Source organism: Pituophis catenifer, unplaced genomic scaffold (genome assembly GCF_029215685.1).
Source record: "Pituophis catenifer annectens isolate HBS135680 unplaced genomic scaffold, rPitCat1.0.hap2 SCAF_1, whole genome shotgun sequence".
In the NCBI taxonomy this organism is placed as follows: Eukaryota; Metazoa; Chordata; class Lepidosauria; order Squamata; family Colubridae; genus Pituophis; species Pituophis catenifer.
Window position 1 is genome coordinate 291,494,476 of NW_027256881.1, and position 72,089 is coordinate 291,566,564.

Sequence of the window (72,089 nt, forward strand, 5' to 3'; positions counted from 1 at the left end):
ATCCAAGCCACTTTTGTGGGGAAACTTTCTTTCCCCCCAAAAAAAACCTTTGCAGAGCATAAACATTTGATTTGTAATAGATCGCCTTATCATCCTCCTGGAAAAAAAAAAGGGGGGGGACCTTTTCGTAATGTAAAAAGGAGGAAGCGGTGGCTTTTCGAGAGTAAGGAAAGTACAGAGTCGGTTTCTTGCGGCTTTTATTTTCTTGGGCCCTTTTGCTTTATGGCTGCAAGCTTTTGTTCTCCTCTCAGCCAAATTCAGCCCCGTCGAGTGCCCCGAAACGCAGCCCCATCCCGAGAAAGGAGGTAGGAGTAAGGTGACCACCGGGAAAGAAAACATTCCCATAATCTCCTAAAATGCTTCGTGGCCGCCAAAAAACAAACAAACAAAAAAATAAACCTCAAAAGGACAGATCCAGAAAAAGATTTGCGCCAACTTCTCGCCTGAAGACCAAGGCTTAGTTCAACGAGGTCGATGGCGAACGACCTTCACCGTGTTTTTCTGACTGGGAAGGTAAATTCCTGCCCAAGTTTCTTGTGAGCTGATGCTGGCATCCTCCTCAGGAGACGAACTGGGGAGTACGGGCAGTGGTGTATTAACCATTAAGCAGATTAAGTGTGTGCTTAAGGCACCAGGCCCAAAGGGGGCACCACAAAGTTGAGAAAGAAAAAAAAATGAAGATTTGTTTTTTTAAAAAAATTGATAAAAATTGAATCTTGGGGAACCAAGATTTGTCAGTGCTTAGGCTTACGGGCGCCTGAAAAATGCCCGAATTCGAATGGGAGATTTCAGAATTCGCCCGTCCACCTTCTTCTGTCTCACCAATGTCCTGCCCCCCCCGCCCCCCGCCGGTGGTTTTTAATTGTGTCCTGGGTCTGGAAGGTACCTGTCAAGTGCAGGTCATAAAGCGGACTCTTTGTGGGCCTGACTGCCTCGCTTTGGTCAGTACGGCAGCCAAAGTGGATGCAGCCAAAGCTCCAGCAGTTTTTGATGTGCAGGGGAAGCGGGCGGGAGGAGAGCTTTGGACCCACCGTCCTGGACGCCATCTTGACTTTTTTGACCATATCCTGTGGACCACCCGAGTTAAGAAGCCGGGATAGTGTAACAAAGGATGAACACCTGCCATTAAATAAAATTCTAATGAAGAAATTCTAGACCCTCTCATTAGAATGGACCGATCCTTTAAATTAAAGTATAAAATAGGGCAGGCTGCTGGCAAGTACGCGCTTTTTTATTTATTTATTTATTTATTTATTTTTGTATCCTAGGGAGAAATGTTTTTAGGAGAGTTTCAGAAATACAGCCCATTCGTTCTTTCCAGGTTGTTCCTTAAGTTTCGTTTCAGAGGTATAGCCACTTAAGATAAAGCGAGAGACGGTTGTGATTTTTAAATTATCTCCTTTCTCTGGTCAAATGTGACTTTAATATTTCCTTTCCTGGGTGGGATTTTTTTTTTTAAAAAAAAATCATAAATCCAACATCAAAATCACAATGCTGCTATCTTCGCACGGTGTTCCCAAGTAACTTCCGAAGGAGCAGAACCACTACTCTATTTATAGTAACCTGGAAAATAATAAGCAGAAGCGTTTAAAAAGAAAAAAAATATTTTTTTAAAAAATGAGATAGTTTATATCCCATAATTGTTCTGGTAAAAATCGCTGTGAAGCAAGTCGGCTTCTTCTTTTCTCTTGTTCCTGATTTATAATTCTTGTGAATTTAAACTTTTCCCCTCCACGTGTTGATAGATTTTCCCTTCCACCATTAATTAAAATGTTAATTCAGGTAAGATGCTATTTTTGCTTATGGTTAAAATATGTTTTATCTTCTTTCCTGAGCGGAAATAAATCTGTGCATTAGTCTTAGAATGCAGTCTCCTAATAAATCGATATTTGTATATTTAATGTATTAGAGATGCTGTGGCTATTATCACTCTTGTTACCTAATATTATTGCTTGAGTTTTTATTATTAGAAGTATGAGACCTCAATCATTTTTATTTATTTTGTTGGCTGAACGGCCAACGGTTGGGGGCGGGGGGGGGGAGGAGATCGTGGAAAGTTTCCTTCTGCTAAATACTGAAAAAGAAATGCTAGTCCTGACTCCTGTCCCTTTGCCGAAAGTTGCCCAGCTTCGCATATTCCTCGAATAAAAGCTATGACCGTTTTGAAGACACTCTATGTTTAGATTCCTACCGGAGCTAAAAAATCATTGTCAGCCTGCGCCTGGCTGAATTGAAGGACATGTTCCAGTTAAATTCAAAGGAAGGAAGGGAAGGAGGGAGGGAGGGAGGAAAAGGGAAGGAAGGAAAAGGGAGGGAGGGAGGGAGGAAGGGAGGAGGGAAGGGAGGGAGGGAGGAAGGAAGAAAGGAAGGAAGGAAAAAGGGAGGGAGGGAAGGAAGGAAGGAAGGAAGGAAGGAGGAAAGGAAGGAAGGAAGAGGAAGGAAGAGGAAGGAAGGAAGGAAGGAAAAAGGGAGGGAGGGAAGAAAGGAAGGAAGGAGGGAGGGAAGGAAGGAAGGAAGGAAGGAAGGAAGGAAGGATTTATAAGGCCTTCCCGCTGTTCACGTTCAGTGCCTGTGTGCTGAGAATATCGACCTACGAGAAATCTTTCTTTCCCGCCCTATAGTTTTACCGATCGTCAGAAGGGGCTTGAACGCAACACAAAGACGTTCTGGTTTGCGTCTGGTGCGTGTGTGGGTCTCCTCAGTCTACCAGCAGCCTTGTTGCGCTGCCTCCCTTGTTGCTAAACTCCGCAGCTCAGCGCCACCGAAACGGGAGGAGCTTCTTCTCAGACCCCTCCGTTGATTGCGCCGGGTGTTAACAAATCGAGGCAATTCCAAAGCAAATATTGTGATGGTGGGGGGGGGGAGCGCAGTGTAACGAGGAATAGCAACACGGGTACCGTCTTCTCTTCCGTGATTGGCTGCGGGAGGGGGGGAGCGGATAGCAACCTTTCCCTGTAGGTGGCATCCTTTGGGAAGCCCCCCCCCCCCGCCTTAAACAATAGGGATCGGGTCGCAGTTCAAATGTCAGCGCCCCAGGCGCGCCCCACGACCTCCACCCCAGGTACTCTGTTCTGGGTCCCGTTGGGGGCGCAAAAAAAAAAAAAATCTGGGTGAAGGTAGTGAATGTGCCTTCCGGAACAAAAATGAGGTTCTCCTCCTCACGTGGTGACAAATGTTTTTTTTTAAAACCGCTTGAATAAATAAGCGCACCCCCCACTTTTTCTTCTTTTTTTTTTCTTTCCTCCTGAAGATTTTATTGTCAAAGTGTTAAACGTCCCCGTCATTTTTATTCCAACACTAACATGATTACGGCCAATTATATATTCACTAGTTTTCTTTTAGTTTGGTGTAATTGTACTTGTCACTAATAAAACAGACATAATGGATCGCTCCTGCTCTGGATTTTTAAAGCAATTTTCTATAATTTGATTGAATTATACTTCGTCGCTTTTTTCTTTTCTTTTCTTTTTTTAATCTATATTTTCGAATCGCATTCGCTGGGAAATTGCCGCTCCGTTTCTATTTTGTTGGGTGGGAAGTAATTTACACTTCCCTAACATTTATAAATAGAATTCGGTTCTTTTGGCAACGGTGGTGCTGGGGATTGGGTGGGTTCGGGCGGGGGGGGTTTAAAAAAAAAGCCCACCTCCTTACAGCCAAAGGTTTTCGAAATGGAAAGAAAGATTGGGGGTGGGGGAGGGGGGGAAGCCGGGGAGTCATTTGTTTTCAAGGGTAAAAGGCGCAAACAGAAAATATTACACGCCTAATCAGATGGGGTGACTATTGTAATAGGTTTGTTGTTCCTCTCCCATTCTTCAAAACATAAGAACATGTCGAGACAGGCAGGGGAGGACTTCGTTTTAAATATATATTTATCAAGGGAGAAGAGGTATACACACACACTGCTACAGGAAAAATATAACGCCAATTACATTCCTCTAAGCAATTAGACTAACTATCTACATACTGTTCCTATGTGCTTTTTTGGACTCAATTACACAAACAAAGCCATCGGTGGCTTACAGGGCGATCCTATACGGCCGAGGCATATCCCTTTCAATGCAATAGGGTTTACTTCCAGGGAAGCGAGTGGAGGACTATCCCACTCACCCCCTAAGACCCTAAATGGCTAGGAAGCACTATCCAGGGATTCCGGCCGGCCCTTCGTAATAGCCGGCCTCGTTTGCCGGGAAAGTCTGCGACTTCTGGGTTTGTGACTGGGAAACAAGCCGGTCGGACCCCAGGACGGTTAAGGTCCGGCTTCCGGATTTAACACACGTTACCGAGGGAGGGTTAATCAATGTTTGTGTGTGGAACGAAAAAGACATTGAACCCGAGCCTCCCCGATGGGCTTATTTATCCCCATTTTCGTCATAAATAAGCCTCCTTCGTCAGCCCCTTGGCTAATAAAGGTGCTTGGTACTGTGAGTGGGATCTCTCCTAGATGGGTGACCGAAGCGGATAGTTTTCTTCCTATCTTTGCAGGTTGGGGGGGGGGCACCTCTCTCCCCCTCTCTCTCCCTCTCTCACTCCCACCCTCTCTTTCTCTCTCTTTCTCTACACACACACACACACACACACACACACACACACACACACGTCTAACAGGTTGAAAAGTAAAAGCCAAAATTCTGCTGGTTTTGGCTGATATTAAATCACAAAGCAGCCAGACCCAAGTTCTCCCAAGAAACAGCATATTAGGGAGGAGGATTACATACTTAAAGTACACTGCTTCTGACTGTGGAAGTTCCGTTTAGTCCTACTCTTTGTGGGCTCTTTAGACAATACTTTGTTTAATGTAGCTTTTTTCAAAAATTGGAAGAATTATTTCTAGGCAGCAAGCAGGAAGTGTTTTATTTTAAAAGAAAGAAAGAAAGAAAGAAAGAAAGAAAGAAAGAAAGAAAGAAAGAAAGAAAGAAAGAAAGAAAGAAAGAAAGAAAGAAAGAAAGAAAGAAAGACCGGGGTGGTCCTAGTCTTCCTGAGAGCTTTCTAAGCTAGCGGGAAGATATTTGAAAAGTAGAACCAACGGTCTTTGCAAGCCGTGTGTCTCCAACTTTTTCAGGGGCTTTAAATCCCCCCCCTCGGTTTGTTGTAACTGGAACCCACTGGCAAGTGAAAGCATTCTGGTTGCAGGCGGGATGCGGGGCGGGGCGGGCACACCCAGCGACCCTCTTGTAAAGAAACAGATCGATAAAAAGTCTGAGCTGCCGGTCAGGTAAGAGAAGCTACAGCTAACCCCCCCCCCCAAAAAAAAAAAATCTGCTTGAGAAGCAGATGCCAGCCTTCGGGATCGGGTTCCCGCCCTTAGAAATGTTTGGCCCATATCAAAGGGTTGACAGCTCTGCCTGTTGTGACTCCAGCTCTCAAAACAGGAGGACCAAAAAAATGCGTCCGAGTGAAAAGATTTTGTTTGCAAACCATTTATTTCGGCAGGAGAAGTCAGATATTTATAGAGAAGGCTTAGATATCGCGCCTGTTGAGCAAAGCGCTTCTAACTTCAGCAAGCTTTCCAAGAGGACCGTGGACTGTGATTTGTGGGGTGGCTCAAACGTTGTACGGGAGGGTAAAAGCTACCAAAACGTCCTTAATCGCCCACCCCCCCAAAAAAAAAATCCGCAGGAAACCCCTCTGAAGGAAAAGTTGAAGACCGAGATGGACGAGGGGGAGCCGAAGTGCGAACGATCCCGGCGATTTCTCAACACAAGACCCGCGCACCCTGGGCACAAACAAGAGAGGGAGGGAGGGAGGGAGGGAGAGAAAGAGAGAGAGAGAGAGAGAGAGAGAGAGAGAGAGAGAGAGAGAGAGAGAGAGAGAGAGAGAGAGAGAGAGAGAGAGGCCCCTGGGAGGACACTTTGATTTGCTTAGTGTTTCTCGGGTTACAAAATAATGCAATGGCTCAGTTCGCTGTTTGTACCGTGATTTCAAAAATAGTAATCAAAAAAACACGATGGAGGAGTTTTCTCCTCCTCCACCCCCCCTCCCACCCCCAGCCCCCGTTTGTGTTTACAGAGGAGCAAATCTGTTACTATAATTGCCGTGCTAAAGAAATCCAAATGCACAAAGGGCTCTGGAAAACTCTCGAGCTAACATTAGCCTTGGTTGCCCGGAAGAGCGACCCACAACGACTTTATCCATCGCTGGGTAGCAGGTGGGATAAGAGAAAAGGAAGGCGGGAGGGATGGGGGGGGGGGGTTGAGGCCTGCAAAAAAGTTTAGACACCCCTTCTCACCAGCGGGAGGGCTAAACAAGAAGGGAACCCTGGAGGGGGGCAGAGCGGTCTTTTCTTTGGCTCGCTTGCCCCCCTCTTCCCTCTTTGTGTTGTTGTTGTTGTTGTTTACGGTTCTAAAAGGCAACCAACGCAGATTTCTCCATTGAAGTCAATGGGAACTGAGAGGTCCAACGGATGTCCAAGGAGGACGTCTAAGCCCAGGCAAACCCCAACCCTCCCAGGAGGTCTTCCAGGCTCTGAAGAGCCATTCCAACTCTTCGAACTCCTTGACGTCTGTAACTCCCCAGAATCTTTTTTTCCCACCCCGACGGAGACTCAAACAAGTGAAAGCCAGAGTCACGCAACCAGGCCCAGAGAGAGAGAGGGGGGGGGGAGGGAGAGGAAACAACCGCCCGTTTATAGGGTTGAGCCTCCTTCCTCCTCAGTCTCCACGATTCCAGCTTGGTCTTTTGAACTAAATTCACACGCTGCCCTAGAATTAAAGGCAGAAATGAAGGAAAGAAGACTAAGGCGGGTTGTTGTTCGCCTTCACTTCGCCTTTTGGTGGTGGGGAGGTGGGGTGGAGGGCAGAATTTGGCGGCTTCAAAACTTCCTCTTCACGTCCCACAAAAGGGGATTCGGTTTCTCTTTGGCAAAGCAAAGCAACAACCTTGGTGAGATTAGAGAAGAGAGCTGGGAAGTCCGAACCAGGAGCGTTCACGCGTTTGAGCGCCTTACTTTTTGGTCTGCTTGGAAACAAGGGAAGTCCTGGGATAAAGCGCTTCTGCAGTGACCGATTTTTGCAAATGTTCTGTAGGAGAGAGAGGGGGGGGAGGGAGAGACAGAGGGAGGGAGAGAAACGGGGCTCTTGGAATTCCTTGAATGAAATCCGGACGGATTTTAGGCAAGCAGTGAAGCCCTCTGCGCTGTTCGATTTGGATGCTCGAATGCTCGAATCGGGAGAATTTACTGCCTCTCTACCAAACTCAGCCATAAAAATTAACTATAGCCCCAATGATTGAGAAAAAGTGAGGTATTTCCCCCTAAATCCAGGCTGAGACCTGGGTTAATTTGCTCTCTCTTCTATGAAGAAGAGATGGGAAACCCAAAAGTGCTTTTTTTTTTTTTTCAAGAGGCAACTGGACTTCCGTTTTTCTTGGAAGACGTTTTGCTTCTCATCCTAGGTCTTCAACTTCTTGGATTGGATGAGAAGCGAAAGGTCTTCAAGAAAAAGAAGAAAGTCCAGCTGCCTCTTGAAAAGGCACCTTTGGGACAACCGTGACCTGGATGACTGAGAACCTCCATAGACAAGAGATAAGAAAGGTGAAGAAAAACACGTACTATTATTTGCCCTAAAAATCTATGTTCAGGGCTGGGCTCAGTTAAAGTGTTGTGGAGCCTAAAGAAATGCATCTATGTTGGTTGTCTAAATTTTATTAAGAGAAAAATAATCAAGATTAACTGTCTACTATTTCAACCATTATAAGCATCCACGAGTTAACCAGAAAGTTTAATAACTTTCCCTTGAGCAGAAATATCTACTTAGACACGATTTACCAAGTTTTGTATAGTCTACTACGGAGAAATAAATCCACTCTACTGGTCACTTTATGCAGAAAGAAGCAAGTCGTTTCAGTGAAATTTACTTCCAAGTTACTCCACCTTTCCCTCCCTTCCAGTCCAGGGTGATTTCTATTTCCAAAAGTTCCCTCTTTTCATCCACTGCAATAGTTAACTTTGGCCACGCCGCTGCCATTCCGTGGCACACGGATCAATTGTGTGGAGGATAATTCAACCTAGCACATCTGCGGGCAAACGTTTGCATCCTTTTTGGGCAGCCTTTGGCAATCGGTGCCGGTAACAGTTCTGAAAGTCTCTCGAGGAGAGAGGCAGCCTGGGCTGGCACCTTATTTCCTGACTTAATCCGAGCACCTGCCTTAAAACCCGTCAAACAAACCAAAGCAGTTCCCAGTGATGCCTAAGCAAGACGGTAGTAGGGAAAAGTTCATTTTTGGTTCTGTTGAAATATGGGATGGGGTGGGGGGAATTCGTGCAGGGTTTCTCTTTCTTATGTTAAACACACGCACACACACCACTCTTAAAGGCACTTTCTCTCCCCTTCCGTCCCAACCTCATTTTATCTAGAAGGTTGTTTTCCAACAAGGCTACAGTGTTGGGCGTTTGTTTCTAAACTGGTAGCTGCGGCTTTCCGATTTCAACAACCACCGAATCCCCTGGACGCGAACCTCCCTCCCTCCCTTTCACGGCAAAACGCTGCGACTTCGCAGCGCAGCCCTGGAGGCGAAAGTAGTAACACTGTGACGCTGCCCGTTATTTTTAGAGCGCTAAAACTTTAACTCGCAGCAATTCGAGGGTAGTTAATAGTCGAAAGAGTTTATGGGATGCGTCCCTCTTAGGTTCCTGGCTGGAAGCAAGTTGTCTGCGGCCGTCTATCTCCTTTTTCTCCCCACCACCACCACCACTGTATCCCCTTCCTCTAATTCTCCCAAAGGCAAGAAAGAAACGCGCTTTCAGATTTTCCACTTTTCTTTTTCGATTAGCAGCCCCCCCCCCACCCCACCCCACCCCACCCAGCCGCCAATAATTCATGATTCACTTTTGAATCATGAATTATTACACTTTTGAGTTCAGTGCCTTGAAAGCTTCAGTGCGAACCCAGGGCTGTTGGTCAGTCTCTCTTCAACGCATCCCACTTGCACTTCTTTTCTCTCTTTCTCTCTCTCTGAAAGGAGACTTGTGTAAATGGAAAGCTTGCAACCTTTTTTGAGAGGCCAACCCCGGCGAGCTCGGCCAAAGGCAGAACGCGGCTGTTCCTTGGCGGTAAGCCAAGTTGGGATTCCCTTCCAAGCTCACAGCATACAGGACGGGCCTCCGAAACAAGACCCTACCCCCTTGAGATAACTCTGCCCAACTTCTCCAAAGATTCCCAAGCGGGCCTTAGAGAATTGCGCCTCCTCTACGGCAAACCCGCGAGTTTTTCGGCGGAATTCAGCATTTAACTCTTGGGCTGGGGTGGGGGGCGTGATATGAACTGCATAACCCAGAAAACACGGAACGCTGATCTAGCCTTGACTTGTTTGAAGGTTTGCACCCCAAAAGAGTGTTGATCGCAAGAGTCCGGAGGCTTCCAACGTCGCCTCCTCCTCCTCTTCCTTAGTCTTGCCAACAAACATTAGTCACGGGGAACGGAGTGTCCCAGACAGTTACAGCTTTAGGGGGGAGTTCTCCGACACCTGCTGGAGGGAAATTGGGCTCGGTAGGTTGTTCTATCCTCTACCCTGAGTGGTTCAATTCAAGACGTACTAAGCCCCCTCTCTCCAGTCTCTTCTCCATGCCCACCTACCTGCTCGAAGAGAAGTCCGTGATGCCTCCAGGGGTTTCCAAGAAGTCCCCTGGAGACCCCGGGTATTTGCCAGCATCTCTTCTTCCTCTTCAGCAGAAGGCAATCCGGAGCCAGCAATTCGCTCAAATGGAAAGCCCTCCCCACCCCCCAGGCCCCCGCTTCCATCGATTTTTTTTCCAAGGGTTTCAAGCAAATTTCCCTGTGCCACAATGTTATGATGGAAAGATGCTGAAATGACAGGCCCCGTAGACGCTTGTCTTTTAATCATGTGCTCCTTCGTTTAGTTTCAGTTTGTGTGTGTGGACGCGCGCACCCGTGTGCGCGCCAAGAGGAGAAGCCGCTGACAACCTGCGGCTTCCTAATGAGTGACGAGGCAGGGCTGCTGCGGCAAAGTCACACTTCCCTGGTGTGAAGACCTCTTACTGGGAAGTTTAGTTCACTACTGTTCTCGCCAACCTAATGGTAGAACCTGTAACCAAAACCCAGAGAAGAAAGCTATAACACGCTAAAGAGAGAAACTTCTAATCGCTAAATGTTATCGCCGTTCCCAGCTGCTCAGGATGACACCGGGGTTGGCTAGAGTTGGCAGGAGACCCTTTTGAAAATTGGGGGCGAGGGAGATCTGCCTTCTCTCCCCCTCCCTACTTTTATTGGCCCTCAGCCTTTCTTTGCAAATTAGAAACATCTCCTGTGGCCTTTGCCCACTTGGTGCCATCCAGTTGTGTTGAAGAACAGTTCGTACCAACTCCAGCCAATATGGGCCCACTGGTTGAGATTGATGGGACTTGTAGCCCTTACGTATGGACAGCATTATGTTAGGTTAAAAAGTTACATTAGCCATTTTCTCTCTTCGTCTTCTCCACTTTTTTAATTTGATCTGCCAGGGCCAATACTCGTGGCCAGATTATTTCCTCTACGCAGCTGGCCACTATCTGGAAGGGAGGCAAGGGAGAACTCTCAAAACCAAGGTCTTCCAAATGGATGTGCTTCCACGGAGCAACCCAGTCCCTGCAAAAATGATTCTGCTAACCCACAGCCAAGACTATCGGCTGCTGCGGTAGACAAAGGCGCCCTCTCTTCACACAAGTTACAAAGCCCAGGAGGTGGCCTTCTCCTCAGTTCCGGAGTCTTCATCAGCCTTGTGGCCCGCCTGCCCCTCACCTTGAGCACCGGAAGAGCAGGAGTTTGGCCTGCACTAAGCAGTTCCGTTTGTGGAAAGATGGCTATTGAAGGCTAATTTCAGGTTGGGCTCCCAGGCCTCTCTGGGCATCTTGGGAGTCACTCGGAAGAAGGAGTTGAGATCATGGCGTGATATTCTCAAGTACCCCCGGCTTCTGAATGGGAAAATAGGCTTCTCTTCCCACCTTCACAAGCCTAAAATGGGAGCAACACATTGTTTTCCGGGCCACATATTAGTCAGAACGAATGTGGACAATTGGTGAATTGAAGTCTCCCAAGAATTCAAACAAAAGGGCATTTCCTCTTTCTTGTCTCTTTTGCCTGCTAGATTCATCTCCTCCAGGTTATTCGCCTCTTGAGTTACTCCAAAATCTTTCGGAAGCGATTCTTAGGTTGGTGGGAAACTACTTTTTTAAATCAACCCCAAATCAAGTGCTCATTCTAATTAGCCTAAGACTCACCCCAGTTCTCTCTTTTGAAATGATTGGGGTGCGGGATAGTGGCGGTATACACTGTCTAAAAGTTTCAGACAAGTATTTATACTTGCTCATCTTTGCTTAGGACCAAAAAGAAAGAAAAAAGTCTGCGTGGGATGGGCTTCTAAAACTTCCAGGTCTTCTTAGTTTTTGTCTCTGGCATAGGAAGGAAATTGACAAAATCCCCCCAGACGTCCCTTGATCTTAATAAGAAAGATTGTAGGAGAAATTAATGCTCGCAGGAAAACTAAGGTGACTGAAAGTGTTCAAGTTTGATTTTGCCCAAGTGTCCCCCACCCCCTCCCACTGGCCCGCAGCATCCTAATACCGTGGTAATTACTCCTGGTTTTAACCATTCTGTCCTCCAAACTGGTCTGAATTGGTTGAAGAAGAGAGGCTGGGGCCACTTGGGTTCATGAAAATGAATGAAATTTGGGGGGTGGGGAGGAAGGCGTGCAAATCAGGACTCTAAATGTGGGTGATTAACAGTGCACCTGTGACCAGAACTTTCCCATCGGGTTTGTTTTGTTATTTTTAAGTGAGCCTTTAGGCACAAAAAAAAAAAAAAAAAAAAAAGACATTCTTGAGTGACCAGACGCTACCCTTGAAAAAAATAAACAGTCTGGAAATGGCAATCTCAGCCTTCATGGGAGGTGGGCATGGGGGTAGCAGAGAGACAACGATCTTCTGAACTGCTTCTAATGCAAATTTCTTTCCAAGCCTGTATTCTTCCTGTATGTAGATGAACTTTCCATTGAGTTTGGTGCTGGATCTAGAGTACCATTCTGCGATCCTGTCTCAATGGTTGAGATCGGCAACATTTTAGTCTTTGTTTCACACTGGACTGAGACTCAGGCAATTTCAAATGTGCGATATATCAATTTAATATCTCTGTTTAGAAGGAAGGAAGTATACCTTTCCCAGCTTTGATCACAGGATTAGGTAAAATCCTGGGAATAGAATATTAATTTACTTATTCCTATTATTTGTTACCAGTCTATCCTTTTTTCATTTTTATGCCAGATCCCAAAACAATGTAAAAGAACAACACTTCAGAACATTTTCATTTTCAACAAAGGATATCAATGATAATAGTAAATGCAAATCTTCTTCAGTTTTGTTGCAGAATAAAACATTTTTAGAGGGAGGTCAATTCCTTGTTAACATACTACACTCATATTGGACATTGTGTATATTAAATAGATTTTAAAAAAAAAAAAACACCGTGAGATGGGTTACAATGGACCCAATTGTCAAGACCTGATTGAGTTAATATCATATCAGCAAATGTGGCAGCCAAAGGAATCGGTTGCTTCTCTTTGTGTTTCACAACCAGAGCAGATTACAAATTTTAATGATCCGAAAATGTTTGGTATACAAAATCATGCTTATTTCAGTATTAGCAAAAACACAAGAATTTTTGCAACACAAACACCCAGCTGTGTCTATTTTAAAAGCAGTTCAATGACAGCTTGCACTTATGAGCATGCAATCAGCTAATTTCGCTTTTTCCCCCTTCTGTGTTAATCAACACTTTCCTTCCTGCATATCATATAGTATGGTTGCTCCACATCAGTAAATGTTTACCTAAGCTATCTTCTTACCCCAGAATTTTGAGGAGGAAAAAGAGATTTAGGGGAAGTTTTCTAAAAAAATAAATAAATAAATCTCATATGTCCTAACTACCAAGTAATAACAATAACAAAAATAACAATGACAAAATGCTGTTTATCTTTCACACCTCCCAACTTTACATCATTTTAATCCAGGCAAGCAGCAAGCCCTTGAAGAATGATGAAATCTCAGGTTCTGGGGAGGGGGGGGGGGAGGAGAAGAGACATAATAGTTGTTCGTGGATTAAATCACTTTAAACCATCCTTTTTAAATGCAGTTTCTTACTACTTGCTTTAGGGAAGGGAATGATTGTTGTTACACATCCTTTTTTTTTTAGTTCATCCCTTCCTCCTGCACAGACTATCTCACAAGGTTTAGGTTATTCCCCGATAGTTTTTCTTTTTTCTTTGGCGTTAATAAATAATAGAACAGGTCTCTGCTCTGTCCTCCCGCCGTTCCTGAAACCGGCATCGTTCTGCAGCCCAAACTCAACGTTTTCTACGCTCCGATCGCATTGACGTGCTGATGTGGATAAACTGATGACAGCTTCGCTTTAACTTTGATCCGGATATTCCCCTGCCCTCCCCACCCAACAATACACACCCACCCACGCCCACCCCGGGGGACCCTTTGCTCTCTGGATTTGGGCTTCCTTTCTCTAGCAAAAGGCTGCGCCTCCCGTTCAGGTGGAAGGGAGAGGATTTGATCCGGATGATTAATTCCCTTCTCAAGGAAACCCTCACCGCGGCAAGCCCGCGTCTTTCCATCCGTATTCACTTAAAACAAAACAAAAAACACGGCGAGGGACGGGGCGACAAAAGCAGTTGGTTCTTTTTAATCCAACCGACCTTTTACCGTCCTCTCACAGGGAGAATAAAAACCTAAAAGCAAAAAGCAAACCAGCCAATTCCGAGCGTAAACGATGCAAAAAGACAGGCTCTCAGGACGTGTGTAAAAACCTATGGCGTTATGTTTACGAACGAGATTGCAATAAATAAAAAGGGTCGGTTGTCCTAACAGGGGGGAAAAAAAGGGAAGCCGCCCTGTCTTTCGGTATTTAGAATAAAACGAACGTCACGAAGCCTCCTAACAGCTTATTCCGCCTGTTTTTCTCTCGGGAAGAGAGTCCCGCTTCCCCGTCGACGGGCAGCCTCCGCCTCAGCCGAAAGCCTTTTCCAGCAGGGAGGGAAAAGTCCAAGCGACCCTTTGCAAAGGGAAGTCACGCAGGGGCTCCCCCCCCGTTTCGTCCGGATGGCGCCTCGCCGGCCTTTCCCTCGGAGTCAAGCGGGCTCGCCCGGCGTCGCCTCACCACGAGGGACCAGATTACAGAGCTGAGGGAAAGCGGGCGAAGAAAGATTTACCTGCGGATCGTTTATTATTTTATTTAAGGCCTTCGCGCCCCTCTCCACAGCCCCCCCCTCACTCCCCCCCCACACACAAAGGGCCGAGCCCGATCCTCCAGCCCGCACTCGAAAGAAGCGCCCGGCAGCTCTCGGGCCTTGCCGTTAAACTCCGTTGTCAAAAGCCCGCCAGCCCCGAGTCCACGCCCGCCGACCCAGGACAGACACCCTCCCTCTTCCGGCAGGTGAGGCGCGTCGTAAGCCGAAGGGAGGCTGGTCGGTTTCTCTCCCCCCCCCCCCCCCCCGGCCGCTTTTCTTTCAAGAAGCCAGCCAACGAGCGGCCTCGGGAGCCGAGGCGGGAGAGGCCGCGGAAGTTGGGCCTCGGCGAGACGGCGCGGCTGGTTCTGCAAAGTAGTGCCTTTCTTTCTTTTCTTTCTTTTTTTTTTTTCCTACTCCTCAGCCTCCATTTCCTCTACCCTCCTCTCGGCCACCGCCTCTCCGCCCCACCCCCACCCCCGCCCGGCAGCAAAAAAAAAAAAAAAAAAACGGGGTTTACACCCACAAGTAGAAACAGGAGACGTGTATATGGGCGTTACAAGACATACATCCGTGCCTCCAGCCATACCCTATATACATATATAGATATAGATATATGGTTTTCACTGGAGAGTGGCATGATGGGGGGGGAGGTTGAAGGGTGTCGCCAGGAAAGAGAAAAGAAGGAAGAGGCGGGTATAAGGTAACCTGCCGCGGTGATGCGCCTCTCCCATTGGTATCCTTACGCCCTCCGGTAGGGCTGTCGAAAGGAAGGAGGTCGACGAAAAAGCGAAGGGGAAGAGGCGGAGAAAAGCCGGCGCTGATTGGGCGTCCGGAAGAGAGACGTCCCTGCACGCCGGGCTCTTTGATTGGACGGCTGGTGAGAAAGGTTAAACCAAAAATTTTTTTACAGCCCTAGTGTGTGTCTGTAGCTCGGAAATTAATTGTAGCTAAAGCCGTCTCTGCTGCTCTCAGCCTCAGCCCGGCAGCTGATTTTTCTCCCCCCCTCCCTTGCTCGGGTGGAATAGGGGGGTTCCAGGCACCATGAAGTAGTTTGGACAGAAGGACTTGGGGCGCCTTTTTTTTTTTTTTGGAAGGGGGGGCGCAGTCATATTTTCGTGCCCTTTGGGGGGAAAAAAACCCTTTTTGAACCATTTGGCAACCCCCCCCTTTCCTCACCCCCCCCCTCCCGTGGCTTTGGCTCCGGCTCCCTTGCTAGGAGCCAGTTGGTCTTTTCCATCCCCTGCACGGGCGCTCCCGGTCCTTGCTACATGCCTTGCAAAGCTCTGGAGCTGGTGGGTGTGCAAGTGCCCAGCCGCTCCCGCCGCCTCACTGCCGCCCGGCGCTTCGCCCTCCAGGACGGACCTCGCCGCGCCCGTTGCCTCGCCTTCCTCCCGGCTCTGCGACTTTCCCCTCCTGCCTAGAGTGTGATGTTGGACATGGGCGATAGGAAGGAAGTGAAAATGCTGCCCAAGTCGTCCTTCAGCATCAATAGCCTGGTGCCCGAAGCCGTCCAGAGCGACAACAACCACAGCCACCAGCAGCACCATCCTCACCACCACAATAACCATCACCCGCACCATCACCACCACCACCACCACCATCACCACCACCACCCAACCCAGACGCCGCAGCCTCAGAGAGCCACCCCAGCGGAGGACGAGGAGGAGGAAGAAAAGAGCCAGCTTCTGCTGCAGCCCCCCGGGGTGGGGGCGGCCGCGGCCGCCGGGGCGCCGGCCCCCTCGGGCCCCCTGGAGGTAGTAGCCAAAGGGGACCTCTTGGCCGGCAAAGGGGAAGCCGGCTCAGCCGCCGAGCTGGACGACAAGGAGAAAGGGCCGTCCGAGGAGAAGAAAGGGGTGCCGGAAGGGGCTAAGGAAGGGGCCGATGGCGGCGGCGGCAAGGAGGGCGAGAAGAAGAACGGCAAGTACGAGAAGCCGCCCTTCAGCTACAACGCGCTGATCATGATGGCCATCCGTCAGAGCCCCGAGAAGCGCCTCACCCTCAACGGCATCTACGAGTTCATCATGAAAAACTTTCCCTACTACCGGGAGAACAAGCAGGGCTGGCAGAACTCCATCCGCCACAACCTGTCGCTCAATAAGTGCTTCGTCAAAGTGCCGCGGCACTACGACGACCCGGGCAAAGGCAACTACTGGATGTTGGACCCGTCCAGCGACGACGTCTTCATCGGGGGCACCACCGGCAAGCTCCGGCGACGCTCCACCACCTCCCGGGCCAAGCTGGCCTTCAAGCGGGGCGCCCGCCTGACCTCCACCGGCCTGACCTTCATGGACCGGGCGGGCTCCTTGTACTGGCCCATGTCTCCCTTCCTGTCCCTGCATCATCCGCGGGCCAGCAGTACGCTGAGCTACAACGGGAGCACGTCGGCTTACCCCAGCCACCCCATGCCCTACAGCTCAGTCCTGACCCAGAACTCCTTGGGGAACAACCACTCCTTCTCCGCCTCCAACGGCCTGAGCGTGGACAGGCTGGTCAACGGCGAGCTGCCCTACGCCACTCACCATCTCACGGCGGCGGCCCTGGCCGCCTCGGTGCCCTGCGGCTTGTCGGTGCCGTGCTCGGGCACCTACTCCCTCAACCCCTGCTCGGTCAACCTCCTGGCGGCCGGCCAGACCAGTTACTTTTTCCCCCACGTCCCTCACCCTTCCATGACTTCGCAGAGCAGCTCTTCCATGACGGGCCGGGCCGCCTCTTCCTCCACTTCGCCTCAGGCGCCCTCCACGCTCCCGTGCGAGTCCTTAAGACCCTCCTTGCCGAGTTTCACCACAGGATTGTCGGGGGGACTTTCTGATTATTTCACACATCAAAATCAGGGGTCTTCCTCCAACCCGTTAATACATTAACCTCCAGGGGAGCCAAGACTGTAAGTGAACATTTTACACACCTTTGCGTTGTAAATGATAGTGAAAGGAGAGCGAGAGAGAGAGAGAGAGAGAGAGAGAGAGAGCGAGCGAGAAAGAGCACGAGAGCGAGACTATAAAAAGAACAAAACAGAAAGGAAAACAAAACAAAAAACAAAAACTCACCCAGGAAAAAAAAAGAGTCCAGGTATTTTTTATTAAGTTTTCCCCTCTCCCCCATTTTCTGTACGTTTGTTCATTTTTTAAAAGGGTTGTTTATGATTCCAGACCAGGGAGGCGAGTCAGCAAGATGGGAAGAATACCTCGTATAGACAATGCATTTGGGAAAAAGGAAGGGAGAATTAATATTAAAATCTCATAAGGATGTATATCTGAAATGCTTTTGGCCATTTTGATTCCGGTAAGAAATGCCGGGCTGCTAGATTTTCCATGTTTGCAGTATTATAAGTTACCATGAATATGTTGCTGGGTGCAGATCGTGGGAATAAAAATACAAAATGGATAAATCCCATGATGCAAATGGTCATTTGTATAAGATGCAAAGCAATTTGGCAGAGAAGTTCAAGAATTACGTTTTAACCATGGATTCTTTTGTCCTCCACTTTTTTTTTAAAAAAAGAGCTATTTCCCCTCTTTATTTTTTTTCCTCCTTTTTGTTTACTTTTAGACCAAAGATTGGGTTTTTAGAAAATGCACTCAGTATGCGAAATGTTTTCTTTTCTTTAAAATATGGAATATCATACATCAGAATGATATAATTTCAGTTTTGCAGCACTGCCCATTTCAGTGAATCCAAGGGGACAGAAAATCATGAATTGCCTTCAGTTTGTGTTGTGTATATTTAGATGTATGTGGTCACTAACAGGTCACCTTTATTTTTTTTAAATGTAGTGAAATGTTAATACCTATTGTACTTATAGGTAAACCTTGCAAATATGTAACTTGTGTTGCGCAAATGCCGCATAAATTTGAGTGATTGTTAATGTCGTCTTAAAAAAAAAAACTTGATTGTGATACTGTGGTCATATGCCCGTGTTTGTCACTTACAAAAAAAAAATGTTTACTATGAACACACAGAAATAAAAAAAATAGGCTAAATTCATATATATTCCATAATGCTTTTGTCTCTTTTATCCAGGCGTTTTAATACCCAAAAGGCTTTTAAAACTGTAAAAAAAAAAAAAAAAAAACCTAAAGCTGAAACCTTAGGGCCGAATTTCCCTCCAGCCCCTGCTGCTTTTGCAGGATTGGCCAAAGAACCAATGGCTCCAGGCAGAATTTCCAGGCAGGAAAGAAATACAGCATGCCTCGTCTTTTTCTGCTTGCAAGTTATGAATCAGTAAAATGCTGCTAAGTTTTCAATGAAAAACAGTTTGCAGGGGCAGCCACAAAACCGTTTTGTGCTATCATGAGGTTGGCGTTTTCGTTGGGCTGCCTGGCAAAGCTCCTGGCTTTAACTACAAGCAGTTTTCCTTGCAAGGGCTAGCCGTGTGGAGGGGACATTAAGGACCATTTGAACGCCAGCCGAGCTGCTGTCGTTCAAAGCCTCCCGCATTTGAGCCGCGCTTACTGCGGAAGTAAACCTCGTTGACTTTAACGAGACCTTGCAATCCTAGCCTTGCCCATAAATAAAGCCATCTGAAGTCGGCAGGGCCTAGCTGCTTAGGTCTGGGCTCTCTCTTGAGCTTTTGGATGCGAAGCAAACCTCCTGGCCCTTTGTGAGTGTAAAGGTGTGAACTGGATGAATGTTGTGTCTGTACAGATATAGACATAAGCAGTTCTTGTTATTCCGTTTCTAAATTCTAAAAGACATGTATATTTGGTGCCATTTTTAAAAAGTCTTCTAGATGTATGCTTTTTTGGAGGGGATATTTTCTTTCTTTCTTTCTTTCTTTCTTTCTTTCTTTCTTTCTTTCTTTCTTTCTTTCTTTCTTTCTTTCCTTCCTTCCTTCCTTCCTTCCTTCCTTCCTTCCTTCCTCTTTTCCTTCTTTTTCTTTCTCTCTCTCTCTCCCACCCTCCCTCTCTTTCTTTAGAGAACGATGTAACGGTGTACAAAGATTTGTTAGAAAAAAGGGGGAGGGGAGGAAAGCTATGTTGAAATGATGTCACAGACTCTGCAGAACTGAACGTTTAAGTCCTTACGAATGACATCAATTTCTGCGATGAAAGGGACAGACTTCAGCTTCTTCAGAGCTCTTAAACCCAAACGCAATTGCTGGTTGGAAAAGACTGGGGGAAATGTTGCTTTTGAGAGTTTGTTTTGTGGCCACACGAGCAGAGAGGGGAAAATAAACATCCGGTTTTAGGGACAATTTCGGGAAGGGGGGCAATCGTTCTTGCAAATCACTGCAGAATTTGTGCAAGGGCTTCTTCCCCCCACCCCCCAGCCCCGGCTAATTGGATCCCGCAGAGAGTCCGCGGAGAACAAGTTCTTCATTTGTTGCAATTGTGTAGTCCGCAAAATGTCCCGGGCTAAAGCAATAAACGGGCTCCCTTCTCACCACGGGGGAAGAAAAATAATCTCTTTCCTGGAGATGCTATCGCCAAATGCTTTAAAAAGGAGACTTCCACCCGCCCAGAAAAAAAATGGAGGGAGAGAGAAAGGCCCGCCACAAAAGGAACAGAAGTTCGGCTAGGCTGAGTGATAAGAGCAAATGCAGGAAGATTGATATCATCATTAAGAAGCGAAAAGGTGGCGTTGAGGGACCTTGAGAATTCGAAGTTGTTATCATAATAAATCGGGAAGAAAAGAGAGATGGAGGCAGCTGAGAAGATCCCAAGTTTTCTTAACTTTGTCAAGAAGATGAGCCGACTTACACAATAGCAACCATTGTAAAAGTCAATGTCCAGTTCTCCTGCAACCGCTGTTAGAACTAGGCTAGGTTAGTTTTGCAAAGCTAGAAAATCTAATGAGCACCTCGATTTTTTTTAATTTATTTTTTTTAGGAAAGAAAGTTAAAGAATCGATCAAACAAACAAAACAGAACTAAAAATATAAAGTGCTACTGGTATTTTTTTTCCCCTATAGACTTCATAGTCTACAGATTTTATATCTAACATCTGTAGAACTATCTGGGTCTATATCTGAACCTATATTCCAAGATAGAGTCTTCGCCTGAGATCACTTTTGCTGAAGCCAAACGACTCAGCAGAAGGGTCTGGTGGGGTCCAGTTGACAAAGTACCTGGTGTGTTGTTATCTAACTCTTGTGGGAAACCCAACAGCATGGATTAATCCTGCTATTTCATAGTGCTTTTTTTGGGGGGTGGGGGTAGAGATATAATGGGTGTGCTCCAAATCGTATGTGTGAATATGTGAGTACAGACATAGGTCTGGAAAGGGTGGGGGGGACGTGGTATGTAGAAGCCAGATTGGTTCAATAATTGCAAGCCTAATCAAAGACATAGGAGGGGGGAATCCCCCCGTTGGTTAATAAGCATTAATTAGGTAAACTTGGTGGATAATCATGGCTGAGAAAAAGGTGGGGCGATAGTGGGTTTCTCCGCACGCATTTCATCTTGAAGGTGTAAACAGGCGCTTGTTGTTCAGATGCCGCTTTCTGAAACGGGTTGATGTGGATTAAATCATTCGGGTGTCATTTCTTTTTCTTCTTCCTTTTTTTTAAAAAAAAAAAACATTCTCGTAGGATGCGGGGCGGGTGTCCCGGCCGAGGAGAAGGAGTCGTAACTGTTGCATCGACCTATCTCATTATTATTTCTATTGTAGTTGCAAAGTACTTTTTCAAATGCCATCGAGGGAGGGAGGGAGGGAGGGGAGGAAGGAAGGAAGGAAGGAAGGAAGGAAGGAAGGAAGGAAGGAAGGAAGGAAGGAAGGAAGGAAGGAAGGAAGGAAGGAAGGAAGGAAGGAAGGAAGGAGCTAGATAACTAGGCTGTGTCTTTTCTGTATTGGTTGTGAAAACAATCAGCTTCCTCTCCCCAAACTCTTTTCACAAACTTTCTCTTATATCATCTATCTACCTTCAACTCTCAACCAAACTACTAAACCTTTTCTTTTTCTCTAGAGATGACTCACGCGCTCTTTATATAATAAAAGATTCAGATTCTGGATTTTCTGAATAAATGCTATCAATATATCCCTTAAATATCTCCCCGTGTAATTATCCACCATAATTTGTTACTACTATGGCCATAGCATGCAGATAACCTATTAGATGTACCTTTTTAAAGTGGTCTCCTTGTTCTCTCTCCCCCCCCCAATTCGAATATTTAAATTGTTTGGGTTAAATTTAAAACTGTTTGGAAGTTACTAGTCAGTAACTAGTCAGCCTGTCACAAGAAATGGTACATTTGTAGGTTCTCTCCATCATAAATGATGTGCCGATATTTTGGAAGAGTGGGCCATTAAGAAGTTGACTTTTAAAAGTATGATTAGAGTATAAGTCAACATGATTCTAAGAGTAAGGCCATTAGATTTAGCAGAGCTTACTCTCTAGTAAATGACTATAGAGCTAAGGGCAGGAGAAATCGTGCTTTTAGAAAAAGGGAATTGTTTTTTAGAGGGTGGGATGCTGTTAAACTCAACTGGTAGAAAGGCTGGGTGGTTTGGCCTTTCCAGTCTTAAAAAGAGGGGTGCTTATCTGGGACTTGAACTTTTGGTATCCTTTGAAATAATAAGGGTGCTTAGTTAAATCTGGGAACCTTCAGCTGTTAAACAATTTAACCCCTCCAAAGACCCCTCCCCCCCAAAGCTTTATTTTAAAATGAGAACTGGGTGCTTTTGTTCAATCCCCAGGGCACTGTTTTAGGCTGCCTAAGTTTTCTTTTGTTTTTCTTTTTTTCTTCCCGTGATTTTTATTGCTAGGTCTGGATAAATTGAACCCATTTCTCCATCCTGTGGGACTTACCTGGCCTTGTCCTCTAAATCCTGAAGAAGTTTTTGGGCCTTCAGTTCTACCTCCAGCCTCATCAGTTTTATTATTTGAACCAGACCAGAACACCTAGCATTCTCTCTCCCACCTCACCTCACCCCCCCACACCCGTTTTTTTTGTGGGTTTTTTTTATGAACTTCTCATCTTCATAGACTTATTTGCATATGAATGCATGCTCTTTCTTTCTCCCACCCCGCATACTTTTGCAAATAGATGGTCCTGGGCAAACCTCTCTTCCGTCCTTGAAGCCAGATCAGCCTTGGGAAAGGTGACTTGGAGGAAAGCAAAGGAGCGAGGCGGAGAAATGACAAAACTGATCCCACCAGCTAGGCTCCCGCAAGGAGGCCCACTCAGTTCAGTGGTCCTTGGTGGCAGTGGGGAGGTGGAGGTGTGGGGAGAAGAGAGGGTTAGCTCAGGACTTGCGCAGGATGACTTGGCGCTCGCTTTGTGTTCTGGATCTCTGCTTCGGAAAGTGGCGGAGCTCTGGGTTAGCGAAAGGTGAAGGTGAAGATCAGGAGACGTTCGGAGGTCCTCCTGACTGCGCCTTACGGCTCTTTTGGACGGCTTGGGGGTGACCCTGCCCGGAAGGCGGTGGCGTTCCTGCGATTTTCTATCTCAACGGAAGGGGAAAAAAACAACAAACCCAAACCTGCCGGCAAAGAGAAGAGGGACCCTCCAGGAAGGCGAAACCAAATCCTGCTGGAAGATCGCAGCAAGGTGGCTGGGTAGGTGAACTTTAAATTAGGCACCGCACTACCCCTCTTCTCCCCAGGGCGACGGGGAAAATGATCAGTGGGTGGCTTCCGTCTTACAGGTCCTATCGCCCCCTCCCTCCCCCCACCCAAACGCTCACACAGACTCCCAAATCAACTCTCGCTGCGCCCTCCTCCACTGCCAGCGAAAGGTTAAAACCTGCCTTCGATCCGCAAGCTTGACGGGGACCTGCCCTTGAAGCGTTTGCAATTCTCCATCCTCTCCTCCTCCCCCTCCTCTTATTATTATTGTTATTATTATTATCCGCCCCCATCTTCCTCCCCTCCTCTTTTAATAGTTCTTTTCTCTTCCTTGCTTAAGGATCGGGCTAATGCTTACAACTGTTTCTCCCCTTGACCTAGATCTATCCCAACTCCCAAGGAAACGGAAGACTCGAAGGAATTTCAGCATGCCAAATAGGCAAGAGAGCCAAGGGGGACCCAAAAGCCGAGACATCTTTTGTTTGCCTTGTGAAGCGGCTGGGAAGAATGACCTGTGGCGCAAAGAAACAGCCGGGACCAGAAGACACCAGCCGGCTTCAAGCGTTTCGGTCTTTTCACCTCTTTCCAAGCGGGTGAGTGTCGATCGTGGGTTTGTTTTTGTTGTTGTTGGGTTTTTTTTTTTTTAGTCCTGCTTTCCAGAATTTTACACAGTGCTAATTTATTGGTTCTTCCGTTGGTAGTAAATCTCTTCTCTCCTCTTCTCTTGCTTGATGCGTAGGAAAAAAAAAATTCAGGACTGAAGACAACATTTTTCTAAAATCTGTTTTTTTTTTTAAAAGGAAAAGGGACTTTCAACTTCTATTCTGTCAAATTTGTTTAGATAAATGCATTGAAGAAATCTGAATTTGAGCAAAATAAGCACTTTCAGGCCAGTTTAAGGCATTGGCCAAGAAGTTGTAGTAACAAATTGAAAGGGGGGGGAGGGGGAGGAGGGATTCTATATGGCGAATCCCCCCTGTAATAAGGGTTACACATCTACATTTCTCCTTTTGTTATTTTAACGAATTTTGCACTGCTCGGCACTCAAAATACGTTAGAACCTCCCTTTCTGTCTTCAGAAGTGTTAGAATGCAAAATGAAAAGGAAATCCTATTTTGAGATATTATGTACATGTTTTGAGGGCTGAAGAATTGTTTTAAAAATCCTTTGAAATGCCTCTGATTTCCGACCGGAGTGCATTTACTTAAGAAAATCTAAGCAAATTCAGGAAAGGTGGAGAAAGGTAGAATCTTATTTCAAGAATAAGCAAACTAGCCAGTAATTTAACAGAATTTTGATTTTCTTAAAGATTGGTGTATGTTTTAACCAGTAAAAAGTCAGTTGAAATTTCAATCTTATTCCTGCTTACCTGAGTATGTATACTTAATGAGGGAACAAAAGCGGCCCATTGATTAGATAGCAACCTATATTTTCTTGAGCAAAATCCCTTGGTTTTAGTAGAAAACATTTCATAATAAAGGCACCAAATTATTGACTGGAAAGTTCCAGGGGCTGATATGCTACTTGTTCTAATATACCCTGAACTCCGTTGCTTGGATTTGACTTTTGAATAGTGAATGCATTAGTAGTTCTTCCTCATGTAGATACATCTATGCTTAAGGGTGAGTTCTGTGAAATTTATTATTTCTACTTGGGACTGGGGCTTAGACTGCAACCCTGCATATTTTTTCAGGGAATGAAGATTATTCTAAAAGACTGAAGATTATTTGTGATACAATATTGAGGATTATATTAAAAGAGATACAAGTCATGGTATAATAAAGGAAGGACTATATTTGCATTGTGGGTTGTGAAGTATTATCCATCTACATTTACAATCATGTCTGGCTATTTAAAAAAAAAATCAAAATACTAAATAATGATTATATATATTATATACACATATATATGTGATTTATTTTTTGTTTTTATTAATCACTGCTATCCTCCTTCCCCAGTTAGTCAGTACGGGGAATAAGGAAGCTAGCTGTACTCCGCTCCGCAAATTGTTGTGCGTCCGTTGTTTTTTAAAATTCCCTTGCTCTTGCAAATTTGAAATCTCAGGAAAATAATTAATTGTTAATATCCCAATTTGAGTTACTCAAACGCAGTAAAAGGTAACACGTTTGCTGAATGCAATCTGAGCCAGCGGTAATGAGGTGCTGAGAGATTCATCGGGCCTTGCAGGGAATAGATAGAGGCTGAACCTTTAGCGTGGAAAAAAAAAATCTCTAGAAAGGGTGGAAGAAATAAATACTCAGGGTGTTGTTTTTTCCCCCCCTCGCTCCTTTATTCTCTCTCCGCGTCTAAGATAACTGTTATTCCCTCCATTTTACAATAATAACAACTGCCCGCACTGCTTCTTAGAATGAACGGCAGCCTGCCGTGATTCGCAGGTTTCTCTCTTCAAGCCAGCCGCGATCCTCCGTGCATTTGCCTGGAGATAGTGGTTGAACTCAATGGGTCTGCTTTCTAAGGAGCGCTGTGTGTGCCGCCACGCCGTGCGCGCGCGTGTGTGATCCCGCCGACGAGCGGCGCGATGCTGCCGTTTTATAAATCGCAAGGCGAGGGCGCTCTTGTCAAGCGCAAGAGACCACGGCTCCATTTTTTCCCCCTTGGGGGTGGGGGTGGGGGGGGAGAAATACCTAAAATCCAAGCAGTAAAGCTCAATTTTTGAGGTGCAGACAATTTGAGTACTATAAAGACATGGGTATATAAAATTCCTTTCTCCCTCATTTTTTTTTTTACCTTTACGCATTGTGCGTTATAGGTTTACCAGCGCTTCCTTTTCCAGGCCGAAAAATCTAGTCACAGGTATTCCCCCCTCCCCTCCCTAAAATGCTTCCCACAAGAAAATTCAATGGGTTGCCCCAGAAGTAATCTTTCTAAGAAGAAACCCATTGGCAGGAATGGCACAAGTTAGACAGGCGTCATTGTCAGGGGCTTAGCTTTAAGCAGGACGTCGCCTGGATCCAACCTCTGTTCTCAGGAGTCAGAGCCATAGAAAGCCTGGTCTCCCCGGAGATCCCTCCGTAAGACGGTGCCGACTTCCGCGCCCTCCCACAAGCAAAGGCGACCTTAAAAAGCATGGTGGGAGGTTTGTGTTGCGTTGCCATGGCAGCAAAGGGAGAACAGGTTGCATAAACCCAGGCAACCGCTACTGCCCAGCTTCCGGCAGGCCGAAACAGGGACAATAATGGAAGGCAGGCCCGAGGGAGCAGGGCACAAGCTCCGAGAAGGGCAGAGAAACGGAAAGAAGGAAAGAAATTAATAATAAAACCGAGTGGTTAGCCTATAAGGCAGGGACCCAAAGGATGCAGCCAAGTCATGTCAACCCTCTTCCTGTCACCCTAACGCCCTTTTGCTAACTCAGCAGGAGTTTGGAAAGCTTTTTGAAATTCCACCTCTTCCTCTCTTTGTAAATTTGGCTGACAAATACATTTTCAGCTCAGTTATTAGGATGTTTCACTTGATCCGAGGGATCTCAGCATTTGAGAGTTATCACCTGATAGGTAGCAATCTCTCACTTCCACCCGAATTCCATCAATCAAATAGTCGAGCAAACAATAGTCGTTCAAATGCTTTGGCGGGATGATGCCCTTTGCTCGGAAAGGTAACAGGGAGGCTTAGTTTAGGGAACCAACGCAAAGTGCTCTCTCTCCCTCTTTCCTTCCTTCCTTCCTTCCTTCCTTCCTTCCTTCCTTCCTTCCTTCCTTCCTTCCTTCCTTCTTCAGTGTTAAACTAAGTTATTATGCTTAATTTAAAGATGTTGGCATAATTCTCTCTCTCTCTCTTTCTTTCTCTCTCCCTCTCTCCCTCTTTCTCTCTCTCTCTCCTTCCTTCCTTCCCTCTTTCCTTCCTTCTTCAATGTTAAACTAAGTTATTATTTAATTTAAAGATGTTGGCATAACTCTCCCTCTCTCACTCTCTCTTTCTCGTTCAGTAGATCAATTAATCCAGTATTTTTCTGCCAAATGAAATTGATTGTTTGAATCTAGTGAGAATTTGGCGGGTTTAGATAAATAGGGACTTGGATGATGGGAAGAAAAAAAAATATTTGCCTCGCTTTGTTTGGCCTCTTCCCTTTTTTCCGATCTGTGCTCAGATGAAAGAAAAAAGCCTTCAGTGATTCTCTCAACTTTTTCAGGAATTCGCTGTTTTTGCGGAATTCGGGATAAGGTGTAAGCAAAAAGGACCCCAAGGTGCCATTTGAGTGATCATTCAAGTCAGTTTCCAGCGTGAAATTTGTACGAAAAACAATGCTGGGAAGAGGAGATAATTAGCAATGTTTTGGAGGATGAAGTAAAAAAAGTGGACTTTTGGAAAAGTAGGAAATTATGTTCCCCTTTCTCTCTTTTTCAATATTACGGCATTGGTTGTTTTGTTTTTTGTTTTTTAAAAAACCTTCAGCCGGGGACAAAGATCAGAACAACCTCTCTTTAAAGTTAGCTGTACTTACTTTATTTAAAAGTAGATGAACGGGTAGGGTTGCATGTGGGGGAGGAAATGAGAATTGAAACGGGGAAAGGGAATTGAATAAAATCTGTTTGGCTTTAAATGGGAATGATTAGGGCTGTTTAAAGTAGCGTCCTCGATGGTTTTGTATTAATACTGCAAGGAAGGGGATGTGGGGAGGAAGGAAACCAGTTTCCACCAAAAATCAGTATGTCTTTCCCATCGCATAATTTAAGGTTTGGGGACGGAAGAAGAAGAGAAAAAAAGAAACCTTATTATAAACGGCCGCATCTCTTTTCCAAGATGCATTTCTTGCAAAAGGGTTTCAAAAAAATCTTTTCGATTTATCCCACGTTGTTTCTTTTGGTGCGACAGAAATTCGCCTTCCTGTCGTGGGGACGGAAGGGAAATCTCTGTGTTTGCGTCTTGCGTTTGTCAGTAAACCAGGCAGGTGAAAAGAAAAAGCACCTCGCCTTTCTCTCTCTCTTCTCCCGCCCACCCACACCCCCCACCCGTCCCGCTCCCGTGGTTGCCACCATCCTAATAATTACAGATCAGTCATCCCGGTAGGTTGGACTGGGGAGACAAAAAAAATCGATCGCCCGCCACAGAATAAGAACTGGCTACCCTCCTGATCGATCCGGAGAGTTCACCTGCGGGATTTATGTACTTCATTTCAATGGCTGCAACGAACCTGGGATGAGCCCGCGCCTGGAAAAAATAGGCCCGGCCCAGTTGTTCTTCGCAGCTCAGCGGATGATGGGCCTTACTTACAAGCAGCCCTTGCTGACTGCGGACTTCCAGCATTTCATCTGAATGTGGGGTAGGGGGAGAGAACCCCGTTCCTCACGGCACTTTTGCATTTGTTTATGTTTTCCTTCTAATTTAAGAAAGATAACCTTAATTGCTGAGAACTTTAAACAAAGAAACAAACAACAACAAAAAAGATCCCACCTCACCCCACCTTCCCAATCCGAGCAGATAAATTCAAGGGGCGCTATAAGAGTTCCTGGCTCTATTATTTCTCAGTATCAACCCGCATTCAAGATATTAGAAGACCAAGCGTCAAGCCGGGTCCTCTCCCTCCTTAGCCTTGTTGTGGGGACGTGATAAAGCCTGCTTTTATGGCTGGATAACATTATAATCCAGGAGGGGGAAAAATAAGGCAGAAAACCATATATATATATAGTACTTGCTCGCTCGCTGGTTCTGTTTTCAGACTTGCGCGAGTCTCCAGCAACACAACCCTGGAGTCGAAGCCTTTCGTTTTACACAGCAATCAGCTCCCCTTCAGAAAAAGGGGAAGGAAAGCGTCGGGATCACAAACTTTCTTGAATGGTGGGGCGATTTTTCTGTACTCCTTTCCCAGTTAGAACAGGCGTTCAGAGAGAGAGAGAGAGAGAGAGGGAGGGAGGGAGGGAGGGAGGGAGAGAGAGAGAGAGAGAGAGAGAGAGAGAGAGAGAGAGAGAGAGAGAGAGAGAGAGAGAGAGAGAGAGAGAGAGAAAATCCCAGGTTTGCCGGCTTCTAACAGTCCTTTTGTTCCTAAGGTTGGAGGGGTTTTTTTTGGTGGAAGAAAGGCGAGGAGTAGAGGCTGGAAAAAGCACCGCCAACCTCAATGCACGGAGACGCTCGATCTTACACAGGCTTTCTCTGCATAAATCCCTCCGGCTTCGAATCGGGCTTGTGGCGGAGGGAAGCGATATACCCTACGGACTTGCAGAGTTTGTCGTGCCTTCGAGTCTCTTTGGGGTTCCTTTGCAACTACCGTAGCAAAGATTTGCATTGAGGGGGAAAAAAAATTTGGCCCGACAGCACAGCTGTTTTGCATGTGGATTCTCGGAACCCTCCGTATGGAGGAGCTGAGATTGGACGGGGTGGGGGGGGGGTGAAGAAACGACAGGTAGTCCTCACCCCTCCTCACCCGTTGTGCTCTTGTGTAATAGTTTAAACCGGTGGATCTATGGATAGGTTTATTAGTTGGGTAAGTTCCTCAACGTTCTTGTATGAGCCCAAGGTTGCAGAAGTTGGAAAAAGGAAAGTTTGTTTGGGGTCCAGCCAAGAAGTGTCAAAAACTGTTTCTCAAAAGTCTTGCAATCCCTAAGTCATTTCTATTGGAAATCCCTGGTAGGATTCTCCCAGGGGAAATGGAAAATCATTTTGGGGCACAGATCTTTGGAAAGAACTTCCCTAGAAGTTCTGGAGGGTTTCCATAGGAGTAAACCTGAAAATGTTTTCTCCTAGCCCTGAATGCAACTTCTAAAGTTTAAGGATCTGAGTTAGAGAAATTAAAAACAAAACAAAGTATTGGGAAATAGAGCCAGATGATGATCCCAACTTCATAACGCTATTCAATACGAGTTAATAATTTATTTTAAAATCGTAAAAAAAAAAAAAAAAAAAAAGATGATAGCACATCACGGGAAGAGTAGAGGGCGGCGTCTGCTTGGATCCTATCTGGCTCTCTTTTCTGTGAATGAACTCGAAAACATTCGACAGGTCGTGAATAATCGTTTTAATGAGTGTGTAAAGCATGCGACGGGGTGCACGGAGCTGTCGGGTTAAACAAACAACTTGTATCCTGACGAAATCCGATTGTTAAAGTGCAAAGTGGTGTCAGTCCAATTTGCATCCTATCCCTAAAAACCACAGATCTAACTCACAGGAGTCCAATTTTCTCCATTATAGAAAATAACAATATTTTCTGAACGTTAAGTGTGATCTTCTTTAATGTTGATGAACACACAGAAACCAAACCAAACCAAACTAAAAAGCCTTGGAAAGGGCGTAGGTTTCTCTGCGTTACTTATTGGCGCGTTTTCCTAACTGTATGTATGTGTTTAAACCCGGTCCCAAAACGTGCCTCGTAGGAAGGGAGGTTTGTATTAATATTATGGACACGAGCTCCAAACTGAAGGTTTATATGGACCCTTACTTGGAAATTATTTGCCATATTGAGCGCAGTGGGTTTTATTTTCAAGTTAACGCGTAGCTGGTCCTACCGAAAATGTGCCTTACCGCCTGAAGGAGATAAATAATTTTTTTTTAAAAAAAAATAATAACGTTGTGAATATTTTGTATATGGGAAGACATAGTCATTTGACTTTGCAGCGAGTTTGTGCACAGTTTGGGGGGACTGGATGTATTTGACAGTTTTAAGCTAGAATTCTAAACACCCCTAAACATTGTCAGCCAGGGAGCAAGAGGTTCCTTACTTAGGTAGGGGTATACTTGAAGCCACCATAGGTATGCTGAATGTGAGGAGAAAGGCAATGCGCTGATTATATCAACTAAAGGTTTAGAAAATCGTTGCAGACTTTGAGAGTCTCAGAACTTTTCATCAGCGAAGAGAATTTAAAATGGGGGGCGGGAGAGAGAGACAGATGGGAGGGGGAAGGAAAAATGTGGCTAGTGTTTAGCGCAGGTCTTTATCAAGTTGCAGTCTTAGATGGATGTTTAAAAGATCTGCCGACAAACAGTTCAGCCTTATCAAGGGCAGAAGTGATGTCAGGTTGCAGCCTCCCGTCCCCTTCCCCTCCCCTTTCTGTAAAGAAGAAAGAAGCAACCAGTAAGTGTTCTCCTGTTTTCGTAACTCTCAGGTTCAGCAGTTAAAAATCAAAATTGTTTCCATCTGTTGCCAGAAATATAAATCTGTTAGTTAGGGCAAACAAAATATCACCCAGCTAAGTTTTGTATATGAGGAAAACTGGGAGATAATTTAAGACGCTGCCGTGAAAGGAGTGGATCTCACAGCCGAATTGAATTGGGCTGTTATTTTGGAAGCGTTTATTTCATGTTCTACTTTCCAGCAGAGAATATTCTTTGCATTTTCCCCAGATTTCTTGTTTTTGGAAAGGAGATTAAATAGTAGAGGTAAAGTTGAACTTGCAGTGTTTGTGCTACTCCTTGATCCTCTCCCTCCACCCACCCACTCCAATCTAAATCAATAATTGAACTGGCTGGCATTTTTTTTTTAAATCGTAAAGATGAAAATATAAAGTAAAAAAGAAAACATTTAAAAGTCCTTTAAAAGAGGACTCCCCCCCACCCAAACAAATGCATTTAAAACGGAAGTGTTCTTAAATGTTTCAGTAAGAAAAAGGCTGATAGGAAAATAGCCTTGAGATCCCACAGCATTCCTAGCATCTCTTCAAGTTTTATCTGTTGCTTTTGAATAGCCCATAATGTGGCATTTCACTTTATTCACTAGTTAAGAAGCTTTGCGAGAATTTGCAGTTGGTAAAAGAGGAGAAGAATGGTTTCTCAGGTCTACTGATGTGTAAAAGATGTGGGGTGGAAAAGAAATATTCTTTGCTCCCATTTTCTATCATCATCATCATCATCATCATCATCATCATCATCATCATCATCATCTCAGCGCCATCATCAACGACGATTTACAGGAAAGGTAGAAAATAAGACAGAACTAAATTCCAAATCCCAAATGAAATCTTCAGTCCAGAACACGCAACATACACCTTGGGTTCATGGACATAACCAGGACCTCTTCCCCAATGTGTGCATTATAAAATGACCTGTCAGGGAGATTCTGAAAGGGAAGCCCTTCTTACTCTGGAGCGAATGGTGGGTGAATCAGGATCATTCATCATATTTCAGCTCTTACTGGACAAAATGCGGAAGAAAAAGTACCAGGCACTGAACCCAACCTTTTCTGGTAGATGGAGATGAAACAAATATAAAGAGACGGTGAAGGTAAGAGTGAGGATGATGATGATAACTTTGCCTATGATGGGCTGCTTATTAGTCCCTGATACCAGGATCCAAAGAGCCCTTTTCATGCTAGAGATCTAGCCGCATGTATATCGAGTGTGACTTCCTGGCTACAATATCAACTCAACAGTGTCTGGAAAACCTTACCAAACAAGACAACTTCCAGGTTGGGGGGGGGGGGGAGGCAGGGCACCCCGAACTTAAAATTGTATTTGCCCCCCCCCCAAATCTTTTTATTTTATCCACACTTAATAATGGGATATAACAGTTCTCCCTTCCCTACATGTGGGCTGAATGGCACATTGTGTCAGGATTCTCTTTAACATCACGGGTGGGTAGTGTCTTTTTTGTTGTTGTCGTCGTTATGGGCCAAAGATGGTAGATATCCCTAATTGGCTCCGAAGCACAAAATGTTCTTGGCCATCACGCCCGAAGTCTTGATTTCAGAAGATGGTTAAAAAAAAAGAAAAGGAGAAAAACTTTAAAAAGGAAGGGTTGTCCCGTGCCACCCCTTCCTCATTTCCCCCCAAAGGTGTAAAAATGTGCAGCTTTCGAGGAGAACTGGAAAGGGGGGGGAGGAAAGCTTGGGCTGTCGGAAAGAGGTCGCCTTTTTAGGTCTCCATCCTTGTTGGCAGAGCCGTCTCCTTACCGCCCAACACTTCATCTTCAAGCCCGTGGGATAAAATAAGGCCGCGAGGCCATCAACAGCAGTGTACCAGGCCTCCAACCGTTCCCGAGTTCCTTGCCAGCTCTCAAGAGGGCATTCATTTTACATTGACTGCCAATGTATTTTAGCTGAGGTCGTGTTAGGGGGAAAGCAGGGCGTTTGGTGCGCTGCAAAACAAAACGGCGAGTCCAGACTGTTGTACCCTATCAAAGGACGCAACACAACCAAACAAACCAGCCTTTTCTCGGGTTTACTTTTCCTCTGCCCCCCCCACCACCCCCAACTCAGCCGCACTTCTGGGGTGCTTCCGGGGATTGCCAGAGAATTTCGCTGGCCGGGGGGGGGGAAGGGGGAGGGCACCCCGACCTCTAATCGAATGGTGGATTACTACCACTACTCCAGGTTGTATTTCTCCTCCACCGCAACCCCGTTCCTTTTACCCAAGGCATAATAGGAGAGAGCAGTCCTCCTTCCTTAACATGTGGCGCCTTGCAAAAGAATCCCCCTTTACGTTGGGTAGGTGCGGGCCATTTTTTACTTCTTTGGGCAGGTTGACAAGCAAGCTTAGTGGACATCTGTGGGTCTAGTTTCCAAAATTTAGTCAATCTGGTGGAAGTAAGTCGTACTTACTTGTAAATCGTGGTACATATTTTAAGGAACCAAATCCCTCCCATCTCCATCCGGTGCGCCAAATCTATCCCTGAGCGGGGTGCCTAAATCGCGATAGATACGGCTGGAGTTTTTTTTTTCTTTGGAAAAATACAGGCTCCAAACTTTATTCCTTCCAAAGAGAATTTGTATTTAGTTAAAAAGCATTTCCCAGATTCCTTCCGTGCTATTCAGTGCGATTCCTACTCATTCTAAGCCTATTACCTACGAAGGGTTCGCAGACACTTCTGAAATAGGATTGAAAACCCTCGAAAGGAAGAAAAAAAACACGGATGAGAAGGAAAGTAGAATTTCGGCATTTAAAGACAAGAATATTTTCAAGTGTCTCCCCCCCCCACCCCAGAGGGGAAAAAAAAAACACCTATGGCTTGTCCCCGGCCCCCACTTGTCCACCAGTGACCCTGTCCCAAAATCTTAGAGCCACCGCCTTTCCTAGGGTTTGGCCATGTCCAGCGAGTGGAGCCAGCAGCCGACGGCCCATTCCCAAACTCTGGTCAGTAACCGATAAATCTGTCCCTCTCCTCCCATTCCATAAACTTTCCCTTCATGGATTGAAAATATTTCGTGCCACGATTGATGATTTAGCAGGGTTTACACATTGAACGAGGGAGCGCTGGATTAATTTAGTCTGTCGGTATGTGCGCCCGCTCTCTCTCTCTCTCTCTCTCTCTCTCTCTCTCTCTCTCTCTCCTCTCTCTCTCTCTCTCTCTCTCTCTCTCTCTCGCTCTCTCTCTCTCTCTCTCTCTCTGTGTGTGTGTGTGTGTGTGTGTGTGTGAGAGAGAGAGAGAGAGAGAGAGAGACGGCGCGCCTCGTTTGCAAACTGCCTTGCGATCTCGGCACCGCTAGCAGAGGCAAGGCTGCTGAGCGCGCTCTGCTTTTTGGAACAGAACGAGGCACAGCCGGGAGGGGGGGACATTCTGCCTAATCGATCTCTATTGAAATAGAACACAAATCTCAGCTAAAATTCCGCGGGCGGGCGCGTTTCGGTCCAGAGCGCTGTGTGGATGGATGAGTGTATTGGAAATCCGAACCCAACATTTACTGGTCAAAACTAAGACTGCTCTCCTCTGCCCAATTCAATGGAATATTTATGTGTGTGTGTGTGCGCGCGCACGCATGTGTGAGGAGGGTTTTGGACACAGTCTTGATTTATTTATTTGGGGGGGGGGAAAGTGGGCTTCATAAACTGGTCCAGGTTGTTTTGTTTTGTTTTGTTTTGTTTTGTTTTGTTTTGTTTTGTTTTGGCAAGATTGTAGAGGCGGTTCACTCTTTCCCTCTTCCAGTCTAAGGCAGAGAGAGAGGGAGAATGGCTGCTACCCCAAAGGCAATAACTATTCAGATTTTATCCCAAAGGTGCTTTTCCAAGAGGCAACTGGACTTTTTGCCCCTTGCAAAAGCACCTTTGTGACAACCATGACCTGGATGGCTGAGAACCTCTGTAGATATTCAGGTTTTACTTTTGGGTGGCTATGAATGAAATGGAGCTTTTTATAATGAAAAAAAAACACATGGTAAATTTTTCTGATGTTTTCTGGAGCAGTAGTAGGTAATACTATGGTCCTAATTGTACCTTTGAGAAATCACTCATTTGAAAAAACTTTTAATAAAATTTTATGAGAGAGAGAGTGGGGGAAAACAGAGAGGGAGAGAGATTGCTGGTTTGGATCTACATTTTATCAATAGCTGAGTATCTGAGCAGTATGTAAAGGATATATGTAACAGAAGTACTTCAAATAAATAGGGTACCACATATTTGCAAATTCTGTATTCCCAGAGCAAAGGTTCCATTGGCCAAAAGTTACTTCTATTTAAAAAGTAATGCTTAAAAAAGTTTGATGAGGGGACATTTTAATAATCTTCAAACCCCGTTGAAGATCAATCTAAAAAAAAAAAACACTTTTTCTTGAACAGGTGGTGAAAAATCATCTGTGTTTAGCACCACAATGCGAGGACCAGGAGGCAATTCTCCCAGCACAACTATCTAGAGGCTCCTTTCCCCAGAAGTGCCACATTGCGCTTACTTTGGCTGGGTAAGTATAGGATTTCAGTTTCTGCAATGCTTCAGCAGCAATAACCAAGTATTTTGCTGGCTGAGACTTAAACCGCCTTCAGTTTGAACCAGCTAGAAATGAAAAAGAAAAAAAAAAGTGATTTCTCACAAAGACCAACAGGGCGCAAGACTATTAAAAGTAGCTTCATTAACACTGTTCACAGGACCATAAAAAATAGGAGTGGAGGAAGGCAGATTGAATGCTATGCCAGCCACTTTTTAAAAGCTCTCCAGGAATTTGTAGGTGCACTTGGAAAGATGTTTTTAAGGTCCTGTCCAAACGGCTCACTTTATCTTGGGAAAAATTGAGACTTTCTGAGGAAGAAAGAAAAACCAACATTCATCCTTAGACCTACCGTAATAGTTCTATAACTGACAAAGACAAAAATTATGCAAGCTTGTGAGTTAAGGAAGAATATTTGTTTAGCAATTTGTCCTCCCTTTCATTTAAAAATTCAAGGCAAGCACAAAGAGTACTTCCTCCTCCAATTTCTCCCAACAGCAACTATCCTGGGAACTTGATTGGACTGAGAGAGAAAGATTGGCTCAGAGATAACCAGGGGGCTTCCTTAGTTGTTGGTGGACTAGAATATAAGGTGTGTGGACAGAGGTTTCCCCTAAAAACTCACCTGGGTATCACCTTTTGGACTGTTCTTCAGTGATTCCAATAAAAGCATTGCCAGCTATGGATTTTGGATTCAAACCCAGCAGTTGGCTCATTTATTGGTTTCCTCCCACTGCTATTCAGATTCCGCACAAGATGTTCTGAGCATGTATGAGTTGAAATCTGCTTTGATCTCCTCGCTTGTGGGCTCCCAGCTAAGTATGTGCAATCTACCCTCGCCTTTCCTGAACAGGAAAAATGAAGTCCTCAGTGGTGGCCCGAAAACCTTTAAATAAGTGAAGTCAAGACATCTGAGGGAGAAGAACATAATACGGAAGACTGGGGGTGTGAATTTGCTGACAGATCCCTGGGTGGTGTCTCTTTTCCTTGAGATTTTTTTTTTATCTGTTACTATCGCTGCTGCTGTTTTTATGATGGTTACACATCATGTTTTCATTTGTGGGGCCAAGCAGGTCCCCTTCCCCCTCCCCTGCATGTGCACACACACTTACTTGTTCTTCCAAAGCAGATGCAGAGGAAAGTCATATACATGGATTACCAACCTCTCCTTTTTGCTTCTTTCAGATAATTCGAAGGATGGAGCACCAGTGCTGCAGGGCAGAGACCCACAACCTGAAGTGTCCGCACCGGGCCCCCTCATTCGAGGGGAAAAAAAATCTTTCAGAGAAAAGTGGCTTGAAAAGGGTGGGAGATTGAGATAAGAGCCACACATGCAAGGGAACACTGTTGGCTTCGGGGATAGGGTGGAAGAAACTGAAACAGTATAAATGAAATAATATTCTGGCCTTTGGATGGTGTCATGACTTTTTCTGTGCACATTGTTAAGGTTACAGAGGAACAGTAGCTAAAGAATGTTGAGTACATTTTGTGACTGAACAGACCAAGGCGTCAGAGGAGATGTGGGCCAAAAATGGACTAAGTTATTTGTCTGTTACTCAGGAACTATCCCTGAGACCCTCTGCCTAGAACAGCCTACAGGAGATCTATGACCACTGCTTTATTCATTCAAATTTCTTATTTTCCACAGAGCCTCAGCATCTACTCTTACAAGAGCCAACCATTCTTGGCTGCCTTTTTTCAGTTCACACTGGAGGTCACTTCAGACAAGCTTCTGGAATGTCTTCTTGCTTCATTCATCCAGGCAGAACTTCGGGTCAGAATCCCAAGGTTCCAGTCATCAGAAGAAGCAGGAGGACATGGCAGAGCTCTTGTCCCATAGGTGGAAGTCAGGGTAGTCAGATATCTTGTAATCTGAAAGGATGTGTGTGTGTGTGTGTGTGTGTGTTCCCTCAGTCCATTGTTCTCATGTCTACAATGACACTCAAGTCCCCTATTGATCTGATAGTTTGCAAGACCACAAAAGCTACCAGATTAGGGCTTCAGGACAAGAATCTAGATCTGTCCACAGGAAAGGAAGATTAACGAGATAATATTTTACATTACTTAGCTGTGCCATTTTCCCTTGATAGTATCAACTCCGCACACTTTGTGGACTAAGTGCTTTTTTTTTTTGAACAAAGGCCTTGGGTAGGAAGTTCAGACTGATGGATCCACAATTTAAGCAACTTTGGATTTGCTTCCAGCATCATACTTGCACTTACCTGTTCAAGCACAAGTGATAGGATAAGATATGAAAAGAAAAGATGGGAGTGGATTCCCAAGTAGGGGAATAGGTTTCAGGTAGAAAAGAAAAGACAATTTTCATTCAGGTGTTATTTCGTGCTCCTATTCATCCTGGAAGCAGAAGGTGAGAATAAGCTAAAACTCCTTTGACTATTTGATCTGAACACAACTTTCTTTTTATAGTATGTTAACATGCCATTTAACCATTGTGGTGATGATAAAATAAATCTTCTCTTTATTGGTGTTAAATTAGCACAGCAGTGGTTAGATCAAAAATCTTCAACAGTCAAACTCCTTCCTCCATCTGTAGCACCAAGTGTCACAAACTATTCTTGCACTCCAGAAATATATTATCTCATTTTGCTGTAAGAAAAATCTCCAAACCAGCCCAGTTACCTTCTCGAGCTCTTGGGAGAGCCATTTTAGAATCAGAAGAGACAATAAATCCAACTAGAAGCTGCATCTCTAGATCAAGCTTCCAGTTACTGATTCCGTATGTCTCATTCATTTATTTTATTTTTTTTAAAAAAGCTTTGGGATGTTACAGGAAATACCTCTCTGCGGTTCCTTCCATCCCCATCTTTGGTCATTCTTGCTTGATGATGGATTTGATTTATGCAACACATTTCTGTCTCTGATTCTAAAGTTGCAAATTCTAGTCACATTTTCCGGGGAATATATCTTCTCCAAGGTTCATTAGGACTCACAACTTCATCTTTCATACAAAAAATGCTCCGATCCCTTAAAGAAACTGCTCCAAAATGATTGTCCCAAAATGATTGTCCCAAATGATTCCAATATAAAACCAGTACAATAATTTAAGAACATTTACGGTACTTATCTATTTAGGGCATTTCCTTGCATCTTACCCAGTCACCCAGTCAGTGGTAGAGTAATATAAAGCCTCTATGCATTGCTAACATGCCTTCACAGAAGTGGCTGGCTGATGCTGCAAAATGCTGCACTGGTCTTCATCTTCCTCAAATATATATATGGTATAGCCTCATGCTACTGCTTTCACCTCATCTGTAGCTGGCAGCTGAGGTAACTTTTCTGGGTTCCAAATCTAAGTTCCAAACAGTGTTTTTGCTGTTCTCCCTGTATGATTTTTGCCATGGGCACAATCTGACATGCTTCATTGGTTATATATGGTTACTAATCAGGGATAAAGCACTTGAGATCCTATGGGCCACATGAGGAATCCTTGGTTGTTGGAAATGGTCTTTCCTTATCAGTTTTGCCTCTTCTGCAGGAGAACCGAGATAACAGGGAGAGGGAGAGGGAAAGGGAGGGAGGGAGGGAGGGAGGGAGAGAGAGAGAGAGAGAGCGTGCGAGAGAGAGAGAGAGAGAGAGAGAGAGAGAGAGAGAGAGAGAGAGAGAGAGAGAGAGAACATGTAACATTGAAGTACTTCTCATAACATTTGCAAATTTCTATAAACAAAGGTTTAGTGATTATTAAAAAATGTGCTATGCTTGTGCTGGTTGATTGAAACCAGGAAACAGGGCTGGTGTTTTTTGATTCTGTCACCTTCAAATACCTTACAGATTTTCTGCTTCTGTCAACAAAGGGTTTCACATAGCCGTAATGTTTACTGTTTTTATTACAGGAAGAGGCGGAGGAGGCAGTATCATTTTGCCTACTTCAGTCTGATTCCATGGCTGTCTATGGGCTATTTATTTCTGGTTGCTGCCATTTGCAAAGACAGATCTGGACTTGTTGCCAGCACTGTCATTCCTTTGTAATGCTAGCTGAGGACTGAGCTTACTTGTTCTTGACTGCTCTTTCCCTTCTGTGTCTGTTCAGCTGGGCTATTTTGGACAGTCCTTAGTGCACTTTCAGAAAAGCTAGATCTGTGTTCAGAAATAGCTCAGCTTATAGCTAGAGGCATGGAACACTTCTGAGCCTGAAACCTGTTATCTAAGCAATGGAGGAGGTAGCTGAATTTGCAAGTGCCCACCCAAACACCCACCCCATGTTAGGAAAACATTTTGCCTTCCAATAGGCAGGGGAAATAATTGGTGGTTTTGTCCTGAAGTACCCAATAAGAGTAGCATCAGTTGTTGGTTGCATTATCCACTTCCCAGGACTGAGAGAGGTAGACTAGAAATGGCTAGTTGGGGCAGGAAATTTTAGGTTGGCTTAAGAGCAATGGAGGGTGATATCTGCCTGTGAAAATGTCTGAAAATGGCTACCTGTAACATTATACCATATTTCCCTGAAAATAAGACCCTGTCTTATATTTTTTTAAAAAAATCCCCAAATAAGCGCTTGGCCTTATTTTTGGGGAACACTTATTATTTTGGAGCACATGGAGCAAGATGAGGATCCTCTTGCCATCTTAACTGATTTCCAGCTCTGTCTCCCTAACCCTAACCAGAGGAAATGGCGGGGACCGGCTGTGCATGTCGTTAAATATTTCCAGGGAGGGTTTATTTTTGGGGGAGGGCTTATTTGGGGGGAGGGTTTATTTTTAGGGGGAGGACTTATTATCCAGGGAGGTCTTATTTTCGGGGAAACACAGTAGTTTAGCACTAGTCACTGATTAGGATAAAAAAAGACAAAGTTTCTTTGGTTCTTGCAGGACTAATATAATGATTTGCAGTGATAGTAATAAGAGCCAGTTTGGTGTAGTGGTTAAGGTACCCCACCAGAAATGAAGCTCTACTCCTACCTTAGTCACAAAGCCAACTGGGTAACCTTCAGCCAGTCATTCTCTCTCAGCCCTGAGAAGCATGGAATGGCAAGCCACTTCTTAAATCTTGTCAAGAAAACTGCAGAGACTTGTCCAGGGTTGCCATAAATTGCCAAGAATCAAAATTGAGTTGAAGGTGCACACATATATGCACACATGTATACATGCACTTGCATGCGCGCACATATGCTGGTAATAATAGGGTGTCCTGTCTTTTCTTTACATTTGGGATAGGGAGAAGAATGTACGGTCTCCTTTGATGGTGATCATAGGAAAAGATACAACCAACGATGTGTGTTTGCCAGTTCACATAATAAGATACAGGGCACCTGGGTTTCTATCAACAATGGATAAAGGCAGGATTTGTCATATGAATGTAACTCCCCCCTAAAGAGGAGTGAAAATGAAGCAAAGTTTACTTACTCTGGCCTTTCAGGGAGGAAAAAAAGTCTTTATTTTCCAGCAGTTGATCAGTTTAAGTCTTTTAAAAGTGTGGGCCCGGAACAAGACAAGGCCAGCATTGTGAATCAAGGCTAAATGATAGGATCGCTTGAGCATTCTGATGTGAATGTAAAAAGCAAGTAAGGAAATGGCCTAAATCAAAATAAAGCAACTTGTTCTCAAACCAGGCTAAAATGTGCAGAGAGGATGCTGGCATTGTGAAAGGAACACTTTCTACAAGGCCCACAGGATATTAGAACTCTGGACATTTAAAAGAAAAGAATTGGACCTTATGCAAGCTGAAAAGCAACCACAGTCCAATTCTTTTATTCATTAAAATGGCTTCTCTTTTTCAGTTTTCCCATGAGCCTGGAAAAACACACACAAAATAAAATAGTGCTACTCTTTTAAGAAGTGTGTTGACTTTAATGAGTTGACTTTTTAAAGCAGTGGCACATTTTTCCAGGCCTATTTGAAAAAATGACTGTTTTAAGGAAGAGAGGAAAGGAGATACTGTTGTGCAACTGATATCCAAAGCGTCATAACACATAGACAAATATTAGACAATAGAGATAGATAGATAGATAGATAGATAGATAGATAGATAGATAGATAGATAGATAGATAGATAGATAGATAATAGATAGAATTCTTTTATTATTAGTCATATTTCTATGCCACCCACTCTCCGAGGACTCTAGGCGGCTTACACCAAAGACAGTATACTAAATAGCATATTGCCCCCAACAATCTGGGTCTTCATTTTACCCACCTCGGAAGGATGGAAGGCTGAGTCAACCTTGAGCCGGTGAGATTTGATCCGCTGATCTAGCAGTCAGCTGAAGTAGCTGCAGTACTGCACTCTAACTACTGCGCCACCCCAGCTCTTTATTGGCCAAGTGTGATTGGACACACAAGGAGTTTGACTTTGGTGGATATGCTCTCAGTGTACATAAAAGAAAAGATACATTTGTCAAGAATCATAAGGTACAGCACTTAATGATAATCACAGGGTTCAAATAAGCAATTGAATCATATTAGGAAACAATCAATATAAATCGTAAGGATACTAGCAACAAGTTACAGTCATACAGTCATAAGTGAGAGAGATGGGTGATAGGAACGATGAAAAGATTAATAGTAATGCAGACTTAGTGAATAGTTTGACAGATAGAGATGATCAGTTGTTGCAAACAGAATATGAGGCAAGCCAATAATTGAGGACAACTACTAAAAAGCTCAGTTAGATTCATGCAGCTCATACAAATACAAATTTAGCATCTCTAGGTTGACTTAATTTCCTAATAAATTGTTGGGTTTGATTTTCAAAGGCTTCATGAAGCACCCAAAAAGGGGTGGGCTTAGGATCTTGCAATTGTGCCCACTTTTTTGAACTTTTTTAAATATATGCCCCTCCTTCCAGCTAGTCCACAACAAAGCTTTTGTGCTCTTCTTTCTCACTATTCTGCCACAGAACATGGGAGTCCCATAAAACTGTTTCCTTAATAGTCATGGATAGACTCATCTTCTCTGAAATGAGAAGTAATTTACTTCTACTTAAATTGAAGGGCTGTAGCTTAATGGGTTTTGAAATATGGAAATTGGAGAATATATACATTAACTGAACTTCTCCCTTAACACTTCAGTAGTGACAGTTTTTTTTTTACTTGCAATAGATTTAATGTTGCATTCTTAGCATAGAGATGGATTTGGGGGAAAGCATTTCCCTGCGTTGCTGTGTTGTGGACGGTCCCATTGCACATCTTCCTGACTATAGTGGACTAAACTTCTTAGCTAAGAGACAGTCAGCAAGAGAAAGGTTTTCTTTGCAAAGCACTTCCAACTTTTGTTTTATCTTTTCTTCCCCACTGACTTTAATAGGCTTTTATTCTTAGTAAACAGGTGCACCATGCTAGAGACTGACCCTGTATATCTGGGAGAATTGCTGGAAGAAATGACATGAATTTTAAGCCATCCTACAGCCCATCTTAAAAACGGCAAATGCAAATAATAATGATAAATTTATTTGCCTTCATTTTTTTTATTCTCAGTGAATTTATGATGGCCCTCCCATCTTAAAAGTGCATTGTTTGGGGTGAGGGTCCCTTACTGTTTATTTCAGATATATACAGTAGTGGTGCAGGGGTGGGTTCTAAATTTTTTTACTACCGGTTCTGTGGGTGTGGCTTATTTTGTGGGTGTAGCTTGGAGGTCATGTGACTAGGTGGGCGTGGCTAGCTGGTCAGAGTCATTTCTGGAAGGTCCTCGCACTTACGACCAGTCCTCACACTTACAACCTGACTCATTTGTTTGCTTTTAACACTGATCAGCTGTAGGACGGCCCTTTGAAGCCCCGCGGCAAGAGTTTAAACAGTTTTTTTCCCTCTAGTCATCAGCTGGGACCCAGGAGGCAGCAATAGATTGGGGGTGGGATCAAATAAAAGGTAAGAATAACATGGGGGGTGGGGGGGTGGGGGGGTGGGAGGGTGGGGGGGGGGAGAACCAGTTCGGTGACATCATATCGTCACCGCTACCGGCTCGGCCGAACCGGACCGAACCGGGAGGAACCCACCACTGAGTGGTGTAAGTAACTATGTTATATTTGTTTGTTTGAACAGATTAATTCAATTTCCACTGACTAGACTACCTTTAAGAAGATTTTATTTGTTAGGCAAGAATATACATAAAAATACATAAAGAAATAAATGCCCTAAATACCATCTAGAGTCACTTATTTCTCTCCACACAATAGGGATAGAAGGGACTACAAAATGACACAAGACATCCCTTCCACTGCTGGGTAGTCTGATGAAAGCAGCATCCCAGTGTCATAAGGCAAGATAGATAGATAGATAGATAGATAGATAGATAGATAGATAGATAGATCAGGATAGACAGACGGATGGACAGACAGATTGATTGATTGATTGATTGATTGATTTCTCCAGGGAGTTTTCATGGTTGTCTATGGACAAAAACCTGAGCATCCCCATCGCCAATCTAACTCTTCAGCTGCTATACCATTCTGAAGTTAATGTGCATAGGAATAATGCTTCAGTTACAATGCTGGTAGTCCCTCTCCATATTTATTTGGGGGTGACTTCCAGGAAATATAGGGAACTGCTTTAAACATACATGCCACTGAAATTGCACTAGCTGTTGCTACTTAGTGTGGTTGGAAGAAAGAGGAGTAAGTCAGACTCTTCCTCACTGAAGGTTTCAAATTTAGGTTGGAACTCTTGTTTTGAATTATGATGGTGAGAAGGGATTGGAGTTGACTTTAGATTAATTCACCATGATACAGAAGAGTTGAGTAGCCTATGACAGTATTTCTCAATTTAAAGTCCTCCAGTCATGAATAGCTTCAGCACCTCTAATTTGCATCAAATAGTTGTTTTGGCTTTTGATTTGAAGGAAGATCTAAATTTAATCTATCTTGGAAGATGGAAGGCTATGGAAAGGTGTTTTAGCCATTTGTTCCTCCTTCCTTGTAGCCTTAGATAGTTCAAAGGGTCATTTAGGATCTTAGTTCCCACACTTTGGCAAACCATGTTCCAAGCCTAAAAGGAATACTTTCTGAGCAGCCTAAAGAACTGGAATAGAGACAGACCATTTATTTGGGTCCCTATCAAAGGGTGGAAGGTCAGTAGGGGAAAGAGGACCAGACCTCTTGTTTGGACTTCAGAAGAGGCCCCCCTTTCCCTTGACTTCTTCTGGGCATGGAGAAACAACCTAAGTCACATTGAGATCTTTTGCTGATAATTACCATTTTGCAAGCTTCATCTAAATAAACAAGAATCATCTTATTAATTAAAGGAACATGAACCCAAGACAGACTACCTTGTTTGCCTGGCAATGTGGAATTAATCAAGGAGGCAAGTGTTGAATGAAACTCAAAAAAAAGTCCAACAAAGAGATACATATCTTTTTGTTTGCACCAATAGTGAAGGTGGTTTCACCATAGACTACAAACAGCAACATGAAATAAGATGAGTAAGGAGAGAGAGGGGGAAAAAAACCTTCTGATTCTTCTTGGTTTCTCATTATGGAATGCGGGCTTCACCCAGTATTCTTGGACCTTTCTTTACAATTGAATTAAAATGCTAACTAACCTTTTAGATAGAAAATAACAGCAGCATAATTTTTGCTGTCTTCATTGCCAATCTGCAATGTGTCTCTATTGTGTCTGCTCAATGGTATTGTCCTGATTTTTGTGTTTGTCAACTGTGATAGGCAAAGCAGTTGGTTTGCTCCTCAGCTTTGCTGTCATCTCTCTTCAGCATGTCACCAGCTAGCAGGGCTTCTCCTCCCACTCTCTTTCCTATTTTATATTTGGACAGCTAGTGTTGCTAAGAGTACTGTTTGATTCAAACTTGCCCAGTGTGTGCCAACTCCTTCATTCTCTCTACTCTTGTTAATGTCTGCTTTTTCCACATACACATATGCACAAAGTCTCTCTCTTTCCTCTTGTAAGTGCGACGTAAGTGGCAGAGGAGAATGGAAAGATATGTGCTCACACTGCATCTCCAACTGGTCCAGTACATGGATGAGGCCGGAGTGCACTATCCTATATACATATGTACAGAACTAAAATAGACCGACGTGCAGAATATTATCTTTTTCTGAAAGGGAATTGCAAATGGAATTTGCCAATATAGAGATAGTGGAAACATCAATATTTCTCTATGTTGAAGCTGGACATGGAGCTAGTTCCATAATTTCACTGTTGCATTATTTCAGTCTTCTATAAAAATGGCATTTTACAAATACTGCTCCAGAACTGCTCTGACACACAGTAGTGAAGCTCTCCTATGGTCAGGTCAAAGAGATGATGATGATGGTGACGATGATGACGATGATGGCAGGCATAATAGGTAAATAACAAGGACAAACACCACCAACAACAACAACAGCAACAGAGAAGACAGGAGCTCCATTGACACATTAACTCCAGGCCTGGGAACAAAGCCAGATCTTAAGAACCTTTCAGAACATTAAAACAGTGGGCACCATACATATTTCTTGGGGGATGCTATTCCAGATGGCAGAGACTATAACAGAGAATGTGTACTTCCTCGAATCCATAAAATGACATTTAACTGAGGAGATCAGGAGCACATCCACTTTGTCTGAATGTACTAGGTGACAAAAACTATTGCATTCATGCAGATAACCAGGACATATGCTATGAAGGGCTATATAGGTGATGACTAGCATCTTGAATTGTACCTGAAAGCCAACTGGTAGCCAATGCTAGGCTGATTGCGTTGCTATATGTTAAACCAGATGTAGCTTCTGGATGGCAACCAAAGTAAAGTGCATTGCAATTGTCAGTGCCAAGGTGAGGGTGCAAGTAATACTTTGAAGGAAGCTGAGGAAAGGTTGTAACTGTTTCACAAGATGAACCTATGCAAAGTCTCTTCTGGTCACAGCTGCTTTCTGCTCATTAGTAGTTATGAATCCAGAAAGTCCCTCCCTCAAGTTGGGTCCCAGCCTCAAAAGTGAAAATATAACAATTTTTAATAACAGTGAAAATATAACAATTATAGTATAATATAGTATAGTATAACCTTTATTGTCATTGTACATCATATATACAACAAAATTGGTTTAGCCTCTCTGGTACAATCCGTAACAGAAAATACAAAACAACATAAATAGTATAGAGATTCATCCCTAAATATCTTCCTTACTCTGCTGAAACAGCGAGACCTGGCGATGTCATGAGACCTGGTGTTAGAGGACAACCGATGGTTTCTTGTGCTGAATTGTTCACTCTCTGTAGTGCCTTCCTGTCTGCAGTTGTTAGACCAGCATACCATACTGTTATACAGTATGTGAGGACACTTTCTATCGTAGACTGATAGAAAGAAATCATCAGCCGTTGTTCCACCTGATTTTTCCGCAGGACTCTAAGGAAATGAAGTCTCTGTTGAGCCTTACTAACCACCAGGGACGTGTTGTTTTTCCAGGTGAGATCTTGACTAATGAGCAATCCCAAGAATTTAAAAGAGGAAACCCTCTCCACGCAGCCCTCCTTGATCTACAGTGGGGCAGGTTCCTCTCTGCAGGTTCCGGAAATCTAGCACCATCTCCTTTGTCTTGCTAGTATTTAGATGTAAGTTGTTTTTTGAACACCACAAGGATGCCTTCTGGATGTCTTCCCTGTATACTGATTCATCCCCCTCCAGTTATAAGCCCCAACCCCATTGTGTCATCTGCAAACTTTATTATGGTGTTAGATGGATTCGAGGATTTGCAGTCATATGTATACAGCGAGTACAGGATATGTACAGTATACAGGAAGGGGCTGAGCATGCAGACCTGAGGGGCACCTGTGCTGAGCTTCAGGGTGGAAGATGTCAGAGACCCAACCTTTACTGTTTGTGGATGGTCCATCAGGAAGTCTTTGACCCAGACAAATGAGGAGTGGGAAATTCAGGTCAGTCAGCTTTTCAATGAGAATGCCTGGTAAGTTGGTATTAAAGGCCGAGTTATAGTTTATAAAAAGCATTCTGACATAGTGCCCAGATTCTCGAGGTGTCTCAATGCAGTATGTAAAGCAGTGGCAATGGCATCTTCTGTTGATCTGTTGCTTCTATAACCAAACTGATGTTGATCGAAATTTAGTGGAAGACAGGATCTGAGGTGGTATAGAACCAGTCTCTCAAAGTACTTCATCACTATAGACGTCAGTGCAATGGGTCTATAGTGATTCAGGCTGTTTGTGGCTGCTTTCTTTGGAACTGGAATGATTGTGGCTGCTTTTAAGCAAAATGGAACTCTAGCCAATTGCAGGGAAATGGTAAAAATCCTTGTCAGGACCCCTGTTAATTGGTCAGTGCAGGTTTTTTACCAAGGAGGTTTTAAAACATCCTTGACCTGATCCCAGCCATTCAATTTTGTCAAGATTGGACTGAAATCTGTTCTTCCCCATTTACACCCAAATGGCCTCCAGAAAACAATACATTGGCAGCTTCACCTTCAGGTAATCCTCAACTTATGACTGATCATTTAATCACCATTCAAGGTTATGACAGCTGTTTTATACCTCATAAAGTATTCTGACCATTGTAACATATAATAACCCCCCCCCATGGTCATGTGACCACATTTCTAGCATTTGGCAACTGGCATGCATTTATCGCAGTTGCTAAGCACCCCATGATCATTTGATCACTATTTGCAATGTCTGCCAGCTTCCCCAGAAAGTCAATTGGGAAGTTGGCAGGGAGGATTACAAGCAGTGGGGTTGGAGGGGAGCTGAAATCCTTGGTGGGGCTGCAGAAAATAGAACTCTGTTCTTTTAGCCCCACAAAGGATTTCCTCTCCACTTGGAGAGGGAGAGTAAACCATTTTGCAATCTGTAGGAACAGAATTAAAATCCTGAACATTTCAGCTCCATTCCTGCAGCTCCACAAAGTTTTTCAGCTCCCCTCTGTCCTTCCACTTGTAACCTTCCTTGCTGCCTTCCTCACTGACTTTCTGGGAAAGCTGGCAGACAAGTCAGCAAAAAATAGGGTGGGTGGGAAATCCTGAACATTTTAGTTCCATTCTAAGGATTTCCTCCCAGCAGGCAACTCTTTGAGAGTAAAAGTGTTGTCTGCCTAATCCTATCAGACCCAAATTGACCCTTCCTGACCCCAGATAAAGCTCCCCTGAAAGCCCATCCAGATCAAAGAATGGAAGCCTCCCCACCAGCTAACCATTTCTCTGTAAGTACAGTCCTTACAGGGAAATTGCAACATAGAGAAACTCTAGTATTCTATTTGCCATCAGATGATGCCCTCAACATTCCATCACTTTTACCTCCAACATTTCCTAGCTTGCTGTCCTCCTGAAAGGACTACTTTGATTAACCATAAGCATAATCCCAAGTACAGATACAAGGATCTACTGAGCTTCCCCAACTGGCCAGCAAATCAGATCCATAGCAATTTTTTTTTGCCCTCCAGACCTCACCTTCTATAAAATATTTGCTTTTCTATTGTTTGGCTTCTCTTTTTCTTGTGAAGCAGACATCCAACAATTGTTTCAATAAAGCTTGATTTTTCTCCTCAGTGTTGTGTTCTTTACTTCAGCCATTTCTATAACACCTGTACAGCCAGGATTAGGATATACAATTGAATCTCATCCATGGACTGATGATATCAAGTGTGCAGTGGTTAGAATGCAGTATTGCAAACTAATTCTGCCAACTGCCAGCAGTTTGATCCTGACTGGCTCAGGATTGATTCAGCCTTCCATCCTTCCGAGGTCAGTAAAATGAGGTCCCAAATTGTTGGGAGCAATGTGCTGACTCTATAAATTGCTTAGAAAGAGTTGTAAAACACTATGAAGTGGTATATAAGTTTAAGCCGTATCGCTAAGTGCTATTGCTATCAAACCCATAACTGATGCATCCAAACCTCACTCCATGGTATGCAGATATTAAACAGAAGAGGTATATGTGAGCATTGAATCCCAAAGGAACCACTGTGAGGGGCCACAGGTGCTATTTCTCCGATCTGATAGCTCTGACAGGAATCTACCTCTGAGAAAGCAGGTGAACCATTGCAAAACCCACATTACTAACCCCTGTAGCAGGTCCAAAAGGATACCATGGTTAACAGTTTCAAAAGCCACTAAGAAATCAAGGAGCACAAGGATACCACCAAATGCCAAAGATCATTGTGTAAACAGTGCTGTCTCCATACTGTACCCTGGTCAGAAGCCTGGCTGAAACAGGTCTAAACAATCAATTTCCCTTGTTCCTGCTCCAAGATCCTCTGTAGCTGTTATCCAACCACCTCTCTATGAACTTTCCCAGGGAAGATTTGAAAATAGTTGATAATTGTTCAGGGTGGAAAGATCCAACAATTGCTTTTCAAGAGGGGAACATTTTCATATGGCCTTCCTTCCTTAAGGCCAAAGGAACAATTGTTTCCTCAAAAAGGATGATACCATTGCATGAACCCACACTGGGATGACTTCCCTGGCTACCTTGATATTTCTGTTCCCAATGATTGCCTTTGCTTGCACTCTTTGTGGCTAGATTGACGCCTTCCAGAAAGGTCATGTGAAACAGAGCCAACTTCACTATCAGCCCATAGTTCCCAAGGTTGAGTTTTCCTTTCCACGCTCTGTAATTTAGCTGAAGAAATGACTAAACTGCAGAACCCACATCTCTTTCAAATTCAACCCTGATGAGATCTTCCTTAGCATGTTTACCAATTCTTCTTAAATCTATCCATCACATTTTCTATGAACTGTGTGTCACTGCACATTGTGCAACAGCATGATAATTGAGTCAATTAATTGCTGTTGCTCATTGTAAGTATTTCAGTATTCTGGATGTATAAATATAGAATTTCATACTCCACAAGGTACTTGTCCATTGGTGCAAATTTGTTGCTGTTTATTGTTTGCTGATTGTGTGCCACCTGGAATTGCAATCATTTGAGTTGCTGAGCCATATAAATTTCCTACACAAAGAGGTAGCATGGTATAAAAGATGGGAGAGGAGAATTCCGTCAGGAGACATGAATAATGAATGGGGTTGGGATGAGAGAATATGAAAAAAAAAATGTTTGGGCTGTTTGGAACAACAGAAGTAGGTATGGTGAGTGGGGAATATCTGCTTGGAAAGAGGCATATTATAAATATGTGACTTAAACATAAGCATATTCATACATTCATACATGACAAAAGAATCAATATAATATATATTTTGTGTTTTTACTGTTTTATCATTTTAATTGTTTTATAATTATGCAACTGTAAGCCACCCAGAGTCACTTGATTGTGTTGGACAGCTATAGAAATTGAAAAATGACTACATAACTAACTAACTAAATAAATATCAAAAACTATAATTGATTTAATTAATTATGATGAAAAAATCGAGATATAGTAATTAGTGAAGGATCCAAGAGTAATGAAAAGTTCTGGATGTGGAACATTCCTTTTTTTAAAAGTGTCAAGAGTGGTAAAATGGAGAAAAAAATGCACATGGAAGAAAATGGACATAGAAGAAAAACAAAGCAGCATAGGGAATGAGAAGTGGGTAGACTGCGGGAAGAAAAAGCACCACAAAATGAAAAAGTTCTTGAAGACAAATTAACCCCCCAATAGAAGGAATAGAAAATGGGTATAAAGAAAGAGGACTAGAAAGCTATTTGGAACAGAATGAAAAGAGTATCACAAGCATGTAGAGTTAAATTAATGGGAAGCATGAAAAATTATGCTTCTTGGAGTAGCAAAGTGAAAGAAAGTGTATATAGAGAAAAATATACTTGCAAAGCATGTAGTCAAAGAAAGCACAGCATGGTTATGACCAAGAGCAAGTATCAGGGGATGTGCAGAATGATTTTGATAGAAATAAAGAAAAATGTTTCAGAAATAGATGAAGAGGGATAAAGAAGCACCTTTAGCATTGTGAATGGAATTAAAACTAGAAATGATGAATTTATTTTGGATGAAACTGAATTGAGAGAATGCTACCAGGAGGATTAAAAAAAATTATATGGGGATGAGGGATATACTTGAAAAGTGGAACAGAAAAACACATTTTAAAATATGTGCCCAAGGGGGAAAAAATGAAAATGAACGCATACATGTTAAAATAATGTTGAAAAATGATAGAGCTGTGGGTATAGACAGTTCAGATGTAGAACTATTAAAATAGTTTGCTTATGGAATAGTTGTGCAACTTATTTGACATATGAGTAAAGACTTTGTTTGTACTACACAATCATAAGAATGCTATGATTGTTCTCATACACAAAGCAAAAGGTAACAAGAGTGTACATCTCTAGAGAGGGATTATTTTGCTAAATGTGCCTGGGATAGTCTTTGCCAAAATCCTAAATGAAAGAGTACAAGAGTTGACAATAAAGTCTATCTGGTAAAGTCTACTGTGGTTTTATGCATGGGTAGAGAGGTGGGATCAGATTTTTTTGCTCTTCATCAGGTCACAGAGAAATAAATGGATCTGAGAAAAAGAAATTATTGTATGTTTGCAGATTTAGAAAAAGCTTCTGATAAAGCAAATAGCTGAACAATGGAACATTTTGAGTGACTATAGTGTTGAAAATTGGTTAAATGTGGTATTGGAAGGAAATAAGGAATGCATGAGAATAAATAGAATGCTTAGCTGATAGCTCAATGTGGATTAGGACATAAGACATGGATGTGTGATGTCCTTTTAGTTTTCTAATTTATTTATGGTGAAATATAAAAGGAATGCCTGTAATCATGTTAGAGGTTTGCTGGTTGGGGATGTCAATATGTAATTTTAGATAAAGGTGAAGCTCTGTTATTGACTGAATATTCATATAATTTGCAGTGAAATCAAGATTAATTCTGAAAATTAGTTTATGGTTTTTTAAAAAGCATATTGAATTGTTGTTAGCCAAAGTCATGAATTTGAAATGGGCAGCTATATAATTTGAAAAACACACTTATATGCATGCGTACATACATACTTACGTACATACATAGAAGACTATCCAGTAAAACATTCTCCCTTTCCCTTCTATTTGTTTTCTCAATTGTCAACAGCCTATTTTACATTAAATAATAGGATTATTGTTAGTTATCCATTTAAATGTTTTCGTCTATCATTTTACATAGGTTTCACAACTTTCTTCTAAAAACCAGTTCCAAATGTCTACATTTGCCCTGCTATGTATTGCATTCACTTAATATGGTAAATTAGATGGAGAATACTAGTAGCAAGTTTATAGAAATCATGTGGTCTGTTGCAAGGAATGAATGCAAGAAGAACCTTTCAACAAGCAGATCCAGAGAAATTTTGGAAGAGCGCTCAGACCCAGAAACCAAACTCCGACCATGTGAAAAGTGGCTAAAGCTTCCATCCCTACTCCCCCACCCAAAATTACCAACTTTCCTTAAGACAGTGGGTCTCAACCTTCCTAATGCCGCGACCCTTTAATACAGTTCCTCATGTTGTGGTGACCCCAACCATAAAATTATTCCATTGACCATTGAAAATATGTGTTTTCGGATGGTCTTAGGCGACCCCTGTGAAAGGGTCCTTCGACCCCCAAAGGGGTCCCGACCCACAGGTTGAGAAACACTGCCTTAAGAGATTGGGCCACAATATTTTAGGGACTATGATTGATGGTGATTTTCCTGCCTGGCAGTGACCCTAGATGTGCAACAGAGAGGAAACAGCCAAGGGAATCCACAATTGCTGCTTTTGAATTTTCCCATATTTAAATTGTAGGGACTGCATCTTGACACAAAGGTAGAACAAGATCTGCTATCTAGGTAGTGCAGTTTATATCAGTATATTTTTGTACCAGATTGCAAGGATTATAGGAATGCTCATGTGAGTGTAATTAAGAGCTCCTAGTGCCTACTTTAGCTATATTTCTTTTTCCTTTTCTAATATATCTTTAATTAATTGTCTATTACTTCTGATTCCCTTTCTCTCCTCTGCATAATGTTGCTTGTTCTGAAAAGGAATAACATGCATGTGTGCTTAATAATGGAAATAAAACATATTTCTTGCCAGGCATTTCTTGTTCTGTTGTCATCAACAGGGCAGATATGTCTGTGGTTAGGGAAATGGACATGGGCACTTAGCAGATCACTAGAGGGAGGCAGAAGCACTCCAGGCTTAACAGCAAGGACTTGATTACCAAGGGCAGCATGGTCTAATGATTTTGAGTTTCACAAACAAACACAGCTCCAGCTGAATATAAACAGACTAGTGATAAACCACTTATAATTACTTTTGTAATTGCTTCTTAAGGAAGAAATCACATTCCTATGTTCTATTCAGTGTCAAACTGAAAGTCAAATGTTCTAATGAGCAGTCCAAATAAGAAGGTCATGGGCAAGAAGGAAGATTGTAGCCATTGTCAGGTTAAGCCTGAGGATCAGGAACATAAGAAACAGACAAGCATAATGCAACAATTCTGTCCAAAATTTTTCTCTCCTTGGTCTCAAGGGAACCTTCACATTTATTGTAGATGCCGATTTATTGTAGACCCATGATGTTATGACTTGTCAGAGCCCTGGTAATCATGAGGTGATGGGGCATCACATTTTGAGATGTTCTCATGTTCCTTTACCACAACCTGAAAAGCACAAAAGCACAACTGTAAATTTCTTCCTTGTGGCCCATTGTATTAACGAGTCCGCATCGTATTTGTAAAGTTTGATTGGCTTTCCAAAAACAAACACACTGGTATATTTGGCGTCATATAGATAGGATTTTTAAATAAGAACAACAACAATAATTAAAATAATTTGAATGTTTATCTACTGACTTTGATGACAATGAACCCCTCAATCCTCCTCCTCAGTCATATGTACCAGTAATGTCTTATTTAACTCTTCTAGGCTTGACTGAAGATTGAAGGCAAACGAGGTTCAGGCAGAAGAAGACCATCATGGCTTCAAAACCTAAGGGACTGGTTTGGACAAAACTCAGCAGCATTTTTTCATGTGGCTGTTGACAAAAATAGGATTGCCAACATGATCACCAACATCCAATGATGGATATGGAAGAAGAAGAAGAAGAAGAAGAAGAAGAAGAAGAAGAAGAAGAAGAAGAAGAAGAAGAAGAAGAAGAAGAAGAAGAAGAAGAAGAAGAAGAAGAAGAAGAAGAAGAAGAAGAAGAAGAAGAAGGCTTGACTAGGCTGCCAAGAAAATGAAACTTGGAATAGTAGAATGTGATCTAGAACTTTGGCAGGCAGCTAAGAATGCATCAAGGATTTTGGCATACAGGACTCTTAAAATGTAAAATGCTCTGTGCATTTTCAACTAGCTCAAAATACACATGGAGAAACCAGCCTAGATGAGGAAAATCTACGCACACCCCCTCCCCCCAGTCACATTATCACATTTCAGGTATTTGAGAAACAGTTTGGCATTTATGACTGGTTGCAGTTTCTCACAGTGATGTGACCATGATTTGTGAGATTTTTTGTTTGCCATTCTCCTGCAGAAAGTAGACATTTGGAAGAATGGATTTGCTTAATCATTGCAGTGATTTGCTTTACAACCATTTTAAAAGGGGTTATAACCAGGGGTGAAATCTAAAAATTTTCGCTACCAATTCTGTGGGCGTGGCTTGGTGGTCAGGTGACTAGGTGGGCATGGCTTGTTGGTTAGGTGGCCAAGGGGTGTGGCCAAGTCAGTGTCACTTCTTTGCCCTTTTTAAACCTACAAAACACAACACAACACAACTGGCTCACCCACAATGTAAAAGCAGCTGTGCTAGACCCAAGATGCTAGACCCAAAATGAGGTTCCTGCAACAAGCACAAAAAACCCAAAAAACCAACTTTCACACTTTACACACACACAACACAACACAACACAACACAACACAACACAACACAACACAACTGGCTCACCCACAATGTAAAAGCAGGGGCAAAATGGCCCCTGCAACAAGCAGGAACCTCACACAGCCACAAAAAGTCCAAAAAACCAACTTTCACACTTTACACACACAAAATCCCACATATAGCTTTGTGAGATTTTGTGTGTTTGTGTAGTTAGAGTGAAACACTACAGAAACACACAAAATCTCAGAAAGCTGCACAAATATTATTTTATTTTATTTTATTTTTATATAAAAGCAGCTAAATTTAAAACTTCCTAAACTTTAAATGGCTAGGTCTAAAAAAAGAACGACTAAAAAAACCCCCAATTAACTATTTTTTTAAAGCTCCCAAAGGGGGAAAAAACTTACAGGCAGGCAGGCAGGCAGGCAGGCAGGCAGGCAGGCAGGCAGGCAGGCAGGCAGGCAGGCAAGCAGAAAGAGCTGCTCACCGATGAGCTTGATTGCAGGTAGGGAGATTCAGTTGCTTGCTGATGCAATGGATTGCAGGGATACAGCAAGTGAAGCAAGGCAGGCGTGCGAAGGTAAGAAAGCTGGAGGCTGGGGTGGGGGGGAAGGAAAGGGATTTTTGCTACCGGTTCTCCGAACTGCCCCCGCCATCGCTACCTACTCGCCCGAGCTGGTCCGAACCGGGAGCATTTCACCCCTGGTTATAACATCAATTTTGGTCATGTGGTGTCTTGACCACCGTGATTTACACTTCTGGTTCCAATTGTGATTGTAAGTCGAGGACTACTTGCAATCCTTGCCTGTGGAGGGAGAAAAAAAAAAGACCCAGTTCATCATAAATTTGGGAGGTAAATAAATGTTATTGGAAAGTCCTCTGCTGGATAAATTAATCATCTGCGCTCTTAATTTTTCACAGAAAGATTCTTTCAGATCTTTTCAAACATTCATTCCTAACAATGAAATGAAATATTGTTTGCCTTAACGTCATCTTGACTGCCCTGAAGAACAAGAAAGATATAAATACATTGTCCCATCTAAAGTAGGCCTCTTGGCTTTAAGATGGACACATACTGAATTATACAAGAGGCTTCCCACAGAATTCAGTAGAACATACTTCTAGAATCCTGGGCATAAATCAAACACCAACTAAGTGGGAGGAAATGGGAGTATACCGTTGTTCAGTCATAAAGTCATGTCCAACTCTTTGTGATCCTATGGACCAGTGATGGGTTTCAAAAATTTTTACTACCGATTCTATTGGTGTGGCTTGGTGGGTGTGGCATGGCTTGGTGGGCATGGCTTGGTGGGCGTGGTGTGGCAGGGGAAGGATATTGTAAAATCCCCATTTCCTCCCGATCAGCTGGGACTTGGAAGGCAGAGAATAGACGAGGGCAGGGCCAGTCAGAGGTGGTATTTACCGGTTCTCCAAACTACTCAAAATTTCCGCTACCGGTTCTCCAGAACTGGTCAGAATCTGCTGAAACCCACCTCTGCTATGGACAGAATGGAAGTATGACCCCACAATCTTAGCATTTGTGGAATATCATCTGCCTATTATCTCAATTTACTTTGGGTTATAATTGTAGAATGGTGGATATTGGAATTCAGTTAGATAAAATGCTTAGGGCAGTCTGTCTATCCATCAGCAAGATAGCTCTCCAAAAACCAAATAGATCTGATGTGTGATGAAAACTTAATAAAGGATGATTTGGTTGGAAATTGGGATAAATCAGGCCAGGGACTATGGTGAAAAATATATTTTTTTCTTTTTTTAAAAAAACAGGCTTCCTTATGAAACTGCTTTTTAAAATCTCTTTCTAGTTTCTACGCTGGTCTTACAGATAAACTAGAGAAGATCATACTCTGCTTACTCTGTGCACACATATAGGCCAATGTATGCAGATAAAACACAAATTAAAGTAGAACTACGTTTATACACACACAAACACAGAAACAATATGTTGCTTGATCCACACAGAGGAAAATAGAGAGACCTCTGATGGTCCATCTTGGTAAAAGGTATTGGAAAGAATTTCAGAAGTCGCACTTTGCATGCTTTCCCTATCTTGTTTAGTGTTGTCGTATAAATGTTACATAATTTAATTAAAATATTTTTGACTAAAAATGTGTCCCAATTTAGTTTTTTTCAATAATGTTTTTATTTTCAATACTTGAACTTACAAAACTTGCAGATGGCAAGAATCAATTTTGGCAAGCACCAAATTTGCATAATCATAGATAAACCAAACAAGAGTTTTCAGAAATATATGATAGCTATTACTTTAGTTATCTGCAGTTATTGACAGCCAGAATAATATATGTATATGTACATGTTCATGTACACGTACATGTATGTGTATATATATATGTGTGTATATATACCTGTATGTATACAGGTACGTAAGTAGGGGGTGTGTGTGTGTGTATGTATGTATGTATGTATGTATGTATGTATGCATGTATGCATGTATGTATTTCTCTTTAGCCAGGTTCTTCCTACGTAAACCAAGATTTTTATGCAGCCCTAGTTCAGTGAAATCACAATCCACTAGTTTCTAGGCTTTTTTTTTTTTTGGAAGCCAGCAAATACTCTGCTGCCCATTGGGAGACTAAGGAGACTAAGATAGATCTATTTTGGACTTATAAGTCCTCATCAGTTAGCCACACCCTCATCCTATGTATCCAAAGACATACATACATACATACATACATACATACATACATACATACATACACACACACATACATACATACATAAGTCTTGGTGTATTCGGGTCTTCTCCCGTGTAAGATTGTAAGATTGCCAAAGTGCTCTCAATCTTACATGGGAGAAGACCCGAATACACCAAGACTTGCATATATATACAGGTTTCTCCTACATAACCAAGATTTTTCTTTCTACAGCCCTAGCTCAGTGGAGTCTGGGCTTTATTTCTTTTCTTCTGGCAGCCAGCAGTCCCTATGCTGCCCTAGTCTCTCTCTCTCTCTCACACACACATATATATATGGTCTTTGGTTAAGTGTCTTGTCGACGAAGTCTCATTCGTCATCTTCAGGCTGGTGTTTTCAGCTTCGTGCTTCTGGGAGCAATGTGTGATCGCAGCTGTTTCTTCCTTTTAACTGCCAGTGGGGGTGTGAACTGATTGGGTGGGAGTTTGGCTGTGTTCTGATTGGGTGGAGGTTTGTTCTGATTGGTTGGGGGTTTGGCTGTGCTCTGATTGGCTGGGGGTGTGTTCTGTTTAGGTGGGGGCTTGGTTGTGCTCGGGTTAGTCTGAGTTGCAGGGGGATTTGAGCTGGTGAGCTGCATTGCTGTTGTTTGGCTTCACGTTCGTGGTCATGCCACATCTTCATGGTGGGTGACAGTTTGCTTCATGTATGGATTGGAGGGGTTTAAAGTGGCTAATGATGTGGCTGTAGTCTGGCTTCTGGTTTGTGGTCATGCCTCATCGGTGTGGGTTTGCTTTTTGCATGGATGTGTGGTGGTGAGATCCTGTGTGGTTTTCGTGAGTGTGGGTCTGGTGTCATTCTTTGTGTTAGGGACTCGTTTGTCAATAAGGGTGGGTTTCCAAATGGCAGGTAGGCGGGAGGTATCATCTTGTTTATTCATGCTGTGTGGGCGTTTCTAGGAGCACAAGGCTGAAGACACCAGCCTGAAGATGACAAATGAGACTTCGTCGAAACGTCGCCAAGGTACTTCCAATTTTACATGGGACAAAACCCGAATAACCAAAGACCTACATACAAATACCCACAAAAACCTCAGAAAACATGTTTATATACCAGAAGCCAGACCAAAGGTGCATCATTAACCACTTTAAACCCCTCTAATCCATACATGAAGCAAACTGACACACTCCATGATGATATGGCACGACCACGAACACGGAGCCAAACAACAGCAATGCAGGCCACTTCCAATTTTACGCAGGAGAAAACCCGAATATATATATAGGTTTTCACGGGTGTTTGTATGTAGGTCTTTGGTTATTCGGGTTTTCTCCTGCGTAAAATTGGAAGTGTCTTGGCGACATTCTGTCTGGTTCTTTAGAACCGGTAGTAAAAGTGCCTGGAGGTTCTGCCCACCGGCCCGCACGTCATAACTGATGATCTGCGCATGCACAGAAGCGCACGCTCCTATTGCAAACCGGTAGTAAAGGTATGTAGAATCCACCCCTGGATCAGACTGTCACTGAACAATACTTGACTGAAAACAGTGGACGTTTACTTTAAAGAGATGTTGTTTAAATCCACTCTTTTCAAACAACAAACAACCTATTAAAACGCTAACCAATCTTTAAGGGATTTAGCTGAAAGTACAGGGTAGAACTTCCACCAATTACAACTTTGAATACTTACTATACATGTATGAAGTTTAAATTCATGGCTTTCATTTTTCTCAGAGCTGGCTTACAGCCAAATCAACCAGAAACACTTCTACAGTGATAGATTTCTTCTCTAAATTTTCTGTCTACAGTTCTGTTTTTCCAAAGAGTTTTCCACTGCATCACCTTCCATTTATGTACCTCTATGCATATCAGCTGAAGGGAAGTGCAGAGGTCACACCAAAGTTTCTTTGACCATACTTGAAGGGAAAAAAGCCCGGTGTTGTGTTTATTTAAAAGTTGGTTTCATGAATGAAAAATGAGAAGTAAAAGTTTCCAAGTCTTTTCCAAACAATTCATAAGGATGTATTGAGGAGGAGAGGTGAAGTGGAAAACAGGAGATGATCATTTAACTGCTTCTTATTCCAACCCCAAACTTTTATTATGCCAGATAATCTCATTTTTCCAGGAGCGGGAGTGATGTTGAAGAAATACAAAGGGGGGGAAAAAGGAAACTAGAGATCCTAGAAAAAAAATATTTTAAAAAATCTACTAAGTAAAAAGATAATAACTGCTTTTGTAATATTTACTTTTAATGTGATTACTATCTATCTATCTATCTATCTATCTATCTATCTATCTATCTATCTATCATCTATCTATCTATCTTACCTACCTACCTACTTACCTACCTACCTACCTACCTACCACCTATTATCTATCTATCTATCTATCTATCTATCTATCTATCTATCTATCTATCATCTATCTATCTATCTATCTATCATCTATCTCCCTCCCTCCCTCCCTCCCTTCCTCCCTCCCTCCCTCCCTACCACCTACCACCTATCATCCATCCATCTATCTATCTATCTATTTATCTATCTATCTATCTATCTATCTATCTATCTATCTATCTATCTATCTCTATCATCAACTATCGAATCTGTTTTTTATATGTGGTTTTACTTGTGTGTTGTGTGCTACCCACTTCGGTGAAATGGGTAGCTATATAAATTTGATTAATAAATAGAATAAATAATAAAGAAAATATAAGTATCTTAGTATGAATACAGATAGCTCTAAAAATGGCAGATAGCTAGAAATGTTGTTAGAGAACGTTTCTCTGTCCGCTAGAGATTATGATGATTTTGCAGATGTGGGACTGCTCAATTTTTTAATTTACAAAGGAGGCCTATTTTAAAAGTGCTTTTTTGCCTTACGTGTTGCATTTATTTTCAGAGAACTCTTTCTGAGTATCATTATTGGTTGAAAAAACTCTTATTTAAACCCTATTCATTAATTTTCTTGCAAAAATTGGTTATCGATTTTATGTCATTTCAAAATCACATACCTTCATATTTACTGCCCTTCAGCTTTGCTTGGAAGATAAAAGGCTGGGGATTCTTGGGGCTATGCTTTTTTGTTTTCTTTTAGATTCAATTCCCCAAAAGATGCTTCAGATTGCATAGGGATGCAACTGTAGCATCTTCAATTTTATAAAATAACTATATCTTTTCTTGGGAATCACATGACTGTTCTCTGCAGTTCTGAAAAATGGATAAAAGGATAAAATTGTTTGTTTTAAAGAGTTGCAGATTGGTGCTTCTTTTGTGGCCTTATGCAGCCCAAATACCTTTTTAGAACTGAATCCAAGACATTGAGCAGCTCTACTCTTGCTCCAACCTATCGCAGACAGCACAAAGTTGAAGGAGTGACTGCAATTTATGCTTTGTTTTGTTTTTTAAACTAAGAAAAAGTACACCTTTGCTGGATGATGATGATGATGATGATGATGATGATGATGACGATGATGATGACGATGACGAGCCTAGGTGGTGCAGTGGTTAGAGTGCAGCACTGCAGGCTACTTCAGCTGACTTCTAGCTGCAGTTCAGCAGTTCAAATCTCACCGGCTCATGGTTGACTCAGCCTTCCATCCTTCTGAGGGTGGTAAAATGAGGACCCAGATTGTTGTGTGTGTGTGTGGGGGGGACTCTGTAAACCTCTTAGAGAGGGCTGTAAAAGCACTATGAAGCAGTATATAAGTCTAAGTGCTATTGCTATGATTTTCAGTTCAAACCAACTTCTGATTTCTCTTTTCGCTAAATTATCTCCATCTGCAGGTGATTCCATCAGCTTGTTGCAGAAGGAGATTGGAGTTCACATGCTACCGTACATAGTTGAAGCCAGAGCAAAAATAATATTCGTATCTGGAATCCCAGAGACTTACTCTGCCAGCCCATATAGCCAACTCTAAATTGTAGGGATCAACAGTGTCATTTGGAATGCCCCCCCCCATCTAATGTTACATTTGAATGTTTTCTCTAAGAGTTTGTTAATTTAGGGTTTTTTTTTCTTGCTTTCCTGAACCTTTTTTCTTGGTAAACCACAGTGTTAACTTATGCTGGAATGAATATACAGTATATAAAAGGTAAAGATTCCTCTTGCACATATGTGCTAGTCGTTCCCGACTCTAGGGGGCAGTGCTCATCTCCGTTTCAAAGCCAAAGAGCCAGCGCTGTCCGAAGACATATTCATGGTCATGTGGCCAGCATGACTAAATGCCAAAGGGGCATGGAACACTGTTACCTTCCTACCAAAGGTGGTCCCTGTTTTTCTACTTGCATTTTTTATGTGCTTTTGAACTGCTAGGTTGGCAGAAGCTGGGACAAGTAACGGGAGCTCACCCCGTTATGCAGCACTAGGGATTCGAACCGCTGAACTGCCGACCTTTTGATCAACAAGCTCAGCATCTTAGCCACTGAGCCACCATGTCCTTTATACAGTATATATTCATATACATATATTAACACAGTACATATATTGTACACATTTATACACGAAATGAATAATAAGAATAATAAACCTCGTCGTTCCCATGGAATTTAATAGCAAACCTCTCCAATCCAAGTAATTTGGGTCATCAAATTTTCAGAAGAAAAATTTCCAAAAGATTGATTTTTCAGAATATTCTCTTACAGGAAGGCTACCATTTAAGAGTAACAATGCGAAAGGAGCATAAACATATCCACATAAAGCAAAGAAATGAAGAAAGTGGGACAAAGTGTAATATTTTTAAAAAGATCTATGGACATCTTCTAAGTAACCGCTCGAGTTTACCTCCCTGTGGAAAGTGCTGGCCCAGCTCATTTCTCAGACAAGCAGTAATCAAGAAGGAGATGAAAAGGGCTGCTTTTCTATCCTTGTCTTAAAGGGGAGAGGGTGGCTATGAGCATTCTCTTCTACCCACAACACATTTGGTTTACAAAATCAAGCTCAGTGAGAATCACAGAAATGAACCAGTAGGTTCTCTGTGTTTCACAACTTAAAGAACATATTTTATTTGTTTGTTTGTTTATAACAACAGTGCTTATAAACCGTGCCAATCTACACGACTGCAAAAGTAATGTTAGATTGTCATAGAAGGTGAGACTAACCTCTAAGTAAGCATACTTAGCAAACACTGTGCACTAATCCTCCTTCACTGCACTCCAAGTTCCAACATTCTGGCTCCTTTTCTTGGCACTGTTCAGCTAGAATTGCAGTTATACAATGATGGGAACATAAGAGACTCACTGGACCAAATCCAAGTTCCATCTAGTTTGGCATTTTGTTGCCACAGGGACCAGCCACATGCCCATCACAAGCTAATATGCAAAGAGTGTTGCAGTTAATAGTACATGTTAGGGCAATTTTGGAAGCATATACCCATTATTGTATCAATGATAAAAACTTAGCAAACTGATCTGTCTCCTGCAGAAACAACCCAAATATAGGACTTATTGTTAATTCTCTTACCTGCTTTACTGAATTCTTCACTACTGCTTTACTAGTTCAGCGTTGGCTACCTCATCACTGATTTAGCTTTTCTGATTCAGCAAAGACATAAAGAAATATCCCAGATTGGTTGGCTATGGCCTCTACTCTAATATAGACTATATTTAACATGAAGACAATAATAATAAAATAGTCTATATAGACTATATAAAATATAGTCATAACAACAAGTACATGGTCAATTTTGAAAAAGGTCAAGGGGGAAATGAATAAAGATAAAATCTGGCAGTGGCTTACAATTGGAACATTAAATGAAAACAAAACTGAAGGCTTGATTTTGGTTGCTCAGTGCAATCAAGCCAGAATTGAATAATGCCATTGTCTTCATTCTAAGATTCAGAGTAGCTGGCCCAAAGTTACCCAGCTGATTTCATGCCTAAACCAGGAGTAGAATTCATGGTCTCCTAGTTTCTAGCCTGGCACCCTAATTAGTAGTACAAACTGGCTTTCCTTTTAATATTTTACAAATATTTTTTCCCAAAGATTTTTCAGAACTTATGTGTACCGTAGTATCATCCACTTCCCTAAAACTTAGAGTAAATTTTCGCTTATATGACTTAAACCTATGAAAAAATGAGAAATATTTTCTACCTTTACTTTCATCCTGTCAGTTTGGCAGTTCAAGTCTCACCGACCCATCCTTGGAAGGATGGAAGGTTGACTCAGCCTTCCATCCTTCCAAGGAGGACCCAGATTGTTGGGGGCAATATTCTGACTCTGTAAATCATTTAGAGAGTGCTATAAAGCACTGTGAAGTGGTATATAAGTCTAAGTGCTAGTGCTACAGTATTATGCCTACCACCAACCACCATTGGCCATTGTTTTGTGTGTTTGGATGATGGCATACCCCAACTTTTTAGCTTTTTCTATTGAGCAAGTAGTGGGATTATACTGTAGTTCAGGGTTTTGTGACCCCAGAAAAATGCATGATTAAATTAAGCATACTATAGGCTTCAAGGAGTTTTCTGTTTTCCTTCAAGTCCCATGACACTATCTCATCATCAAAAATATCTACCTTCCCCTTTAAGTGTCTTATTGTTATCAGGTACATTTTAGCCTTCCTGCCCACCATGTTATGAATAAAATCTTGCTTAAATGCCATGTGGTTATTACAGCATGGAATAGGCAAAAGTGAAGGACAGGAAGGAAGAAAATCTGACATTTTGGGGAAAATGTTTAATGTATGTTTGATACAGTCAGAAAATGTAATGTAGCTGTTTCAAGATTGGTGAAGTGGGTGTCAACAAAAATGGAAAGATCAAGGGGAGGGTGGAGAAACAGATGCTGGCCTAGATAACCTCCTAACACCAGCATGGAGAAACTTATCATGTGCAATGTTACCATATCATTTACATACTAATTTCTCTCTGGGCAAACATTAACTGCTTCCCCATGGATTGCTCCACACCAGGGGGTGGTAGTTTGGGGAATAGGGAACACAGGTGTTAACCATATAATTGATTGTAATAAAATAAATCCACTGTTGTTCATCAAAGCTACTTCAAGTTAACCTCAATATTTAAAGTCAAGATTTACATTCAGAACAGATTATTTGAAAAGTTGAAGCTCTAACATTAAGATTAATTGTACAACTGAGATTTTTCTGAAGTTTTGCAGCAGTGCCATTTGTAGCGTATTGTCAAATGTTTACATCAAGTCTTTTGTGTGTGTCTACACCCATGAATGTGCATGTGTGCATACACATATATTGCGTATGTACTCCAATATGAGCTTTTAGAAGTTGCTTAATTTAAAGCTTTTTTTAAAAAAAACCCTCTTATATTTGTCGATGAGAGCGTATTTTGAAATTATTACCTTGGAAAAACAACTCCTTGCATTTTAATAAAGAATTAAAATTTACTAAGCAACTTAAAGGAGGTTTGCTTTAAAGAGGCAAAATTGTTTGTTTAAATTCCAGGTACATTGCATATTATTAGCTTCATTACATAAATCAACAAAGAACTCTACATTGGCAATGGAACAGGACATATCTGCACTTGCCCTTTTCGTGCTTTGCAATTAAAATCACTTCAATTGTGTGTTGAAGTTTCAGCAAATATTCAATAAACATTATTTATCTGGAAAAATTCTGTAGATTATTAAGTACATAAAAGCACCAGAGGGGAGAAATAATTATGCAGGTTTGTCATATAGTATGTGTTTATTTTAACCTTTCTTTTAAAAAAATCTTATCTACTAAGTACTTTTACAAGACACTAATTATATTCTTTCTGAAAAGAATTTTCCAACACCCTTCAGTGCTTACACCCTTTAATCATATCTCATTACATCTACCTAATCCATCTTTTTTCACATTGCCAGTGCTCATTAACAGTTTTAAAAGCCAGTCTTGGACATCATCATCCTCGCTTCCCGAATTACAAACAGCACTGTTAATATTGTATGCTTTAAAAGATGAGGCTTGCATGATGATCATTCTGTGTATCCAAGTGTCCGTTGCACAAGATATTACGATTTTAAACAATGAGCGATAATATAAAAATGTGTAGTGTTCTTTTCCTTAAGAAGTTAATTTTATAAGCTGCTTTGATTTTAAATCAATAAGCTCTTTGAAGGTAAATGATCCTTGACTAACATTTAGCAGATATTGTGTTCCACAGATGTTTGATTGGCAATACATGTGACATCTAGTAAACAGCAGAGTTAATCCATTGGCTCTGCATTTGTGCAAAAATAAAAAATGGTTAGAAAATGACCCCTTTCATTCTCATACTGAGGGTCTTAAATCACTGAGTTGCACATAGAAAATATCTTCAATATGATATTAACCATTCCTGAATGAATAATTCATAGCAAATATTGGATATCATTTATTTTCCCTTGCACCATAAAATTATGTTTTTGTATACACATGTGTTCAGACACATACCCAGGAGTGGGATTCAGAGGTGGGTTTCAGCAGGTTCTGACCAGTTCTGGAGAACCAGTAGAATAAAGTTTGAGTAGTTTGGAGAACTGGTAGTAAAAATTCTGACTGGCCACGCCCCCATCTATTCTTTGCCTCCCAAGTTCCAGCTGATTGGGAGGAAATGGGGATTTTGCAGTAACCTTCCCCTGGATTGGGGACAGAATGGAGATTTTACAGTATCCTTCCCCTGGAGTGGGGTTGGAATGGAGATTTTACAGTATCCTTCCTCTGCCACGTCCACCAAGCCACACCCATCAAGACATGCCATGCCCACCAAGCCACACCCACAGAACTGGTAGTAAAAAAAATTGAAACCCACCACTGGTGGGATTCTGCCGGTTTGGACTGGTTCGGGTGTACCAGTAACTCCGACAATCAGCTGAGAGCAAACTGGTTCACTCCAACGATCAGCTGGATCTGCCCACCCGCCTGCCCCTGCACTATATCTACCTTTATTTCCTTTGTTTGAAGCCTAGCTAATTGGCGCGGCAGTGCAGATTGCTGTTTTATTCACTGCAGCTGCAGTAGAAGGTGCTGATTTCAAATGTACTGCGCATGCGTGGATCTCCCGTTCAGTGCATGTGTGAAGCGAATCAGTTGTTACACTGATTGAATCCCACCACTGCACATACCTTCCAGATTTTTCACCCCAAATACATCAGCAGTGCAGATATACACTATTTCGTCAATTTCACCCCTGACCTCCCCTCCCCACATCTTGGAGATGCCTGAATAGACACACCAATGGCTGATGGAGTCACTCTTACCCTCAACTGTAATTGTTTCTTTACTGTGTTTGTTACAGATAACCGGGGGACTCTAGAACAGGTTTACAAGAAACATGGGATCTAGAGGAAAGGGAGTGAAAACACTTCTTTTTATGTTTTATAATAATGTAACTGATTAAATATCATTAGATGTATATTAAGAGCATTTAATTTATTCTCCATTTTTTCAAACTTTTGAACTCATCCAGTTATCTAATTTTATTTTTTCCTTCCGACCATGAAAAGTAAGTATACTTAGTTTTCATGATCTTAACGTATTTCCCCTTCTGTAGCTTCAGAAGGCAAGTTAATTTCAAGCCCAATTTCTTCCCATGCTATACCTTTAATTCACTTCCATTCCTGAGCTGCGTCCCTTTCCCCATGGGACTGTACTCCACTTTATCCTAGATTTCTATTTGCTCTGGATCTCCTGGATCTATACATATTTAATATCTGTTTCAAAGGAACCTTCCAGTATTCTGGGGATGATTGGAGAATATGTAGGAGAAATTATAGGTATAGGAAGATTCCATTTATGGAGGAAAGATTTGGACACCATGCAGTCTCAAAATGATAAATCACAATGTATGAAACAACTCTGACACATTTAAAAGAGTACATTTTTTTAAAAAAAAACCACACTGCTAGTGTTTGAGCCACAAAAATTATCTATTATCTATTGTTACACATATATTCAGGTTTATAACATCCCATACACAAACTTTATCTACTAACTCAATGAAAATAAAAGCAAATGTTGCAATCAGATTTTTATATGTTTTTGATAATAGGTTATTTTGATCTCCTAAAATCTGATCTCCTAAAATTTTAAAATTGTATTTAAAATTTTAAATACAATTAAATGTAGGCTGCCATGTAATTCTTTGGTATAGTGGGACATACTGAACTGTACTTTGAGTCCTTCATTTTTGTTTTCTTCTACAATGTATTGAAAGGAAGAAATATGTTTACGTGCATAATATGTCTTAGAGTAGCTTCATTTACTTTTTTTTTTAATCAGCAGGGACCAAACTCTTGTGGTAGACATCTTTTTTTTTTTATGATGAAGTATTTGGATTTATGGCACTGCACTAAATTGTTTTCAATCTCCAGATTTTGCATCCTGTGTCAGTAAGATAATGGTCAGCCAAAAATGGCTTCAGAGTGCTTTCCATAGAATTGGAATCACAGGAAGCGGGTGCAAAGAATTGAGGGTAGAACTAAATGAGAAGAAAGTGGAGACAGCTGAGTTAATAACTAATATCAGCTATGGACTGTGAAGTTGTACATTCACTTAACTTTATTTTGTTACTATGATCTTGAGTTCTGAATAGAGAGATTGACAAAGATGCAATTTAAGCAATTTCACATTATAGCGAAGCAGGCAAATTCTTTAGACATGGCTGTGGTTCAGTATGAGTTAAAAACATGTAAATCTATTGATCTGACTGATTATTAAATTAATCCTTATTCAATATACTACCATAAATGAGTTCTGAACATTAAGGAGTAAGAACATGTATTATGAAAACATTGAGATGGAAGGTATTTTCACCCTCTGAAAAGATACCAGTTAATTTGCTGAAATATAGCAACAGGTTTTCAACATATCTGTTCAATTTGTACAAGGAATACATTACACATGCCACTAGTCTGGAAGAACTGAATGTTGGTGTCAAAATCTGTCAGATGTAAATGCCTTATTCTCTAATGTGTAAATAATGTATATATGGAACATCAGGGGTTAACTTATTCTTTGGACTTTAATGTATTCATAATTTACCACTCCCATTCCTGGCTCCACCCCTTGTATATATAAGGAGCCATCCTCCCCATTTTACTTGCTTCTATCTTGAATATTCAGCGAATATAGAATGCCTATTATGATTAAAGAGAAATATATTTAAATCTCTAACTTCTATTATCTTTATTGAGTCTGATCCTGAAAATATTGCAACAAGCTGGTAGCAGAGGATGGTTAATTGACTCAATAAGTAATTAAAAATGTCCAAGAAAGATAGGCCCAACACCAGGGCCTACAGCAAAGAAATAGAAACTGATCAAGAGACGATCAACGAATCCACTAATGCGATTTCGAGAGAATCCGAAGAATACACCACTGAAGAAGAAGAACTGATGAGTGAAAACAACGACCAGGAAGAAATCGAGATAGAAAATAACGAACTCAGGTCAGAGATATTAAAGATACTAAAAAGCCAAAAGAATGATGAAAGCCTCATCGCGGACCTCCAGGAGATGCTGAGAAACAGCGGAGCAGCGAGAGAGAAAAACGTCATTAAAGAAAAACCCAAAGATCAAAAAACTGTGAGTGAAATGACTACTGAGAAAATAGTTGTAAAAAAGAAAAGATGTGACATCGCGCGAAATTTTGAATGGCAGCCATCTTGGTTTCAACGAACTTCAAAAGAGAGTGAAGCAGAGCCAATCAAAACGCTCAGTTCAAAATTTCTGGCGCGAAAAACGCTATCAGACGAAGAAAGTGAAAAAGAAGTCTCAAACTCTTCAGATGAACCAAAATCAGAAAGTGAAGACGATTTAACAAAGTCTCAAGTAAAGTCAGCAATGAAAACGCTTTTTGCTGCTTTTGGGCCAAGATTGAAAATTTCCAAGACATCAACAAAGAAGCAAGAAATCAAACCGACAACTCAAGACCTGCACGCTCCCATCCTGACTTCGAAAACGACGACACCCGAGCCCAGAGAGCCATGCCGATTCCGTCCTACACCGCAGACAGAATCGAGTGCCAGCGCACACAAGAGAAAGAGAAGAACCGTCGCCATCACCAAAGCCCCAAAAACCGAGCCAGAGACCGACTCATCTGAAGAGGAGCGGATCGAGAGAGCTGAAATGGAGAGAACCTTCCACAACAGCGCCAAAGAAGAAATGAGCAACGCGCATGTGCAAAACTACGTAGACAGCCCCGAAAGACTTGAACTGGCCAGAGAACCGCGCAGACTCGTTACAAGCATCCCAATGCCGTTCTGTAATTTCCTGCACTTGAGAGACCACGGACTGCCTCAGGTTGTAAGTAATGGACAAAATAATGTGGGGAATTTACCCAGTGACTTCCCAAAACTTAGAGTTGATGGCATTAATTTACAAGAGTGGTACCAACAGCTTCAGGTTATTTTTATGAAAGAAAATTTACTATTCTTTATAACTAGTCCTCCAAGAAGACCTTGGACTTTAAAAATAGATTGTTTACATCATAGAGCATTTTTCATAATAATTTCTAGCGTGTCTCCTGCAATGTATCATAGCATCAAACCAAACCTAACTGTATCAGAAATAATTCAATGCATGTTTAATCTATTTCACAGCGATAGCGTAGCCACAACCACAAGAATGTCTAAGGATTTCTTTTCTTCTAGAGTGAAACCAGGGGTTTCTATAAGTGAGCATTTGATAAATCTAAACAAAATAAGAGCTGAGTTGCAATTGAGGGGGGAAGTGATTTCAGATCAAACAATGAAAAGTGTTATTATCAATTCACTTGATCCATCATGGGATAGCTTTATGTCACACTTAGATACCATTAATTTGGGATATTTATCAATAGAAAGTCTATCTAATAAATTGATAGCAGAAGACAATTCAAGAAAAAATCGTTTCAGTAACCAAACAGAACACAAATCTTTTAGGAAAGTAGTCTTTCAAGATAAATATAATGAGGCCTTTAGATGCCACAATTGTGGATCCAGGGAACACAGTAGAAGAGACTGTCCCAAAGTCCCAAGGGAGAGACATAGGCCAGGATATAGGAGCAAATACAATTACAGACAATCTTCCACAGATAGACACAAATATAGAAGTCCACCAAATTACAGAGAAAGTAGAGGGGGTAGAGAAAATTCAAAAGAGAGAAAATCTGGGTCACTAAATGGGCTAAATAAACAAGACAGCATCAGAACACAACAAGATGAGAACAATAATTGGCTTATTGATTCTGGTGCAACAAATCACACCACTAACAACAAAAGTATATTATCTTCATTTACAGAAGATAAGTTTGTGATAAAGGTAGCTAATCAAAAAAAAGTTCAAGTATTAGGCAGAGGAAATGTGACCTTGCCTGGTTTAGGGAAAATAGAGGGGGTATTATTAATCCCAGAAATACCTCACAACATACTGAGTGCTATAAAACTAAGCAGAGAATCTGACATCAATATAGTTTTCTCAAAGGGGAAAGCAACTATAGAAAAGAACAAAACAAATGTAGGCACTGTGATGATAAAAGGGGGTCTACCCTATCTGATAACCAAAGAAAGATGGTTACATAACATTGATTCAAATATGGAAGATTGTATTGAAGCAGATGATGAAAATGTCAGTAACAGTGACAATGATGAATGTAAAATAACTCATGATAACAAAAATGCACACAATGAGAAGAAACCAAAAATAGGTAAACCAATTCATGATGAGTGTGCTCACATCTTACATAGGAAGTTAGGACATGCAAGCTTTCCTGTAGTACAAAAAATGACTGAACACGCAGAAGGTGTCAAAATAAAAAATTGTGAAAATTATTTGGAATGCTCAGTATGTAAATCCACCAAACTAAAAACCAGTCCCAGACCAAAAAAATCTAACAGATCAACCAACAATATTTTTGATTTGGTACATATGGACTTAGTTGGTCCATTAACTCCATCAATTACCTATAGAAAACGTTACTTCCTAACAATAGTGGATGATTACAGTCGCTATGGTTTTGTTTACACATTAAAGCACAAGGATGAAACCTTTCAGAAATTTAAGGAATTCTACAAACGCATAGAAACACAACATAATATCAAAATAAAACAAATTATGACAGATAGGGGATGTGAATTCATGTCTAAAGAATTCTCCCAATGGTTAAAGGATAGAGGGATGCTACATTTCACGTCCAATCCATTTTCTGCATTTCAAAATGGGATTGCAGAGAGAAAGAATTCCACACTACAAACCATGATTAGATGCACATTAGAGGATGCTGGTTTAGGCAAACAATTTTGGTCAGAAGCCTTACATTATTCAAATTACACTCAAAATAGGACATGGTCCAGTATTGTGAATAAGACACCATATGAGGTGATGTACAATAGAAAACCCAAATTAGCACACATGCACATATTTGGAGTTACTGCAGACGTACACATACCTAAACAATTGAGGAGAAAGGGAGAAAACGTATCCAGGAGATTAAGATTCATGGGATACGAAACTGGAACCAAAGGGTACA

At 42.3% G+C, this 72,089-nt stretch overlaps 1 protein-coding gene across 3 annotated transcripts; it reads left to right on the forward strand.

Moving 5' to 3' along the window:
• The first annotated feature begins 15,647 nt into the window (after positions 1-15,647).
• On the forward strand, positions 15,648-17,081 carry FOXG1 (forkhead box G1). 3 transcript variants are annotated; one of them, XM_070931362.1, is made up of 2 exons: positions 15,648-15,953; positions 16,032-17,081. In XM_070931362.1, exons 1-2 carry the CDS (start codon positions 15,648-15,650, stop codon positions 17,079-17,081), a joined length of 1,356 nt encoding a protein of 451 aa, XP_070787463.1. The 3 variants fall into 3 exon arrangements, with proteins under 3 accessions (XP_070787463.1, XP_070787464.1, XP_070787462.1); XM_070931363.1 differs by having other exon boundaries at positions 15,648-15,941; positions 16,044-17,081; XM_070931361.1 differs by having other exon boundaries at positions 15,648-17,081.
• The last annotated feature ends 55,008 nt before the right edge of the window (positions 17,082-72,089 follow it).

Coding starts and splice junctions, on each gene's coding strand:
- FOXG1 (XM_070931361.1), top strand. CDS start 15,648: ATGTTGGACATGGGCGATAGGAAGGAAGTGAAAATGCTGCCCAAGTCG.